The sequence below is a fragment of the Pantherophis guttatus genome, chromosome 2, assembly GCF_059756535.1.
Source record: "Pantherophis guttatus breed Tessera chromosome 2, ASM5975653v1, whole genome shotgun sequence".
NCBI lineage: Eukaryota > Metazoa > Chordata > Lepidosauria > Squamata > Colubridae > Pantherophis > Pantherophis guttatus.
In genome coordinates this window covers 45,567,247-45,639,335 of record NC_142064.1, presented here as the reverse complement: position 1 = coordinate 45,639,335, position 72,089 = coordinate 45,567,247, and the positions used below count along the sequence as shown (strand labels likewise).

The 72,089-nt window shown below is 38.2% G+C and overlaps 1 long non-coding RNA gene across 1 annotated transcript; it reads left to right on the top strand.

The window, feature by feature from the left end:
- Positions 1-16,641: 16,641 nt before the first annotated feature.
- On the top strand, positions 16,642-19,726 carry LOC117679117 (uncharacterized). Its single transcript, XR_004595285.3, has 2 exons — positions 16,642-17,225; positions 19,145-19,726. It is a non-coding gene; the product is annotated as an uncharacterized LOC117679117 (long non-coding RNA).
- Positions 19,727-72,089: the final 52,363 nt, after the last annotated feature.

Genomic DNA, 72,089 nt, shown 5'->3' with positions numbered 1-72,089 from the left:
AATAAAACCCATGACAGATGTAAAGAGAAAAATTATGATCTAATAGCTCAAAAGGTAAGGATGTTAAAGTCCATCCTTATCTATGGAATTTTACTATTTGACTCGAGTCAGTCTGCCCAACCTATGTTTTGTCTTATAAAATGGTTATGCTTTAGGCCACTGTTGTGCTAGACAAATTCTTTAAAATACACATATTGGTGAATTTCAGCATCTTTCTAGTAAATTTTAGAAGTAAATTCAGAGCTGCAAAAAAGGACATTATGGTCATATATGGCATGCAGGTTATGATGAGAATGTCATTTGGTGCAGAAGATTGAGATATTGTTAATGGTGCTGCATTAATCTCATCAGGCACTGGAGTATGTAAATGCTAAATACTAATCAGAGAGCCTATGAATGGAGAAGGAAGGAGATAACAGTATCCAAAAATGTATACTTAATCTTAGATATTGATTTTATTTTAAAAGAAAGGAAGTCAGAACTGTTTTTTCTCATCTATTCTTCAGGTGCATATCTGTGTCAGAACTTAGGAAATCACACATGAAAGCCCATTTGTCTACAGTGAGCTGCAGCAAATCTGGAACCTTCATAATTGTACACTCAATACAATTGTATAGAGAATATTCATTCTATTGTCAATGTTACTCTTTCAGATGCCATGTTTTAGCCTTGAGAAAGTAGAATCATAATTCAAACAGAAACATGGATGAAAGCATATTCTTTAAGAGTACAGGAAGGGACAGGTCATCAAGAAGACACAGAAAAGTAGCTTATACCTGTCAGAATGACTAAAACTCAGAGTGAGCTAAGATGGTGAAGGATGCTCAAATAACAAAAAATACTTTTTTTCAGATACGGCAAAAATGAAGGAAGAAAAAAGAATCCGTTTATCATTCATGCAGGTGAAGAAAGTGACACTGGGCCAGTCACTTTCTCTAAGCTTAACTCACCTCACAGGGTTTTTGTTTGGGGGGAAATAGGAGGAGGAAGGCATTCTGGGTATATTCACTGCCTTGCATTATTGATAAAAATAATAAAGGTGGGATAAAGAGCAAGCAAGAGAGAGAGAGAGAGAGAGAGAGAGAGAGAGAGACAGAGACAGAGACAGAGACAGAGACAGAGACAGAGAGAGAGAGGAAGGAAGGAAGGAAGGAAGGAAAGAAAGAAAGAAAGAAAGAAAGAAAGAAAGAAAGAAAGAAAGAAAGAAAGAAAGAAAAACTACCTATTTACCTCCTATTTCATTCTTCTCTAACAGGAAAATAAGGCTCTATGAGGGAATTGTGAAAAGGATGATGAGATTGGTAGAAACAGTCAAGGAAAGCCAATTTGCCTTCTGTGTTACAGAATAAAATTGCTGATTATTTATATTTAACATACAGTATATATATATTCTCTTCGACAAATAAGGAGGAATAGGTATTGTCACAAGAGTTAATAAAAAGGTTCTTTAGAACTCTTGCAGTATTATTTGTTTTCTTATTTAGTCAAAAGCTTGCAACATGCAGAAAATACTGTTTACTTTCTGAACTAAAAGTTTTATTGACACAAATATTCATATACTCAAAGTTGGGCTAACTAGGTTTGGGTTCCAGAAAAACCAAAGTCACTATGCATGGTATCTTGTTCTGCATGATGGTTCCAAAATGCCACAATTCCTATGCATGTTTACCAACAAGTTTTAACCAGTCCTAGTTTGGTGTTCTTTTTCAAATATCTTGGAACAGAGCCAAGGTGGAGCAGTGGTTAGGGTGCAGTACTGCAGCTACTTCAGCTGACTGCTAGTTCAGCAGATCAGCAGATCAAATCTCACTGGCTCAAGGTTGACTCAGCCTTCCATCCTTCTGAGGTGGGTAAAATGAAGACCCAGATTGTTAGGGGGAAATATGTTATTTAGTATACTGTCTTTGGTGTAAACTTCCCAGAGTCCTTGGAGAGTGGGCGGCATAGAAATATGACTAATAAATAATAATAATAATAATAATAATAATAATAATAATAATAATAATAATAATAATAATAATAATAAAAATAAATAATAAATAATAAAAATAAATAAATTTTAAAAAAAAAGAAATATGACTAATAAATAAATAAAATAAAACACACCTCCACATGAATGCTACAGACTCATCTAGTTCAATTTTGTTTTTTGAATCGAGATTTGTTGTGAGAACCATTCAGTGTTTTGAGAACCACATTTATTGTGTCTCCACTGAATTCATCATTCTAGTACTTTTCTTCATGCTATAAAAAAGAGAGCATCTGTTCAAAAACAGATATAATCCTTTGATTATACAGTAGTCTATTTTGATTGGATTTCATGTACTCCTGTATTTATACAATTCACTCATATGTTTTTGTACTTTTTTTTTTTTTTTGCAATAAGGTTGATACAGGAATATATAATATAAATACAAAACAATACAGATAACAATGTGATGATATTCCAGACAAGTTAAGGCAAAGTTCTTACCTTCTAAAAAATGGAGCCAGGGAACTACAGACTTGTTACTTTGACATTAACACTGGAGAAGATTCTAGAATAGATCATAAAGAGAGAAGAATGAAAACACCTTGATAAAAATATAGTAATTGTCAAGAGTTAGCATGAATTTGACAAGAATCAGATTTAGCCACATCTCTTGCATAGCTGTAACACATCTTGATTTCAGCAAAATATTGTTACAGCATCTCAAGACACTTTGATTAGCAATCTAGTTAACCATGGGCTGGATGGTAGGACAATTATGTATCCAAAGAGCTGTTTATTTACAATCTATGCTTCATCAAATCCAAATGGGTAGATATATAAAGTCTAATGTTGCCCTTACGTTCTTCAGGGTTTTCATTAATTACTTTGATGAGGAGGTGGAATAAAATACTTATGAAATGTGCAGATGACATGATTTTGGGAGGGAGAGCTTATACCTTAGAACAGGAGTCCCTAACCCCCAGTCTGCGGCATGCCAGAAACTGGGCTGTGCAAGCAAGTGAAGTCCCATCCGCGGGATGCAGGCAGCACATGAACCCAAGCCTGCTCCAGTCTGCAGAAAAACCTCTCTTCACAGAACCAGTTGGACGGCTGCCTTAGAAGACAAGATGATTTTAATGGAAAAGAGAATGAGCTGACAAAATAAATTTTACAGACACATATAGAAAAGTCTTCACTTAGGAAAGAGTCATCAAATGTATAGATACAGAATGCAAGGTTAAACTATTGGACAATAACTCTTTTAAGAAAAAGATTTTTGGTTTTTGTGAATTGATTATGAATCACTACTATAATATGGCTGTAAAAGTCCCCACAGATATAATTTTAGGCTGCAGTTCTAATAATAATTATAACAAAATCTCACTTTATTTTTCATGTAGGGCAGGATGGAACAGAAGAGAAATATAGTTTCCAATCATAATAAAGTTTCACTTCAAATCATATCTTGGCATTATATCTTAAGAAGGATTCAGAGTAACTAGAATAGGTTTAGAGAAAGTCATTGAGGATGATAAGAAATAGAAAAGAGACTGAAAATATGAGACTGAAAATATGAGACTGAAATATGAAAAGAGACTGAAAGAGATTGACATGTTTAGCCTTGAAAAAGAGATTGAGGAAGCTCTTTCAATACCTGAAAGAGGTCACATAAAAAAAGCCAGTAATCTTCCATAATAATAGATTTAGGTTTAAATTGAATATTAGTAAAAACTTAAAAACAGTAAGAGAAGTTGAACAGTGGAATCAATTACCCAGAGAGGTGACAGATTTCCTTTCTCTAAATGAGTTTAATCAGACACTGGGCAGCCAACATAGAATCACACAGTTAGAAAGGATTTTAAGGCCATGAAGTTTATCCTCCTGCTTGAGCCATGAATTGAAATTAAAGTATCCTGATTGATGGATGCTAGATCATTATCTCTCATGGATACTTTAATTTGAACTCTTACACAGAACAGGGTGTTGCACTCAGTCTCAATGGCTCCTTGCAAATTTAAGATTCTACAACTTTCTGAATGCTAAAAAGCAAGATAATAATCAAGGACTCTAACCAATATGCATAAGGTAAATTGAACATGATTGAATTCTAAGAATCAATTCTGTATCCCCTAGTATTTGTTAAAATAGCATATTATTGCATACCTTTCAAGCAGCCATTTTTACTGCTTGCTCTATTGTTTACAACAAAAGTGGTCTTGAAAAGGGTTGAGTCACACAGAAAATTATTAGGATTTGGTGATTCCAAATTTTGCAAGAAAAATGACATATTTCTATTTGGACAAAGAAGTACTCTATGTTATTCTGGTGGTGATTATGTGCCATCAAATCATTTTCATGTCCTAGCAACCACAGAGATATATTTTCTTCAAGACTCCAAGAAAGATCTGCAAAATTCAATCTGGGAGATAAATGGATACTTATGTTGCCTTATGTTGATAATGTTGCTATATTATCATTAAAACCAAATTGGTTTAGGAGAATGATTAAGGCTTTGCTCAACACATTAAAAAGGAATTGATTATTTTAAAAAATAATTAAAAAAGTCTTGGTACAGTAGTATAAAATTCTCAGGTGGCATGTAGATATCCATAACCTAACAACGTTAAATGTTTCAAAATCTAGGATTTATTTTTCCATTTTCTCCACATCATTATTACATAGTGTCCCAAATTCCATAGCAATTTTAAGATTTCAGTGGATAAAAAAAAAGAAATTTGTAGCAAAGCCAATTGCACAATTACTACATGGGGTGCAATTAGGCAATTATCCTAACCTTGGGTCCCTTGAAAGAATGCAATCAGTCTTTTTATTATCTCTCTCTCTTTTTCTTTTTAGACTGCAGAGTCCACAGTGTGGCTCTGAGATTAGAAGCTGGGCTGCTGACAACTGAAGCTAAAGTTTGTCCAGTCATTTTATTTGTTCGGATAAGGCTTAATTTAGCTCCAGTTGGATGGCTCTCATTAATATCATTTGACAATTATAGGTCAAAGCTGTGGAAGAGCATTATAAACAAATTGCTTTCATACAGATTACGTGAACATCTATTATCCTTAGAACTTGAAAAAGAAAACGATGTCATCAAATAGTGGATTTGGGATATAGAATCACAGAATGATTTAGGCCAAATTTCAAAGCTTTATTGACTTTTCCAACAAAGAAACCCCGAGAAGCTTATTTATTCTGACTTCCTTGTTGCAAGTATTAATGGGCATTTCCTACAGCTTGCTTTAATGCTTTTTCTTCCCCATTTTTAGAGGGTAAATGCCGTAACACTTCAATTCTCTACGGATTCTTCCTATGCAAATCAGATAAGACTGAGACAATTGTACACAATCATTTCTGCTTTAGACTCTCAACAAAGAAGAATTCAGTCTGTATTAGAAAAAAAAAATCCCAAGCCATGTAAATGTACTTTATATTCAAAATGATTTAGCTGATAGTTTTAAATTTATTGCATTTTTTATAGCTATAAGGGCTTAACATGCTGCACCATTCTCATAGTTGGTAACAGGATTGGTTTGAATTAGCTACTGGATTTTAAATTTTTTTTTTTTTTAAAATATAAGTACACTGATTCCTTATTATTTCATATATTATTCTGTGTTTTATCAATGGTGTTTTTAGTTTGTATTTTGGTCTGAGACTGCAATGAAACATTCATTTAATTATTCTCTATGGAAGGAAGCACAAATAATTGAATCTTGTGACAGCTTTCTAGGTTAGCAATGTGCACATTGATAGAAGCCTAACAAAACTGCAAGGCATGATTGATAAACTCAAATGGAAGGATTTCCACATTGCACTAAACAAAAATCCTACAAACCATATTATGTGTTACAGTGATGCATGATTTTCATATGTGTAGATCTTGGGAATGGGCTGTTTCTTATCACCAAGAAGTGATAGCAGCAGACTTCCAACAGTTTTTGTCTATTCCCATTTAAATTTACAGAACGTATTTGAATACCTGCTGCAGTATCACTTCGTCAGGTTGAGGGTACACATCTTGGCTGAGTGAAATATAGAAGATACTTGCTAATTGTAGCTCTTATTGGCTCTGCAAGGCATTAAAACGATGGAACTGTCAAGGACACATCATTAGAATAAAAGCTGTGGCTCCCTACTTTGAACTTTTGAGAATTGATGACTGTGAGTGCCAGGGAAAATTTTAGGAGTATGCTTTGGATAAGAATGGAAAATGTGTACCAATATATGTGGTAAACAAATCTGGGAACTTTAAGCCTGATCTGGAACACAGGCAGTCCTTGACAGTAATGTGATCTACCCATCACAATTGTAAGTTGTGATGGTTGTAAACAGATCAGTCACACAACTGACCCAATTTCATGATGTCTTTTAAAGCAGCATTAAGAGACCATTGCGGTCCTCAAGCAAAGTAATGGCTTGCTATAGGTACAGTTTTTTACAAAACAGGAAGTAAAGGCCATTTTTTGGGGGGAAAACATTGTGAAATGTAGTCACTTGACTGTGGGATGCTTCAAACATCCTTAAATGTGGTCCAGTTGCTGGGCACACAAGTTCAGTCATATAACCACAGGCAGGGCTGTGTGACCATCTGAACTTTCAATCTGAGTGGTAAGTATCTTCCAAGTAAGTCTGTCATAACTTTGAATGGTTGCTAAGAGACCAATCGTAAGTCAAGGATTACCTGTACAGCTTTCCAAATCAGAGATCTCATTCAGTTAAGATCAACAACTTTGCACATAGACATCATCTTTTGGGAAGAGCTAAAGTCTTCAGACAGACATAGAGTAACAGGGTTTTTTTTTGTCCTATGGAGAAAAATAAAGCTAAGTAACTAAAACTAGATTAACTCTGTGAAAACTGAAAGTTTATAAACACATGTAGAATTCAGAGATAGCCTTGAAGAAGGAATGAAAGAGTACAAGAACTATCAACTTAGCCTTGAGGAGAAGAGGGGGTAAGAAAGAAATTCAAGATAATCCTTTCTTAATTGGCATAAGAGAAAACAGAGGGAAACTCTGACAGTTTGTCAAGATTCTGTTTATTATATCCTATAACATTCTGTAAAAATAGCGTTCCAGTAATCCTTGCTTTGTCTGTTACTTGGCTTTGTCTATCTTGAAGAGATGACAGTACTTAAGCCAATGAAGTCCATCTCCAAGGTCAAGAAAAAGAAACTGAACATAACACTGATCTTCTGTTAAATTGACATAACATCCAGGTTTCTATATACCTCTTGCAGAAATGTGAATCCATTCTTTACAATTACACCTGTGGCTTGGTGTTTCATTTGTAGCAGTCTATTAATATATATAAATCTCCATCAGATGCTGCAGTTAGTAACTGACAAACTAGGTAACCAAAGTAGTTAATCATTCCCTCAAACAAAGGCTGCCATAATATAATGTGCCCTGACCAAATAAGTGCATTAGATCCAAAACCTAAGTGTGGAAAAATAGCTGACTCTTTAAAATTAACAAAAGTGGAAAATAACAAGAAAAACTGGTTTTAAAATGTCTTTCCATTTTCTAGCATGTAACAGTTCTAATTTTAGCTGGAGGTCTGGGATGTTTTGAGGCTTATATTGATTTATTTTCCCCAGTACATATTTGATTGTAGTTTATTTCCTCTGGCTCCTAACCAGATCTGAGCTACAAAAATCTGGATGACCATTAGATGGCAGTAGAAAGACACCCCCACTTCAGTGGTGGGATTCAATTTTTTTTACTACTGATTCTGTGGTAATGCTTGGCGGGGGTGGCATGGCTTGGTGGGCGTGGCTTGGTGGGCATGGCAGGGGAAGGATACTTTAAAATCTCCATTCCCACCCCACTCCAGGGGAAGGATACTGTAAAATCTCCATTCCCTCCCCACTGCAGGGGAAGGTTACTAAAAAATCCCCATTTTCTTCCGATCCGTTGGGCAGAAAATAGATGGGGGCGGGGCCAGTCAGAGGTGGTATTTACCGGTTCTCCAAACTACTTAAAATTTCCGCTACCAATTTTCCAGAACTGATCAGAACCTGCTGAATCCACCTCTGCCCCACTTCTATTTTCCTGCTATTTCCTTTCATAAAAACACATGTTCTTAAGTCTAAATATAGTAGTCCCTTTTTGCCTAGATGAGGCTGATTTTGTTGTGTGGGAACTTTCTATGAAAACTTGAAAAATAATAAAAAAAATTGTTTCACAAAGAACAGTAAAGGAAAGAGAAAGCATCTCCCCCCCAACAGGAAAAAAAAAAGATAATTGGAGACTGTGGCATAACAGCCACCAGCAAGGGTGGGGGAAAAAATCATTTGGCGCCAACAGATGGTTTATCACTGTGTATCCAATCTCTCTGTGGCTGTTACAGAATATGGCCCCAAACTATTTAACATTAGGGATTCATTAATTAAAAAGCAAGCCACAATTTTCTTCATTCCATGTTCTTGAAAATATGTACTCCCCTGGAGTGGTAGACAGATTAAGCATCAAGTCGATCAAGGACAAAATGTGGTATAGGACAAAGTATAGTAGTATAGGGAGGGAATATAAAGATTGGAGTCTTCTGAGAAATTGGTACTGTCATAAGAATAATTTGGGGTTCTAACTTGAGCCGGGGCTGCGCAAGAATAAATAAAAATGAGATCCAGACAGCTGTGATGAAAGAAGAAATATTTATTCCTAAAAGCAACACAGTTTTCCTTTAGGGGCAGGCTGCAGAGAAATGGGATACAGTCGCAAACTCTTATAAGGGGAACTTATCCGGGATGTGGAAGGGTCTATTGTATGTGCTGATCCTTGGATGACACTTGAGAGTCTTGTGTGTGTGGGTGCACACATGCAAATATGCATTCTTGTGAACATGCAGTTCCACTGGGAGACGTAACTTAATTAACTCCGTGTTTGCAGACCTTATCCTTTGATATGTGGATTAGGTCTGAGTAATTTATTTGGGGGTTTGAGGAAGTTGGCTAATTTTACTTGATTAACTTAGTTTAGATTTGACTGTCAATAGTGGAGACCCTGATTCTTAGGCCATTGTGGATTCTGTTAATATTTTAAGGGAAGATGGAAACAGTATAAAGAATAAAATATACTGCTCAAAAAAATAAAGGGAACACAAGCAGAAGATATCCGAGATCTGAATGAATGAAATAACCTTATTAAATACTTTGTTCTTTACATACAGTAGTTTATACACTGCTCAAACAACTAAAGGGAACACAAAACTACTGTATGTAACGAACAAAGTATTTAATAAGGCTATTTCATTCATTCAGATCTCGGATGTCTTCTGCTTGTATTCCCGTTATTTTTTTGAGCAGTGTATATACTTCTTACAGTATTTTGCTTTCTACCACAACAAAAAAGCAGAGAGAGATTTCAAAGGGTTCATTTATTATTTTTTGAAGAGATTCAGTGGATTTATAAATTGTTCAGTCTCCTAAACAGAAGCGGTCTATTGTCCAGCCTGTAGTGGAGAAGGCTTTCAAAATCTTATGAATAACAGCCAAATAGAATACTACTTCTAGGAATCCATGGAAGTTTTTCTCTAAATATAATGGTTTCCTGGCCAGAGACCAGAAAGCAACCACACGGTCCTTGCAAACAGCTGCTTTCCTACCCAAGTGACATTTCATTTTTGAAATGAAACAAGAAGTCTACAAAGAGCAGGCCCTGGTTTGAGTGGGGTGGTGACACTCGTGTAGAAATGGATCTGTGGAGCTGCCATACAACTGCTCTTTAGCCCCATGGAATAGAAAACAGCATCTGTGCTTCAATGCAAAAAGAACTTCTATTTTGATTTACTTGGTGTGCAGATGTCTCATGATTTAAATACAGTGGAAGAATTGCCATGTAGAAACACACTGTCTTTAGCTGCCCATCTCAAATTGTTAGCAGGCACTCTGGCATTCAGCCCTGGGTTTTTGGCCAAGCTGAATATATATACTTCTGACATTTCTGATGTTTCACCAATATTCCTTAAAAAAAAAAAATCTTCAAAATCTCATTTATTTTAAAACTTGAGTTAATTGCTATGACGATGCATTCTGAAATTGCTGGAGGATCTCTTCTTAAGAACCCAGCCTCAAGGACCTCAGTTGGCTGCAACATGATATTTATTGTTGTTATTAAATAAAATTAGTTCTCAAATAGGTCTAATTTGTAAATGGGTTTTAAATCTTTTTAAATTCAGGTTTGATTGGCTTTTTCAAGCGCTAATTAACAGAATGTATTCCAAAGCTGTTCTTTTCTTGATGGGGAACTTAATAGAAAAAAATCTGTCTGTCCAAACTGGCTTGCTTTTGTTTTGCCAGGATTACTGTTTAATTTGCATTTTTCCCTGCTTATCCAGCTGGTGGTGTTTGGTTATTTCACCATTCAAGTGCCTAAATTTACTTTTTCTTTCCTAGATCCAAGCTCTCTGTGGAAGTGGGATGTGCCAGCTGGAAGATTAAAGGGAACATTCAAAATCATGTGCAAAATGGAAGCAAATGGATTAGCCAAATAAACAGCAGACTGTAGGCATCACTGGCCCAACAACCATTTTTCCAAAGTGTTTGATTAAGTGAAATATCTTTTGTTTGAGAGCCTGTCTCCCAACAAATATGTTTCACTGTAACTTATGCAAAGAAAATGCGCATCTCTTAACTAGATAGTGTCAGGTACCCGGAGCTTTTTTAAAAATTAAGCAAAGTAGTACCTATTTTTAATCATTGTCCTAGATCAGAAAATGATAATCACTGGCTGCATATTGTTCCTAGCACACATTTGTGACAGATACACCTTGGGTAGTTCCTAGTCATACCACCAAAATTCAATTATAAAAAATTAACTTTTCATGGCACAATTTCCTATTGTTTATTTTTTATGTAAGTTGGGATAAATAACAGGTAACAAGGGCATTTCTCCCAACACTGGTAGAAAAGTTCAGCCTTATCTATATGAATGAAATCTGTCATCATTAATGTCACAAAAGGATGCTATTCTTGTATTCTGTCCTTGTTAGAGTTTGCAGCAATCCAACCAGGACACAAGTAAAGAATTCAGCAGGATTTATTTATAAAAGAAACTTCTTAATATAGAATAATGTAAAGCATGATGCATGTATACGATATCCATGCAGCAGAAGCCAGAACTGGAAATCACAGAAGCAATAATGTAAGAACAAACCAACTCTTTTATACATAATAGTCAAGCTAAGCCACGCCCAGGCTCCAAATTGTCTGAATCACCAAACAGTCCCCATTGGCTGACCTGTTGCCATGTCTATTCCAATTCATGAACTCTTATACACTGAGAGTCCTGTGGTTTCTGTCCCTCCCAGCAATAAAACTCAAAAACTCATTAGAGTTCAACTGATCCCACTGGCCCTGCCATCTGTTTCGGTGTAATGTCTTGCCGCTACCAGATAAATTAATTCCACCAGAGATTTTGAAAAAATAAAACTTTATTTTTTAAAAAGAACACAATGTAACTATCCTTTTTAGCTTTAAATATTAAAAATTCAAACATTCAGCGTTAAAAGGAAAAAAATTACAGAGCTTTGTAGATTAGTGATAGCAGCTCAAAAGAAAATCACAAAAAGAAAAAAATACAATTCTTCAGGTGGACCATAAGATGTCAATGATATATCACAAATACCTAGATCTGTCCATTAATCTGTCAGTATGGCAGGTCACCAGTATATGTATTCTACATAAAAGCTATGAAGGAAGCTGAATTTCAAACAGATTCTAAATTTGTAAAGAGAAATTTTAAAAAGAAACAATTGCATTTGATTAAGCATTGGACAGAAAAAGAAGGGGAAAAAAAACCCTAACAAAAATAGATTACTACCCTGTTTACCTTTCTCTGTCAAAAATAGCTATTTCAGGAAAACAAAATTCCTCTACTGTATTTCCTTGGATTTTGTCTAGCTTTCTACTTCAATCAGATGCTGCTGAGGTAGAGAATACACCCCATTCTATTTAGTGTTTCAGATCCTGGATGGAGGCCAGTATTCCATTTTTACACAATATATTGAAAAGTGCTCTTTGCTCAAAGACACCATGCTTGAAAACAGAACATTTTTCTTTGGTGCTGAGAAGATAATAAAGAATAACAAAGAAGGCATTGGGAGAGACACCACTGATGCCTCTTCTCAAATAACTACCCATCGTGCCTCAGCAGAGCATTTGACTTACTTCTCAGAAAATAGGAAATAAAAATGATTTACAGAAAAAAAAACCAATTTGTTCTGAAATTGCGCTAGTTCCATGTGTATATATCTAACATCAAAATGGAAATATTTTCAAATAGGAGCTTGGAAGGTAGCAGTCATCAGAGAACTAAGGCCGAAAGCAGCAGATATTTGATGTTGCAATCATTGCTGATTGCTAAATAAAGTCCTTTGTTCCAGTCCTCTGCCTTCTGTGGCATCATTCCACCAAATTTGCAGCAGCAGATGGTACATGAGTCAGAAGAAATATTGAATCTTAGAAAGCAAAGTGAAAAAGCTACAGAGCACTGGAGATGGTGTGAATTCAGAGACTTTGAGCTCTGCTTGAAAGTAGAATAGATTTTTAAAAATGAAAGGCCTCAGTAAAGAGTTATTTTCTTTTGGTGTTCAGATGAAGAAGCAAGTTGAAAATAAGCTTACCCAATGAAATATTTTCCAATTTGACATTCTGAAGGTCTCATAGCTTTAGGATGTTTAATTGGCAATTTTTGAAAGTGATCAGAATGCAAACTTTCAAACTTTGGGACCTTTAAAAGGCTATACCAGTTGGAAATGTAAACAGGTACCAGTATCCTATTATCATATGTGGTGGACTTGTCCAACGGCAAGAAAAATTGGTCAAAGATAAAAAGGTGGTTAGAAGAGATGACAGCACAACAAATAGATCTAAAACCAGAACTATAATTACTAGGTATACTACCAGGGAAAAACAATAAAAGAAGCACATACTTAATGTTACATGTAATAACAGCCGCTAGAATCATATATGCACAAAATTGGAAAAATGAAAGTATACCTATAGACGAAAAGGTAATCACTGACATCAAAAGGCCCATCTTGTGATGATGAATATCTGTGTCCCTGCATAAAATGCTTCAAGCATTGTAACAGTTATTGAAAACTTCATCCATCTTTTAGGTATTCTAGTAAGTGGCATGGGCCTCTTAAATCACGCAGATTGGCCTAATTAGCAGCTTCTATTAAATGTCAGAATGACACAGTTATTATAGCACAGTATATTAAATCAAAGACAAAGATAGAGAGCTAAGATGGCGACATCTTAGTAGCAGCTTCCCTGCTGAGCAATTTATGATAGTTTATTTGTTCCATCCATTTTATAAACAGCCTAGCTACACATTTTAATTGTTATCTAGCTTTATTTCATAAACACATTCTCTGCAAGAGCTATTGTAAAACTGAAAACAATTTTTTAAAATATATCATAAAAGCTTCAGTTATGAGATATCAACACTGAAACAATGGGGAAGAGCAGGAAACTCAACAGTACAAGCCCAGACTCTACTGAAACCAACACAGCAGCCCAAAATTGATGACTATATGACAGACAAGAAAACTATGAGTAAAAATACCAAAATAAATCCTTTCTATTCCTACTTCCAATAACTGGGATTAACTAGAATTTGGAAACAGAAATGGAAAAATGATGATTATTACAGCTGTCCTTTATTTTCCATTTGAGAAATCAAACTATCTGATTGAATCCCTGACTTTATTACCCTCCCTTATCCCACCATGTCTCTCATGGGGGAAGAGCAAGTCAAACAATCACCAAAAGAATTCACAAGAGGCTTTGCTGCTCGACAATGCTTATTAACTGAACAAACTGTAATTTCAATTTTTGAATATTTAAATCCTATAAACCCAAGGGAAGACAGCCTTTGAAACTTTGGGCCAATTATGCAGATAAGCCAGCAACTTTTTCAGTGACTCAAAAACATGGGTACCAATTTTGTCCTATTTATGGACAACTAAAGGAAACAAAATTGTTCAGAACAAATTAAGATAAGAAAGGACAATCAAATACAAGGCAGAGTTTATAGCTTCACCTTCCACTAAAGAGACAAATCGAGAAAAGCACTGCACACTTCACACAAATCAAGTTGCTCTAAGTATTGTACTCAATAGATTTAACATTAGGGGTGGGGGGCACCGTGTTGCAATGGCTCTCCTCCTTTCTCTCCGACCGGTCGCAGTCTGTGTTGGCAGGGGGGCAGAGGTCGACCCCGAGGCGCCTTGTATGTGGGGTACCACAGGGGTCGGTCCTCTCGCCCCTTCTGTTCAACATTTATGTGAAGCCACTGGGTGAGATCATCTGTGGTTTCGGGGTGAAGTACCATCAGTACGCTGATGATACTCAGCTGTACATCTCCACCCCAGACCACCCCAATGATGCCCTGGAAGTGATGTCCCAGTGCCTGGAGGCTGTGCGGGTCTGGATGGGGAGAAACAGACTCAGGCTCAACTCATCCAAGACCGAGTGGCTGTGGTTTCCGGTGTCCCGATATAGTCAGTTGGTGCCATCACTGACTACTGGGGGCAAGTCGCTGGCCCCCATGGATAGGGCTCGCAACTTGGGTGTCCTCCTGGATTCATGTCTGTCTTTAGAAGAGCATTTGATGGCTGTGGCCAGGAGGACTTTCTATCAGGTCCGCCTGATTCGCCAGTTGCGTCCCTTTCTGGATCGGGACTCCTTACGCACGGTCACTCATACCCTCGACACCTCCTGCCTGGACTACTGTAATGCTCTCTACATGGGGCTCCCCTTGAGGAGCACCCGGAGGCTCCAACTGGTCCAGAATGCAGCCGCGCGGGTGGTTATGGGAGCGACGTGGTGTTCCCATGTAACACCTCTCCTGCATGACCTGCACTGACTCCCAGTGGTCTTCCGGGTGCACTTCAAGGTCTTGGTTACCACCTTTAGAGCGCTCCATGGCTTAGGACCGGGGTACTTACGAGACCGCCTTTTGCCACCAGTAGCCTCTCACCGGCCAGTACACTCCCACAGAGAGGGGCTCCTCAGGGTGCCGTCAGCCAAACAGTGTTGACTGGTGGCCCCCAGGGGGAGAGCCTTCTCTGTGCGGGCACCTGCCATCTGGAATGAGCTCCCCCCAGAGATATGGAGGATCCCGGACTTACGCACTTTCCGCCATGCCCTCAAGACCTTTTTATTTCAACAGGCTGGCCTGACCTAACCTCCTTTTTAATTGTTAATTTTAAATTTGTTTTAAAATAATAGGGGTGTTTTAAATTGTTTGGGACAAATTATTTAATGGGCTTTTATATTGTTTTTAAATTTTGTATTATGTGTGTTTTATCTTTTGGCTCTTCATCGCCCTGAGTCCTTTGGGAGTAGGGCGGTATATAAATTTAAAAAAAAAAAAAAACATTGAATGCTGGCTTACCGGAACAACCCTCACTTTTCTCAGTTCATCAATGCCAATGTAATATGATTGATCTAAGTATTGTTGAATGGTTACCTGGAAGAAAGTGACTGGTCCAAATCACCCCACTGGTTTTCATGCCTAAGGTGGGATTTGAACTTACGTTGTCCCAATGTTTAGCCTGATACCTTAACCAATTTCTGAAATGGAAAAAAGCTCCCCTGCCTAATGGTATTGGCAGCATGTCAAATGATAAAAACCACAGCAACCTAGCAGCTTTATCGTCCTTGACAAAACACTTGTCAACTTCGAATCGAACCTGGCAACAACCATTTTCCTGTTCCTCAGTTGCTACACAGAGGAGGAAGGTGTTCTGACCCAGCCTTTGCAAGTAGGGATAAAATAATAAAACAACCGCCTTTTTATAACAAGTTAGTAACAGTCTTTTATTCACAGGGATAAACAAAAAATCAAATGTAATTAGTCCCAACAAACCTGGGTTTCTCCAAGAAATCCAAATTTCTTGCTGTATACTAGCAATGAATGGTTGTCTGTGATAACCAGCCACTCCCAAACCCCTACTATTTGTTTCCCAGCCAGGGAGAGGCTGGCCATTGTCTGTGTCTGTGTCTGCCTCTCCCTGAGAACCGGCTTACTGCTTTCCTTTGCTCTCCTCTCTTTTCTTTCTTTCTTTCTTTCTTTCTTTTTTTGTGCATACGCACATCTGGGATGGGCCCCATCTGTTCCTCCACCACTCAGCTCAGGCCCTGAAGATAGCTGCCTGGGAGAGGATGGAAGGCCCTGGCTCTGCCTCTGTTTCTGATGCTGTTACCTTATCAGAGCCTTCCAAAGGCTTTGAAGCTGGCCCAGGCTCTCTCTCCACCTTCTCCTCATCTGACTATGCAGCTATCTCTGCTGGCAGCCAATGGGCCACAACAGAAGGGGAGAAGGAGGTTGGAATGCCTTACTAGACACAACAGAGAGTTTCTCGTGAGAACCAAGGTAATCTCTACTGACAATGGATAAGATTAGGGAAAAAGTGCCTGGAAAGCCTACCAATGGATCTAATTGGCCAATATGACCTGTGACACTTGGGAATGGGGTTATTTCCTATTTTAATTATACTGAAACTGTGGGAAATATTTAGAGTTGGTTTTCCTTTAGAGCCATGCCGATATGATGTACTCAATAAAGAAGTTCTTTGAGGAGGGTTCTAGTCTCAGAGTTCTGATTTGCTTGAGTTCTTTAGTCGGAACCTTGACAACACTGCTGAAATAATCATTCAAGTAGTCCTTGACTTGTGGCAGTTCAGTCAGTGATTCTCCAAAATTACAGCAGCGCTGAACGAAGGGACTCATAAGTGTGACTGAAGTTACAGCCATTGCAGCATCCCCATTGGTCACGGGATCAAAATTTGGGTGCTTGCAGTCTGCCGACACTCACAACCATGGATGGGGGGACACTGTAGCTCCCCTCCACCAGCTAACTCTCCACCCCATCCAAATTCTTTTGTACCCTGTCCCCCTGCTTTGAAAGGCAGCAAGCAAATCCAAAACTACAAAGTTCACCCAACTTCTTTCTCTCCCAGTTCTGCACTAGTCTTTTGCAGTCAGCTGCCATGGCCAAAGCAGAAGTATCTCATTTCCTTTATTATGTCCTTTTCATTGCTTATCTGACTCCTTTTTGGACCTAGCTTCTCCCACAGACAGTACTACCTTGGAATTTTTTTTGTTCAGCGCATTCACCAAAGCAAGCCCAAGAAAGATTTTCCTTACATCATTTATTCTCTTATTTTTTTTAAATTAAACCCCTGGGAGATCATTTTTCTCTACTCTTCAGCCTGCCAGTGACTCACCAAGGTAAGTCACTTACATATTTTATCACACTCTTTCCAGATACATGTAGTTGAGATTGGAGGGCAGAGGTGGAGAGTTAACTTTAGCATCTAATGATGGGGAAGGAGAAAGATCAACAAATCTGTCCCCCCTCCAGCTTTTTTTGCTGTTTCCTTTATTGAAAAAAAAAGTGTGTTTAATGGGCAAAAGAGGGGATAAAGCCTGGGGAAGAGTTTTGAAACCTCATCCCAGAGCAGCTGCTTTTTCTTTCAGGGCTTGCTTCCCCAAAGCCTAGCAAGAACAAGGAGAGACTACCAGCCAGTGAGGACAGAGGCCTAGTCCTCAAGTGTAGCTTACCAGTAATTCTTCTGCAAAATGTCGCCACTGGATGGATCAGTAACTTGTCTCCTTCATGCTTTAGAGAATCAGGGCTTCTCATAGCCAAGTACCCTGTTTTCCCAAAAATAAGACCTCCCCTGATAATAAGCCCAATGGGCTTTTGAGCGTATGCGCTAAAATAAGCTCCCCTCCCAAAATAAGCCCTCCCCACAAAATAAGTCTTCACTGAAAATATTTAAATGCATTTATTTATTTATTCATTCAACTTGTATGCCGCCTTTCTCTGAAGACTCAAGGCGGCTTACAATGCATTTAAAAACCATATATAAAACATTAAAAGTTAAACCATTAAAAACAATTAAAACCCATTCACACCATTCGTGGCCAGATCTCGCCAAATTGCAACAGCGAGATCAACGGCCCCAGACCTGCCGGATGAGCCAGGTTTTCACTGCTTTTCGGAAGGCCAATAGGGTGGGGATGGTCTGGACCTCAGGAGGTAACTGGTTCCAGAGAGCTGGGGCAGCCACAGAGAAGGCCCTCTCCTGCAGGCCCACCAGCTGGCATTGTTTAGCTGACGGGACCCTGAGGAGACCAACTCTGTGGGATCTTACCGGTTGCTGGGAGCTATGCGATAGAAAGCGGTCTCGAAGATACCCTGGCCCTGAGCCATGTAGGGCTTTAAAGGTAATAATCAACACCTTGAATTCTGCCCGGAGACCAATAGGGAGCCAGTGCAGCTCGTGGAGAATTGGTGTAATGTGGGTGTACCTAGGTACCTAGGTACCCCCACGACAGCTCTCACGGTTGAGTTCTGGACCAACTGTAGTCTCCGAACACTTTTCAAGGGTAGCCCCATGTAGATCGCGTTGCAATTGGTGCACCAGGCGAACCTGTGCAAAGATCCCCCTAGCCACAGCTGACAGATATTGCTCCAATTTTAGCTGTGAGTCTAGGAGGACACCCAAATTGTGAGCCCGTTCTGAGGGGGACAATTTCTCCCCCCCCCAGAACCAAGGATGGACAATCAGCATGGTCTTTATGAGGCAATACCCACAGCCACTCGGTCTTGTCTGGGTTAAGTCTGAGCCTGTTGACTCCCATCCATGCGCAGCCAGTCCCCGCCATTTCCCCTAGTTAGGGTTAGGGAGACAGAGCTGGAAATCAGGTAAGATGGCAAGCGGAGCCCTGTCTTGCTCCATGCCCCCCAAAATAACAAGACCTCCCTGAAAATAAGGCCAAGCACTTATTTCAGGGTTCAAAAAAATATATGACAGGATCTTATTTTTGGGAAAACACAGTATTGTGGTATTGCTTGGAAGACTTTTCAGTACTGAAATGTGCATTCATGCTCTAATATAGCTGGGCTCTTCCTCACCTGCTGAGCTATTTTTCTTTTCTTTTTTTCTCTCTGTCCCTCTTTTGGTGCCAGTGTTGGAAATGCAACAATGGGTCAAAGCCATTGCCCCCTCAATCCCCATCTGTTCTTTCTCCCTCTTCTAGTAGCCCCTCCCTTTCTAGGGGCTAAAAAGTAGGTTGGATCCCAATTCCAGTAAACTAACTTTTCCCTTTTGCTCCTTTGCTGCTTGTCTGTCTCCTTTTAGGACTCAACCGGGTGCCAGATCTCATCTACTTCCCTGTAGATGACAGCCCCACCACCACACTCCTTACCTGGGACTCCATCTACTTAAGTATCCATAATTCCCAATTAACAACATCAACTAAGAGTGCTAGGATTGCAGTCATTGAATGAAACAATCATAGGATGTCTTGCTTAACAACTGCTTCGTTCAACAACTGCAATTCCTGGGCCCAGCTATGGTCATAAATCTGCCTGTATTGAAGAAATGCAAGAAAAAAAATGGCACTGATGAAGCTTTAATCAGCTTTAAAGAATTAATAAATTGTTTTGAAGCCTTACCAAACTGTGAACAGGAAGAAATTTTGAGACGATTGGATAAATTGAAACAAACACTGTTGCTAATCTGAACAGCGGCCAAATATTTAATTGACTTGGTATCTTTGGACCTCTTGTCTAACACCGATTCTGCAGGAAATTATTATAAACTCTTTGAATCCTGTAATCAAGCAACTCTTCACAGAAAATAAACAACCACATATACTTCTATTCTAAAACAGTCCAAATTGATTCTGTTTTGTTCACAATACAACAGACGGATAATCTACCCTTGGTTTTGTTCCTTTTTTGCTTTTAAGCCTCCCAATAAATAGAACAATGTGCAACACATAAAACAATGCCCCTCTTTTAAGTATCTGGGCATCACCTTTTATAAATACTTTTTTATGGAAAGCACACTTATTTACTGTCTGGCAACTGCCCAGTATATTATGAGCAGTGATATTCTGATGTTTTTCTATGCTAAAGTAGGGCAATTGGCAATTATAAAAAATGTAGAAGCCTCTCCAGAACCTGGTTAATATAACCAGAGATTCAGTGATAAGAGCTTTAGCATATCTTTGCTTCCACATCATGCCTTCCACATGTCTCAAGCAGAGATTTTGTAAGCTTCCTGTCAAATAGCGACTCGGTTCTTGTAGTGTTAATCAAGTGGAGAGTATTATGTCCTGCAATGCCCCATTTACAATAAGATCAGGGACAGATTATTAATGGCAGGTAAAGTTAAGGGTTACAAGTTTGAAAAATTGAACTGTCTTCTTGCAAAACTGTTCCTAACAGTTAGCAACTAGGTTGCTATTCCTGCTCTGCTGTCATTTAAACTTAGAAAAAAAAAACACTTACTGTAAGTTCTTAGCTGTAACTTTGGCTCCCAGCGACCAGTAAGATCCTACAGAGTTGGCATCCTCTGGATCCCGTCAGCTAAACAATGCCGGCTGGCGGGCCCGCGGGTTAGGGCCTTCTCTGTGGCTGCCCCAGCTCTATGGAACCAGTTACCTCCTGAGATCTGGACTACCCCCACCCTATTGGCCTTGCGGAAAGTGGTGAAGACCTGGCTTTTCTGGCAGGCCTGGGGCCGTTGATCTCGCTGTTGCAATCTTGTGAGATCCAGCCATGAATGGTGTGCATGGGCTTTTAATGTTTTTAAAAATGTTTTTATAATGTTTTTTAATAATTTTCCTACGTTCTTTTTTGTATTATTTTTGCTGTAAGCCGCCCAGAGTCCCTTGGGAGTTGGGCAGCATAGAAATTCAATAAATTAAATTAAATTATTTTTGCTGTAATCTTTTTACATCTAATACTTCTTTTATTACTTTGCTAGACAACCCATGATATGTTGGGTCACCCTTCCAGAGCTATTTCTTTACTTAACAAAGAAACAAAATGATCAGGGGTACAATGCTATTTTTTTTTTAAATTAAAGAAGACATCATTTTATTAAAGAAGAAAGATGTGTAGCAAGACAAATATAGATGCTTTTCATTTAATAAAGGGCGCTTTTGACAAAAATATTTGTGGTGGGTTTGTCATTCCTTAAAGATACTCCAAAGTTTTCACTTCTTTTTCCTCAGCTTAAAGTGACCTGGAATACTGGTTTTTTAGATAAATCAGCACATTCTCCATGGTTTGTCCTTGCATTTTATGTATAATGTATAGTGGGAGCAAAACATGACTGTACTGAGAATTGCATCTGCTGAAGAGGAACATCTTCATCTTCTGATATATTAAGTGCCGTTCTTGGAATCATGGCAATGAGTTCTTCCATGATCATCTGCATTTCTTTGCAAAGCTTTGGAATATCAATGTTCCTCATTAAAATGATGATAGATCCTATCTTCAATTCTAGCTTATGTGGTAGCAATCCAGACAATTCAATTGAATCAAGGAATTCTGTTTAAAAAAGAGGAACGTTATCTACTTTATCAACAGCATTGAAGGAGCAATATTCTTTCATTCCAAGGAAACATCTATTGCATGTGGAACAGAGGTGAGTTTCAGCAGGTTCTGACCAGTTCTGGAGAACCGGTAGCAGAAATTTTGAGTAGTTTGGACAACCAGTAGTAAAAATTCTGACTGGCCCCGCCCCCATCTAGTCTCTGCCTCCTAAATCCCAGCTGATTGGCAGGAAATGGGGATTTTGCAGTAATCTTCCCCTGGATTGTGGAGGAAATGTAGATTTTACAGTATCCTTCCCCTGGAGTGGGGTGGGAATAGAGATTTTACAAATAACATTCCCCTGGATTGGGGAGGGAATGGAGATTTAACAGTATCCTTCCCCTGCCATGCCTACCAAGCTATACCAGCCCACTATGCCATACCCACAGAACCGGTAGTAAAAAAAATTTAAACTCATCACTGATGTGGAACTTTTTTAAAAAAATCATTTCATTGAGAGGAACCAAAATATCTGAGGATAGAGTACTATGCATGAGTTTTGAATTCCTGGACAATGGGATTGGATGCAAATACATGTGCATATTTGTGTGCCAGAGAAGGGGCACATAAAGTGATAAAAACTATCAAGGCCTTTCTTCATGGACCTTAAAGTTGTTGCTTCTTTAAAACCCATATAATCAGTCAATTCCTTGCTGCTAGGTGAGATTTGTCTGTGTAAGGGATTGCAAGACTGACAGGAAAACTGTCACAGAATGTTGAAAATGGAGCTCATATGAGTGTAGCCACAATTCAGCAGCCTAGCAGCAGCCAGTAACACTGAAACAACCATAACTTCCTCAAATTTTAACCTCAAAGGGGTTATTGGTCATGGATTTTGGACACATTCTATATGTTATCCCATTAGAGCTACCTTGGCTCAAAAATTGTTGCCCTATGATGCTCTCTTTTGCCTAGGTGAAAGTCATGACAAAAGTTTAATAGTATATAAATTTTATAATTTCATTATATTATTGTTATGTTACTGTATTCTTTAGTATTCCATATGTTATGACTTGTGGTTTCAACAATAAACTTATTTACATAGTTACTTACTTACTTACTTACTTACTTACTTACTTACTTACTTACTTACTTATTTAATTAGTAGCTTCTATTAAATAAATCAGAATGACTCAGTAATCATAGCTCGGTATATTAAACCCAAGACAAAGATCTTTGGCTTTTGATTTAATGAGCTAATGGGTTAAAACTCTACTTCTGCTTGTGGTATGCTTTATTTTCAAATTCTCAAAGAACTGAAACAAATATATGTAAAATAAAAAATGTAATCCAGGAAATATTTTCTCCCAAGAGATCCATTTACCGTACAACACTGTGCAAGAAATTTTTCATAAAATAACGCATGGTCTGCTTGAGAGTTTGCATATAATGATCCATACTTGTAAACATTACAGACAATCCATTTTTCATGAGCTTTATAAAGGTAATAGTCTAATAGAAGCAAAGAGTCCAACTACAAGTTAACATGTTAATTTATCAGAATAAAATCAAATTCAAGAACAGAGAAACAGCAGTTAGATCATTATTCCTAGACAATATGTGCAAGATTTCAGGTAGAAATACCTACTAGGACTTCCCAACTAAAGTAATATTAATTACTGCATATTCATATCTATGATTTTGCACTTTTTATTTCCAAGTATGCTTCTGTATCATGCATACACCTCAAAGACATTCTCAGAAAGCAAATCTAATTTCAGTGTGCAACCCAGTGTTTTCATACCTGACAGGAGGCTTTGAGGTAGTAGAATGTCAGAGAGGTGGTAGAGAGCATGCTGGGAGCAATTGAGAATATGACTTATGATAAACGATTGTTTTGCATCTAGCCATGACAATAGTGACCAAACATGTCTATTGGCTATAAAGGTTAGGGACCTGTATGCTATCATGTTTTTAATTTTAAATTGATTGATGGACTATAATTTGTTCTTTCTCTAAGAGCTTAAGCTTCCTCTCTCTCCTTTAACAATTTTTTAAACAATTGTACATTGCCAAGAGTCACTGAAAGTTCAGCTGCATGTAAATATATCCAGTTATTATGGTTGGTTGCACAATTAGCCAGTTAGACTGGAATTGGCATTTTTGTCCACTTATTGGGTCTTTCCTAAGGACTGTGATACACAGATATTTTGTTGTTTGATAATATTAAAGGTTAAGTTGCAGATCTATTCTTCCAAGTAAAGCTGCACTTTGCAATTGACACTGGTGATTTTGTCAATGCCAATGGTGTTTAAGTGATGCTCGAGATGTTTTTGAATTGCACCCAAGGTGTCTATTACTATTGGTACTATTTTTTTCTTTCTTCTATTTGCTGCTCTTTTTAGTTTGTGATTTTCTCCAATTCTTTCTCTTCTCTTCTGCTTCTCTGCAGAGTTTCCATTTTGCATCATTTGATAATTTTTCAATTCTAGCCTTGATTGCAATTATTCATATAGTTTGCTATGGGTCAGTCAAAATTTAAGCCTTCTGTTTCTATTTTTTAAATGTTATAGTTGCAAGCTATTCCTAGCTTTGTCTTCATACACTTCCCACTTGATATTTTGTAGAAATTGACCATGTGATGGTTTTCCTTGCTAGCATTTTCTTTGTGATTTTAATACATTATTTCAATATTCATATTTTGTTTTCTGTTCATTCAGTAAGTTACAATTTTTAACTTGCATTGTCTTTTACATATTCAGTGTCTTTTACATAATCAGCCAATACATGCTTTTCTTCTTCAACAATTTATTTGATCTGAAGCAAACCTCTACCTTCATTTCTGCTGGGCAGGTATCAGTGGTGGGTTGCTCCCGGTTCGGTCTGGTTCTTGCGAACCGGTAGTAACGGCGTCCCACCCAGATATCATCATGAACGATCTGTGCATGCACAGAAGCGTGCACACACATGCTTCACTTGTGCGCACATGTGCAGTCCAATTGCAAACCAGTAGTCGAGGTAAGTAGAACCACCCCTGGCAGGTATGATCTATCACTATCACAAGTGTTATATCTCATTCTCATAATAACTATGTGAAGTATATAAGGTTCAGAGTTAGTCATCAAGCACTCCACTAAGTTTTACAGAAAACAGTAGAATTGAATGTATGCCTCCTTAATTTACGTTTAACTACATCTATCTTTCTAAACCTGATGCCCTCCTAATTCATAGGGGAATATATATTGAAATACCCAGCTAGCCCAGATATGTTGGTTGGGATTCCAGAACTTCTAATTCTAAAAGGCAATAAATCAACACATACTGGCTTCTCTGATATTTGCATGTCATGTATTTCTCCAGTTTTATAAATTAAAAATTTAGAAGTGGTAGTTTTAGCAACTTTGGGAAGTTCTGATAAATTTCAATAAAGGTAGTTGCATATGACACAACAGGGTCTGAAGAACCTTAATTGTCCATCAAAACCAGACTGTATAATTGTGTACATGTAGTCAGATACATGTTCACCATCTTATTGAACAAAGTTGTCCATCACTGAGTTTTAATTCTTTACTTTTACTGTAGCATTGTAGAGCATTTCTTCCTTGGGGATTTCATAAATGATTGTAGATAGATAATGTTCTTGGTAACTAAACCAAACACACTCCAAAGTTTTTATCCCTAGTATCATTCCTTTTCCTCCTCTTTGCCCCACTTTTTTACAGTCAAAGGTAATGTTTCATTATCAATAATTTAAAAACAAGAGAATAATAGCTAGGCAAAGGTAATATATTCTTCATGCAAGTTTTCCTTGCTTCATTGAAACATGATATATAATTTATATTTAATGTAACTTATTTGAAAAGCTTGTTATAAAAAGGCAATTACTTTTGTGTATGCATCTCTTCTTGGCTTAATCTACAAGAAGGCCAGTTACTTTTTAATTTTGTTTTTATTTATGTATTTGGATGGCAGGCTGGACAGCAACCCTTACCCACTGAGAGATAGGGTGTGTCCAATGGAAAGACATGAACTGAATACTTGTATGTCATTGCTAAAGTCTCAGTATGGAAATGATTTTCTTAAGCCAACTTTGAATCAAGCCAACGTGAGCATAGGACAAGATCAAATTAAGTGTATCATGCAGAAGTGCAGCAAGACTGGAAATGGGAGGCCGAAGGTGATGTTACACAAATATACCCCCAGTTACAGATTTCATCTTGAATTTGTGGAATCCTGGCCTCTTCCCTTCCATGGACATCACTCGATGAAGCCTTGCCAGTCATAAGACATGCAGTATCTATATAATCAGACAAGGCTGTGTTTTCATTTAAGAAGAAAATAGATAGATGAGATGCAAATATTACAGTAAGAAAGAACACTAATTGTGGACAATTGATTGTCTTGATGGCATCCTCACTAATACAAGAAAACAAAATATTTCTTGAAAACAAAGCAAAATTAAGCTCTGGAAGGATTATTATGGAATAAAAGAAGGCTGATCTAAGAATAACATTAACTGAATTTATTTGGGTGAGAATAAAAATGGAAAGAATTAAATCATTCAATCTCATCACATGCACTGGTCACCACATGCACTGAGCACCAGGCATGTGCTACAATGCTTTCAAAGAAATGCAACTCAAGAAGGATGATAAGAAAATACATTAGAGCAAAATGCATTTAAGAATTCAAAGCCAGAATTAATAATGCATTTTTCTTCTTTTTCTGGTGAGAAAATAATTAAAGGAATATAATAATGCAGTTCAAAACAATATAACTACTTAGTCTTCTTAGTTCTTTTCAGAATTTCAAAGTGTGTTAGTAGAATAGAGAGCCATTGTCTTAAATTGCAATATGTAAGATTCAAAGAACTCTTAAGAATTAGTTAATCAGAACAAATGGGACACAGCCATTGAATATGAAATAAGATTTTTTCTACTTCTTATCCATACATTTTTCTCTGTCCTTAAAGAATTTTACCTCCCAAAATTGCTGATACCCCCCAACCCAAACCAAGAATTGTCCCTTATAAGCCTTTAAGATTGTATCTTATAAGCCTTTTACATATCTAAAACTTTGAAGGTTGTAGCTTCCCTTTCTCAGAATAGACAACAGAACAATGATTGATGCAAAAAAAAGGGGGGGGGGTATTATAATAGTGTATGATTCAGAAAGTTTGTAAATAATGTAGTCAAAGAGAATAAGGAGTGGTTACATTTAAAAGACAGAGTTAATACAGAACTAATTTAATGGTTAAAATATAATTTCAGAAATGAGTGAAATGAATATTTTGGATATTTGTGTAGGGATGATAATAATATGTTAAAGTGGAACTGCTACTGCAAGAAATGCTACAAACGATAGCATGCAAGGAAATTGATGAAAAGGAATCACAACTGATGTGTGAAAATGTTGAACATAGTAAAGTTTTAGCTGTAGATAAATTTAGGAGCCATTTAATCTAACCAATAGAAGAAGCTTATTACCAAACACCTTAACCCTATGCAAAGAGAGAGAGAGAGAGAGAGAGAGAGAGAGAGAGAGAGAGAGAGAGAGAGAGAGAGAGAGAGAGAGAGAGAAAGACAGAGACAGAGACAGAGAAACAGAGAGACAGAGAGAAAATCAGTACAGCCTTGTGCCAAGCATGTTATTTCCAGATGTGGTTCGATGGAATTGATAAAATCTTCAGGGAGAGGTGAAAAGTTTTTAAGAACCAAAGGCAGAGGTGAAATGCTCCCAGTTCAGACCGGACCGCCCAATCCGGTAGCGATGGCGGTGGGTGGTTCAGAGAACCGGTAGCAAAAATCCTTGCCCCATGGCCCATGGCCAGCTGAGCCGCACGATCATCATAGGCTTTTTTTTTAACTTTTAAAAGCATTTTTTCTACAAATGCTTTTAAAAGTAAAAAAAAAAAAGCCTCTGATGGCCGAAAAGGTTGTAAAAAAAAAAATGCTTTTAAAAGTAAAAAAAAAAAAAAAAGTTGGCCACGCCCACCCAGTCACATTACCCCCCCACCAAGCCATGCCCACAGAACCGGTAGTAACAAATTTTACATTTCACCATTGACCAAAGGTAATGTATGAATCAATATTTATAAAATCAATATTTTAACAATATCTTGTTAAAAATAAGAATGGTTTGCCTGGACAGAAAACCAGGGAGAGACAGTGAATGTTGCAGGTTTAAACTAGACTTTTCTTTTTCTTATTGCATGCCTTTAGTTTCTTCAATATGCAACTTTTTATTCTTTTTTTCTGCACTTTGCTTAATTTTGTGTATATTGGCAGGAAATAACATGATGGGATGTATGTATATGCATGTGTCTATAAGAAAAATAACAAAATAATACCAGATGCTGGGTACACTGTTAGCTGCTACTGAGTTACTTCTCTATTAAAAAGAAACAGGCTCAAATACTGGGAACCTTGGATAAAGGAATTAGGAGGCCACATGTTTTAGCTCTTTATTTGAAACTCTCTCGATGAAGAGAAGTTAACACCAATGTATTTAAAGTAAAAAAGAAGCTACTGAAGAAAAAGTCAAGCCTTGTCATTGCTCAGAGACAGTAATCATCCCAACAACAAATAGAGCTCATATACTTTTTTTTATTCAATTTTTCTGCTATAGTGGTGGTGATGGGAGACTTACATATGTATTCATTATTATCTATAGTGCTGTTACCTTCTTCTGCAGAAGAATGGTTTATACAGTTATTTAACATTTCATTAGCCCGTTTCAGATGTATCTATTTTTCTTAGATACCTAAGAAACAGAGCTTTATTATTATTATACGAATTCTGTAAATTTTAAAAACAATTAAGCAGCTAGTTGTAATAATGGTCAAGAACTAACCACCAGTGTATCACAATCACAATGTTTTCACTTTGCAGTAGGAAAGTGACATTTCTTATGTCTTCTGCAGGGGTGAAATCTATTTACCTCCCTTACCGGTTCGGAAGTGCATGTGCCACGTGTGCACGTGTGCACATCACTTGTGCTTGCAGACCCTCTGCGCATGCGCAGAGGGTAAAAAACACATTAGTTCCTGGTTAAAACCAGGAAGTAACAACACCCAGGCGGGTGGGTGGAGCCTCACACCGCCATTGCTACCGGTTCTCCGAACCTGCCACAATCTCTACCGGATTGCCCAATCCGATCTGAACTGGGAGCATTTCACCCCTGGTCTTCTGGAGAGAATTAAGTGGTATCAGGCGAGTCAAGGTCATTTAGGCTAGTGAAATAAATTTTTGTTGTTGTTGTTCAGTTCCAAATCACATCAGTCTCTTTGTGACCCCATGGACCATAACAGGGCAGGCTGCCTGTCCTCCACTGTCTCTCAGATTTTGCCCAGATCCATATTCATTATGTATGTTAAGGATATTCTTGGCTCATAACTAAGGTGACCAGATTTTAACATTGGTAAAGAGGGACATTGTGGGCGTGGCTTATTTTGTGGGCGTGGATATCTGGTCATGTGACTGGGTGGGCGTGGCTAGCTGGTCATGTGACTGGGTGGGCGTGGCTAGCTGGTCATGTGACCGGGTGGCCATGGCTATGTGTATAGGGTAAGGTGAACAGATTTTAACATTGGTAAGAAGGACACCATTGTGGGCGTGACTTATTGTGTGGGCGTGGCTTGGAGGCCATGTGACTGGGTGGGCGTGGCTAGCTGGTCATGTGACCGGGTGGCCATGGCTATGTGTATAGGGACTACTCAGAGGGCTGAAAAGTCATTTCTGACAGGTCCTCACACTTTTGACTGGTCCTCACACTTATGACCATCCTCACATTTATGCCCGTGCAGTATTCTTAACAACCATGTCACTCATTTCACAACTGCTTCTCTTCACCATGGTGACAAGATAGGGCAAAAATGTAAAATGTGAGGACAGTCGTAAGTTCGAGGACTGGTCAAAAGTGTGAGGACCAGTCAAAAATATCTTTTTCAGCCCTCTGAGTAGTCCATATGCACAAAAGGACTAACCAGAGGGCTGAAAAAAGTCATTTCTGACAGGTCCTCGCACTTTTGACTGGTCCTCACACTTATGACCATCCTCATATTTATGCCCATGTAGCATTCTTAACAACCATGTCACTCATTTCACAACTGCTTCTCTTCACCATGATGACAAGATAGGGCAAAAATGTAAAATGTGAGGACAGTCATAAGTTCAAGGACTGGTCAAAAGTGTGAGGACCAGTCAAAAATAACTTTTTCAGCCCTCTGAGTAGTCCATATGCACAAAAGGACTAACCAGAGGGCTGAAAAAAGTCATTTCTGACAGGTCCTCGCACTTTTGACTGGTCCTCACACTTATGACCATCCTCATATTTATGCCCGTGCAGTATTCTTAACAACCATGTCACTCATTTCACAACTGCTTCTCTTCACCATGGTGACAAGATAGGGCAAAAATGTAAAATGTGAGGACAGTCGTAAGTTCGAGGACTGGTCAAAAGTGTGAGGACCAGTCAAAAATAACTTTTTCAGCCCTCTGAGTAGTCCATATGCATTAAAGGATACAGCAATAGAGAGGGATGAAGGAATGGAAATTAGAGTAGGAGTGAGGGTAAGAGAGGGAGGAAGAGAGGAGGAGAAGGAGAAAGGAAGAGGAAGTAGGGAGGAGAAAAAGAGGGTGGGGGGAAGAGAAAGTAAGAAGGAAAGAAAAGAGAGTGGTGGTAGGTTTGAGGAGAAAGATTGCTGTACAATAAAAAAGATGAAAGGGAAGAAAGCCAACCCCAAGCAAATATAAAGATATTAAGATTAAGAATGAATTGTTAAACTTTAAAGAATAAAAGAGAACAAATATGAATAAATGGCAATAATTAGAAACACACATACAAACATACAATGTATTTTCTTTGAACAGAATATTTGGCTGGTTCACAAATTTAAACAGCGTTTAGTCATTTCAATTAAATTTACAATTTCTATATTTCCTTTTTGCCATATTTATTCCTCATCTATTTTTTAAAAAAAAACAATATTACCCTTCATCCTCATCTCTAATCTTAATCAAATTCAATTTTTCCCTTCTATTCTATATTATACCCCTTCCCATTGTCATCTATTTTTATATCCATCCTCACATTGGTTAATTATGTAATTATGTAATACAGTTGTTTAATACAAATTCAACATTTTAATATAAATCAATTAGTTATATAACTATCTTTTTTGTATATTAATCAATATGAACATGAATATTCCAATTATTTCCATGCAATCCAATTTCTTACGAATCAATTAATTATATTTACCAATAATAATAAACCAAATAATTTCCCCCATATATTCCTCCAAACCACAACTTAACCATTTCTGCTTTCAACACAATATACAATTATTAATAGTATCTCAATTATTACAATTCCCTAGTTAAATAGAGCTTTTTTTCTTTTGTGTTTTAAAATCTTGAACTCTCCTCTTTTGCCCAAAATTTCCCATTGTTTGCAGTTTTGTACCTACCTTTTTTGGTGAGGAAAAAGAAAAAGAAAAAGAAAGAAATCTCTCTCTGCCTCATTTTGTCACGTTGCAGGTTTAGTTTCGCTTTCGCCTTTGTTTTCAGTATAGCTAGGGGGAAAAAAATCTGCTCCAGGAACTTTTTGCAGCTTTTTGCAGCTAATTAACCTAGGGGCTGTTTTTTCTATTTTTGCAGGCATGGGTCTATTCATTTTTTTTTAACACTGATCAGCTGTAGGTCGGCCCTTTGAAGCCCCGCGGCGAGAGTTTAAAGAGTTTTTTTTCCCTCTAGCCATCAGCGGGGATTCAGGAGGCAGCCGGGACTCAGGAGACAGAATGAAAAATCGGGACTTTTTTAAAACGCTGCGGGACGCGGGACAAATTGCTCAAAAGCGGGACTGTCCCGCCAAAAGCGGGACTGTCCCGCCAAAAGCGGGACATCTGGTCACCTTACTCATAACCAATGTTATGGGTTATTGAGCAGAGTACCACTTGAGTATGCACATGAAAGCAGCTGAGAGTTAATAACCACAGTTAATATACTGACACACAGAGTTGTGGTAGTCTTTTACTTTAGAAGAAAGTAATGCAAAGTCCAATAACAATCCAAGTCATACACAGATAAGGCGATAGTTAAAATATCAATTCAGGGATATTCCAAGTACAAAGTCTTCTTACCAGTTGTTGTCATTACACAATAAAACAATTCTTCTTGAGTTTCAAACAGGAACAAGTTCAGTATTAAAACATTCAATAAATAGTAGAAAGCAACAAGTAGCAATGATCAAACAGTGATCATGCAGAGAGATCAGATAGAGAGTAACAAGTAACAAGCAAATAAGCAGATAAAATGGTGTAGTGTTCTCAAGCCATGGTTCAGGCTTCCCCTCAAGTACATTGGCTACAGAGCTTAGCCAATCAGGATACAGGATGATGCAATACAGTCTTAAAGCAATATAATACCTTTTGACAAACATGTATTGATAGTTTATATATTGCCTGACCAACTAGTTAGACAAAGCCATTTCCTAACAATGTTGATGACACTATCAAATTATAAATAATATAAGTGTAACAATGTGGCACAATAGAGTAAGGGTGCAGTCTATTACTAGCACTTTTGCCATATTGAAGAAAATGCTCTTTTTGACAATATTAGCATAATAGGACAAAACTGAGTAATAATTAGCTTTTCTCATCCCATTAGAAGTATTTAGAGTTTCCCCAATTGCCTTCTGTTTCTTATGTGATGAAGCAAGCAAAAATGGAAGTTCTTGTGCAGTTCCCTTCTTCTAGGGAAGCCCTGAAGGGTATTTCCTTCCTTGCTGATCTGTTAAAAATATAAGCTTACTCAAAACATTTTGGAATTCTAAGGTCTTATAATGCACAGGGCTTGTAAATTATGTATGAATTATTAATTTCTTTCTGCATTTCAACATTTCCTATTTTGTCCGAAGGCTAAAATTAAAAAAAAAAATATATGAAGAAGCCTGAGGGGGAAAGTTCTACTGTGATAATCAAGAAATGTATTAAAATCAAAGTGTTCAGAAAATCAAGAGCATGTAACTTCTTGTGAAGTTTGTCATGTATTTGTAGTAAGAGTTAATAAAACTATGCTTCTTGCAGAGAGCTAGTCTTAAATTTAGAACAATTTTACACGTGTCTCTTCAGAAATCAAGCACACTGAACTCTGAGTTTACTTCTCAGGTAACCATGTAAAAATGCCCTTGTTTAAATTCTTCAGAATCCTTATGTATACAACTCTATTTGGTTTATTTTAAGGCTTGATAAGTGCTTAGTTGCAATTCAATGAGGATTCATAAGGATTTTGTATACATTCTTGTATTGCATTATTTCAAAAACCACTTTGGCCAATTAGACAGCAGAAGAAATGACAAGTTGTTTCTTTGTCCAAACAAGCCATTGCTTAACTTATGGTTGGCTCAGTACTACAGATGCTAGCAAATATATCCCAGGCCAATTACTGTTAAGGAGTGGTCCATCAGTGCTCTTGAAAAGGGGAATCCAATTGGCTATGACTTACAAAACTAGTAAAAGCCATTTATTTCTAAATATTGCTTTTGCTTTATGTCTTTTTTTTCCCTATTCTTCTCACATTTTTTTTTCAGAAAGCAGGATGCTCTTTTGTTTTTTGGGGGGATGCAGGTAAAGGCATTTTGGGCTTTGCACTTTGTGCAAAACTGATTTGCAGACTATTTTTGTCAGTCTTGTTCCAATTCTTATTTAAATTACTTTTGAGGGTAACAAAAACTGACTTGCAAGAGCTATTGTCACCAATATTTAATGCTGGACAAGGCTTGATTTAAAAATATTAAAATCCATTTTAGAGCCAGTTTGCTGTAGCGATTAAAACATCAGGCTAGAAACCAGGAAATTGTGAGTTCTAGTCCCACCTTAGGCATTAGGTCAGCTGGGTGTCCTTGGGCCAATTATTGTCTCTCAGTCCTAGGAAGGAGACAATGGCAAACTACTAAAGAAATCTTGCCAAATAAGTTTCAAGTTGCAGGATTTGTCTAGGCAGTTGCCAGAAAGTCAACTCTTACTCAGAGGTACAACAAACAAACAACCCCTTCCTTCTTTCCTTCCTTCCTTCCTTCCTTCCCTCCCTCCCTCCCTCCCTCCCTCCCTCCCTCCTTCCTCTTTCCAATTTCATTTTCTCTCTCCCTTTATTTTTGACAGCTGCATTCTCATTTTCTTTCCCCTAAAGTATAATCTGTCCATGAAGAGCAAACCTTCATACCATTTAAATTCTATTTCATAGAAATATTAACATTAATATTTCATATCTCTATTTCATTAATATCCCTTTTAATTGATACCCTTCTTCACTTTTTTCAAAATTCCGAACTATTTTAGCATCTGAATGGCTTTAACTAACCTCAAATTTCTAAGATCTCAAGGCAACCTCATACAATAACTGCTCATATACTTAAAATTTCAATCAAATTTTATTCATAAATAGTGATAGCATGTAGACTTACATACTACTTCACAGTGCTTTACAGCCCTATCTAAGAGGTTAATAGAATAAGCATATTGCCCCAACAATCTGGGCCCTCATTTTACTGATCTTGGAAGGATGGAAGGTTGAATCATCTATGAGCCTGTGAGAATTAAACTGCTGGCAGCTGGCAGACTTAGCCTGCAATACTGCTTTCTAACGATTGCAGCACTAGGGGTCTCATACACTTAGCTTCCCATTCTTTTTTAACATTATGGTGCTTATGTTTACTTTCATGCCTCATGATCATAACATTTTGCTTTTATATTAAGTAATTAATTCCAAAATAAAATGTAATTGCTAATTTTGCTCCAATTAAAGTTTCTTCTTTGGTCATTTATTATTTATTGTTTAATTTTTACCTCACTTTCCATTCCTAAGGTATTCAAAGTTAATACAACATAAAAGAGAGAAACAAAATAATGGAAAAGAGTTGAAAGGGAATCATATTTTATACCATCTCATTACTATCTCATATATCATACGTCATATCATATCATATTATATCATATCATTAACCACAGCTCCAGTTGTCATTATTGCATCTCAAACAGCCTGCCCAAAGAAAAAGGAATGAAGCAATCAAGCAATAGAAGAACATTTGCCTTAATGAAGGCATTTAGTAGTTCAGCGATGATGAGCATATAGATTCTAGTTTTATGTTTCCTTTGTCAGATTCTTAGCATCATTGGATCCAAAAGAATCATGATTATCCTCTTTGTCATATAAATAAATATCACGGTACATTAAGCCATTGACAGCTATCTGACAGGAACTGTAACAAATGCTGGAAGACAACATAATTTTGAATCCAGATTACCTAGCCCTTCTAAAGTCAATTAATTGATTATTTCTATGGGTTAAAAACCATCAAAGAGGAGGGAATAGAACCACTATCAATGAGAGATGGACAAATGTACATAATTGATTATGGAGGGGAAAAAATCTGAAACAGCTACAAGAAAATCAATGGTACTTTGCTGTGGACCATAGTGGGAGGAGGTTTTACTTAAATATATGATATTAAAGCATGTTTTAAGTTTAATACTTGACAAGTTTATATCTGTATCTGATCTCTTTTGATATAGCATGATTTGTCACAGAGCAGGTATCTACTGAAAACACTACAAAATAATCAGAGTTTAGTGGAGCCAAAGGATTTTACAGCTGGACTGTAGAACTACAAGCCATAAAACTTTGTCTTACGGTTGACAGATTATACTGGAGAAAACATTGATTTGGGAGGTTGAAAGGGTCAGAAAGCCAAGAGACAGATGAATGGACATTGCCAAATTCAATTAAGGCTTCATTTAAGAATTCATTTTTGTGGTCAGAGATGATTACATAATGTCTCACACAGAGACAAACAGATCCAGTGATTCATCTTGAAATCCATCCACACCCTCTAACTTTTATATTTAGAGTTGGTCTGGGAAAAATGTGGGTGCATGAAATGGCAGGGCTTTTTTGATCATAACATTTCCCTCATTACTCAAAAGATTAAATATCAGAACTCCGATATCAGAACAGAATTGTTGGCAATCCTACTCTTCTCCATACAGTAGCATTTGAATCTACCTTGCTATAAATTGCTCTATATGGAAATGACATGAACCATTTCTTAGCCAAATTTGAATCCTTTCATGCCTGCCTATTTGTTTCTCAAAGTAAGAGTCACCTTACTGCAGGAAGCACTGAGCGCAGTGCTTCCTGCAGTGGCAAGAATTAGCACTGATAGCTTTTGGTATGCTTTTGAACTCTATAATTCAATGAATGTGATTGCTGCCTCGGAATCATCTGGAGCATATTATAGCAGGCTGATGGTTCTTCAAAGCTTCCAGAAATCCCTGAATATATGTACTTTTTTTTTTTTTTTGCCTTTCCACGACTAGGTGGGCATCTCTTGCAAGAAGACAAATGTATGAATGTTTCCTTTCCTTGCTTCTGTTTCAGCTTTTACCATTATGTTATTTTCAGATGTGTCTGCCTATCTGGTATAGTTCAGCTGCGTGCACTCCAGGCTTCATCAATTAAACAGTGTCATCTTGCAGGAACCTGAAAGTGTGTCAACTCCATTGAAATTCCTGTCTTCTGAAATGATCTCTCCCCCATCATCCCCAAGATATGTGGGTCTCATACTCTTATGCTGAAAAATGTTGAAGTCCTGGGACAGGACTGATTGTTGATACCCCTTCTGGTTTGGTTTGGTTTGGTTTTACTTTGTTTTGTTTTATAATAGTTTAATGGGGTAGTGTATTATACTTTGCTCTTCTAGATTGTTGTATTTTATTTTAATAAGTTGGCTTTTTGTTGTAAGCCAGCAAGCCATTCTAAAAGAAGAGGAGGAGGAGGAGGAGGAAGAGGAAGAAGAGAAGGAGGAAGAGGAGGAAGAGAAAGAGGAAAGAACCAAGGAACTATTTCTCTGTTTTGTATGCCTGCTGAATTCTTCCTTGGATTCTCTTCTTTATGAAGGGCAAATAGGCAGACTAAGAGCCAGCGCTGGTTGAAAATATGAATGGCATGGCTCAGGAAAACTGGATGCATACAAAAGTCATCAACTTTTCTCCAATAGCAAGAGACCTCTGATGTCCAATCTGCCCTACTCATTCCTTAAACCTTTCTAAACTTGGGGATCCGTATGCCATCACCTACATGTGTATCTGGATGCAGTTCCAGAGGAGAGCAATTTCTGCAGGCAAGTGCATCCCTTACAAGGCTTGCTTTTGCTAAATTAAGGCAGGTTCAAACCTTACAAATATATCAATGTCTCAATTATCAAAAAGCCAGTGATAAGAAGGATGTGTTCATGACAACTGTTGATGCTTTAAAAGAAGAAAATAATATCTAGCAGAGCAAAGTTTTAGCTTGATTAGAACAGTAGCTATTTTAACAGCCTTTCCTGGCCCAGAGAGACAAATGTGCATTTTGCTATCAAGGAAGCAATATAGATTCCCTGATTTTTGATGAAACATAAGAAATGATAGATGAAATGACAAAAACAATTAGATCCTGGTATAACTTCTGGGACTCTCTAAGTCAAAAGGACAGACAGACACACACACACACACACACACACACACATCTGAGGTGGCTTGGGAGTTCATGGCTTCCATGACAGCCATGGACCTGACCCAGTTAATTCATGGCCCTACCCACACGGGGGGAAACACGCTGGATCTGGTTTTTGTCTCTGGACAGTGGTTGAGTGATCTCGAGATAGGGGATATAGTCACCGAGCCCTTGTCATGGTCTGATCACTCTCTCCTTCGTCTCGACCTTCGAACCGCTACACCCCACCGCAGGGAGGCGGAGCCGGTAAGATGGTTCCGCCCCAGGCGCCTGATGGAACCGGATAGGTTCCAGATGGAGCTTGGGCCATTCCCTGAGGATCGGTCACACGCCTCGACTGGAGACCTAGTGGCCGCCTGGGATAGGGCGGCCGCTGGAGCTCTGGATCGGGTCGTGCCTTTGCGGCCTCTGACCCGGCTCCGATTTCATTTAGCTCCTTGGTTCACTGAGGAGCTGAGGGAGTTGAAGCGCCGGAAAAGATGCCTAGAGAGTAGTTGGAGGGCCAGTCTTTCTGAATCTGACCGGACACTGGTAAGAGCCCATATTAGGAATTACCTAGTGGCGATAAAAGCAGCGAAATGTAGCTATTTTGCTGCTCTTATTGCGTCATCAGATAATCTCCCAGCCGCCCTGTTTAGGGTGACCCTCTCCCTGCTCCACCAGGAAGCGCGGGAGGACCCCTCGGAGGGTAGAGCCAAGGATTTTGTTCAATATCTGTATGACAAAATCGCTCAGATTCGGGAAGATCTGGACTCCGACTGCATGGTCTCAGGGGGAGGGACTGGGGCAGGGTCTTGAGAATGTTATCTGGGATGAGTTTGATCCTGTGACCCCTGAGGACATGAACAGGATTCTGGGTAGACTGAACGCGACCACTTGTTTATTGGACCCGTGTCCCTCCTGGTTAGTGCTGGCTTCTCAGGAGGTGACACGAGGCTGGTTCCAGGGGATTATAAATGCTTCGCTGGGTGAGGGTGTCTTTCCTGCCGCCTTGAAAGAGGCGGTGGTGAGGCCTCTCCTCAAGAAGCCTTCCCTAGACCCGGCAATGTTGGTAAATTATCGTCCGGTCTCCAACCTTCGTTTTGTGGCGAAGGTTGTTGAGAGTGTGGTTGCGCAACAGCTCCCCCAGCACCTGGATGAAACGACGTATCTGGATCCGTTCCAGTCGGGCTTCAGGCCCGGGTACAGCACGGAAACGGCATTGGTCGCGTTGGTTGATGATCTCTGGAGGGCTTGGGACAGGGGGTGCTCCTCTGTCCTGGTCCTGTTAGATCTCTCAGCGGCTTTTGATACCATCGACCATGTATCATGCTGCACCGGTTGGAAGAGTTAGGAGTGGGAGGCACTGTGTTGCGGTGGTTCTCCTCCTTTCTCTCTGACCGGTCGCAGTCTGTGTTGACAGGGGGACAGAGGTCGACCCCGAGGCCCCTCATATGTGGGGTGCCGCAAGGGTCGGTCCTCTCACCTCTCCTGTTCAACATTTATGTGAAGCCGCTGGGCGAGATCATCCGTGGTTTCGGGGTGGAGTACCATCAGTACGCTGATGACACCCAGCTGTACATCTCCACCCCGGATCACCCCAACGATGCCCTTGAAGTGATGTCCCGGTGCCTGGAGGCCGTACGGATCTGGATGGGGAGGAACAGGCTTAGGCTCAACCCATCCAAGACCGAGTGGCTGTGGTTTCCGACGTCCTGATATAGCCAGTTGACGCCATAACTGACTATTGGGGGCGAATCATTGGCCCCCACGGAGAGGGCTCACAACTTGGGCGTCCTCCTGGATTCACGGCTGTCTTTAGAAGAGCACTTGACGGCCGTGACCGGGAGGATTTTTTATCAGGTCCGCCTGATTCGCCAGTTGCGTCCCTTTCTGGATCGGGACTCATTACGCACGGTCACTCATGCCCTCGTCACCTCCTGCCTGGACTATTGTAATGCTCTCTACATGGGGCTCCCCTTGAGGAGCACCCGGAGGCTCCAACTGGCGCAGAGTGCGGCCGCGCGGGTGGTAATGGGAGCGACATGGCGCTCCCATGTAACACCTCTCCTGCGCGAGCTGCACTGGCTCCCGGTGGTCTTCCGGGTGCGCTTCAAGGTTTTGGTTACCACCTTTAAAGCGCTCCATGGCTTAGGTCCTGGTTATTTACGGGACCGCCTACTACCACCAATAGCCTCCCACCGGCCAGTACGCTCTCATAGAGAGGGACTCCTTCGGGTGCCGTCAGCCAAACAGTGTCAACTGGCGGCCCCTAGGGGGAGAGCCTTCTCTGTGGGGGCACCTACCATCTGGAATGAGCTCCCCCCGGAGATACGGAGGATCCCGGATCTGCGCTCCTTCCGCCGTGCTGTGAAGACCTTTTTATTCCATCAAGCGGGCTTGGCCTGATCTCTTCCCTTTTTAAATACGTAAATTTTAATCTGTTTTTAAATTATTGGGGCATTTTAATTTGTCTGGGCCAAATAATTTAATTTGATTTTATCGGGTTTTTAAATTTTGTGTATTTATGTATTTTATTGTTGGCTGTTCACCGCCCTGAGTCCTTCGAGAGTAGGGCGGTATACAAATCAAATAAACAAACAAACAAACAAACACACACAGAGAGAGAGAGAGAGAGAGAGAGAGAGAGAGAGAGACAGACAGACAGACAGACAGACAGACAGACAGACAGAGAGGTTCTGCTCTAACAGCAGCTTAATCTCTAATTCTCACCATTATATCTTAGCTGCCTATATGCCTGCTTGAAAGTCGAGCTCCATTGATGGAAACATTCTGAGCAATATATGTTCAGTTCATACATTCAGTTCTATATTGTTCAAACTATGCTATATAGTTTGCTCTAGTTGTTAAGGCACAGGGCTAGAAAATAGATTATGAGTTCAAGTCCTGCCTTAGTCATGAAAGCCAGCTGGTGACTTTGGGCCAGTTTCACACAGGTTGTTGTTGTGGGGAAAACAGAAAGAGGAAAGGGTGCTGGATATTTCACTGCCTTGAATTATTTGTAAACAAAATAATAATAAAGCCAGGATACACACACACACACACACACACACACACACACACACACACACACACACACACCTCTATGCTATATAGATAGGTGTGAATTGGAGAAATCCATGAGCTAGCCAATTTTTTTGTGGAGGAAACACCTTTTCAAAAGGTTTACCTTTTAGATGAAGGGGCAAACACTGTATCTTTCTTTCTATGGCCAATTTTTCCAGGTTATTTCCAAATACAGTTTTGAGAACAATTACAAATAATTGCTTCATCCAAGTAATTGAACCCTTCTCTATGGAGATTGTCAGTCATCCAGGTCTTGGTTGTCCCAAAGGTGCTTTTTCTCCAGTCTACAACATAGTCCTTTCAACAGATCTGAGCGCTGCACAATGGGGTGAGCTCCTTCTGTCTGCCCTAACTCTTGCCCACCTAGCAATTCAAAACCATGAAAACGTGAATAGATAAATAGATAAATAGGTACCACTTGAGAAAGTAACAGCATTCCATGTGCCCTGATGTATAGTCATGACGGCCACATGACCATGGCCATGTTTTTGGTCAATGCTGGTTCTTCCAGCTAAGAAATGGAGATGAGCACCACCCCCAAGAGATGACTGGAGAAGGGAAACTATTACCTTTATTCCTACAATCAGCAGATATGTAGATACTTTGCTTATATGTGCTTGCTATTTACTTAGTATATTAATACCAACTTTTCTATTTTGCATTTGGGATGCAACCAATTCAATAAATTGCTTAAAATAAGGAGCAGAGAGGCAAGGCAGGAAAGATTGAGGGGAGGCAAGAGTCCCACACTGCAAGATTTAGAAAGAAAAATCTACTTATACCTACTTTCTTTGTAAATCCAGTCACATGAATAAAATACAGTAAACGTTACTTTATAAAAAATTTATAGAAAGAGATCTATTTTGGCTTGTATAGAATCTTGCAGGTAAGAAAAAGTTTTGATTTGTAAAATGGAAGTCTTAACTTAAAGTCTTAACTTAAAAAGCCTAGGTATTTCATAAGAATATATTGAAATCCTTTTCAAATTATGAGAGTACTTCAAAGGATCAATCCTAACACTTTGCACTGTAATGGAGATAGAACTTTGAACCTTCTTCAAAGTTGTGTGCCGTTATTCCTCAAATGCATTACTTCGTACTGATTCCTGCAATTTCTGAAGCAGAGTGGTGGGAGTGCATTTTACTGCTAAGATGAAAAAACAAAATGCGGATCAGAAGGACATCACCAGTCAAGGAGTAGAAAAGCACAAAGGTTTTGATTTCAGTCCTTAAAGTCACTTATACAGGTGGGAAGAGATAATTTTTCATAATACTGGAACACTTGCCTGAAAAATCTGACAACAACCAAAATTTCACATGTAGAAGTCAGCCAAGAAATTAGCACCGATATCTGAAAGCTTCCCTCAGCTCTAAAGTTCTGGCAGTGTACCATGGAGAGCTCAATTGCTCTCTGTTCAGCACTAATATGTAGGAAAGTTGAAAGGTAAGATATAAATTGAATAAAAGGAAACCCAAATTAATTAAATCTAAGTGGCATGTGAAAAGTAGCATGGATTGTTAGCATCTAATGGACAATATAGGGAAAATATTCCCAATGCTGCCTGCTATATTTTTAACTGTTCTGCAAAAAGCTTCACCATGAGCAAGTAGTTTTTCAGTGACCTGGATATGCAGATTCATGATGTAAAGTTTTCTGGTCATGCTAACATGAATGGCTGAAATAAAGGCTTGGAACAGATAAGTACACAGAACTTTATGTGGAAAGCAAAATGGGGAATGAAGACACAACAGGGAACAATTAAATTACCTTATAAATCACTGATTTTTAACTGATCCAAAGAAATGTCTAATAAAGTTAACTAAATTTATTAAGTACTGCTAACTACTTAGTAATATTAAGAACACTTTCTGTAGGTAAATTTGTCCTATATGCAGAATTCCATGGCTTCATGATATATGCTTAATCTGGTTTTGGAATTAACCAATTTTTGGAGCTTAAATTACATAATGAATCATAAACTAGAGTTCAACTGACCAATTATATGAAATTCTGTAGCAGAAATTCTCCATAATATGACCATTGCTGCTTGTAGAAACAAAATGCTAAGCTATATTTACTTTATATCATGTTTTATCATCCTATGGATAGAGGATTGCTACATTAAAGCAGTAGAGCACTTACCCATTAATTTGAAACTTGAAGTGCCAAAGGAATGTCTAAAAATAAGTAATAAATAACTGAACACCTAAATGTTTTTAAGTGAATATGGTAAGTATATTTTCAGTTCAAGCTGATGCACAGTATAAGGATATCATTCAGGATGTTTTTTTCTCTAATGGCTAAGTAAATTCAGTTTTGTAACATTTCAATAGCAACTCTTATTTTCTGTTGGTTTTTTTAAATACGAATAAGCTTTCATTCTGATTGAAATGTTGTTCACTCTTTCATTCCGTTGAAAAAGTCAAAGACGTCACATCTTAAACATTATAATCTTGGGAATATGATGGATGTGCACAACACTCATTGATAAAAACTCAGGTAAGTTGCATTAGTCTTCAGTATTCCCAAGAGAATAAACTAACCCTCTCCATAACCCTCTCCAAGCTGTCACATTGGCAGCCATACTTTCTTTGATTAATTAAGCCTATTACCAAAGGAAATTGCTCAATTGTTCATTCAACTGTGTGTGAAAGAAATTTCAACCAGTTCCTCTAGGAGAAAAAAAAAGTGTTTACTTTGTGCTGCAAATATAAATGATTTGTTTGCATTCATTACTGTCTGGAAATTAGTTCATACAGAACATGCTAGAAGCAAAAGCATTACTTTATAAGAAGGAACAGACTGCTCATCATAAGACTGCAAATCATTGTTTTTGGAAAACAAAAAGAAAGAGTTTGTGCTTCAGGTGATAATACGCCTGGATGTTCTCAGTATTCTCCTCTGGCGTCCCCTCGGGCTGTGTCAAAAAAGTCAAGATGGAAACCATTGCGATGTAATTGAAGCTCTGGCCTTTTTATGTTTTGCAATATGACCTCACTATCACCATCTTGACTTTCTTGACCATAGCCTGAGGGAACACCTGAGTTTCCTTACATCTACAATTTAGCAGACACCAAATACAAGGGGAGTTCCTAATAACAGAAAAAGAAAACGTAATCCAGGATAGCATTCTAAAAAGCAGAGACATCACCCTGCCAACAAAAATTGGCATATAGTTAAGACTATGGTTTTCCCAGTTGCAATGTATGGCTGTGAAAGTTGGACCATAAGAAAGGCTGAGTGCCAAAGAATCAAGGCCTTTGAACTATGGTGCTGGAGAAGACTCCTGCAAGTCCCTTGGACTGCAAGGCTATCAAACTGGTCAGTCCTAGAGGAGATCAACCCTGACTGCTCTTTAGAAGGCCAGATCCTGAAGATAAAACTCAAATACTTTGGCCACCTAATGAGGTGGAAAGACTCACTGAAGAAGAACCTAATGCTGGGAAAGATTGAGGGCAAAAGAACAAGGGGATGACAGGGAATGAGTGGCTGGATGGAGTCACTGAAGCAGAAGGCATGAGCTTAAATGGACTCCAGAGGATAGTAGAGAACAGGAAGGCCTGGAGAATCATTGTCCATGGGGTCACAATGGGTCGGACATGACTTCACAACAAACAACAACAGCAACAATCCAGGATATAAAATACAGAAATACACCAATGAGTTTGAAAAATTCTAGGCTCTCTGAGTGACTTAGAAGTTCAATGCTATCCTTGAAATTAACCCAAAGTCTGAGATGTTCCTTTGCCAGGAGATAGACACAACCAAAATAATAGTCAAGCTGCTCAGTTCAGAATACAGAATAATATAGAATGATAGATTTGGAAGGGGTTTTGGAGGTCTTCTAGTCCAACCTCCTGGTCATGCAGGAGACCCAATACCATTTCAGACAGGTGATTGTCCAGTCTTTTCTTAAAAATCTCCAGTGATGAAGTACCTACAATAGTGGCCCACAACTTTTTGGCAATCAGAGACTGGTTCCGTGGAGACAGGTTTTTCCGTGGGCGGGAAGGGTTGTGATTTCGTGTACAAGCAGATGGGGCTTTGCTTGTTTGCACAGACTAGTTTCTGGCATGCTGCAGACCAGTGCTGGTCCACAGAATGGGGGTTGGAGCCGACAACTTCTGAAAGCAAACTGTTCCATTGGTTAATTGTCCTCACTGTTAGGAAGTTTGTCCTTAATTCCAGGTTGCATCCTTCCTTAGGTATTTTCCATCAATTGTTTCTTGTCTTGCCTTCTAGTTATTCTGAAAAATAGGTTGAACCCCCCTTCTTTGTGGCAGAAGTAGTTCAATTCCTTTGGAATCAATCTTATAAAAAGGCTGAATCATTATGCCTTTATCTGGAGTGAGATTCATAAGGAAACTTAGGTTAAATAGTGATTTAATTTAATTTAATTAATTCAATTTATAAGCCACCCCTCCCCGAAGACTCAGGGCGCTGATCTGCTATATAGGATGGAGTTTGTATATATTATACAAATGAAAGTTATTGGACTGTACATAACAATATCATTGTTAACAGCATTGGTTACCTATTCAGGAAAGGAATGACTGATGCACTTCCCTACCTAGGTATGCCACCAAATTAGTCATTGTCAAAGATCTAGGACTGGACTTTGATAGACATACCTATTTATAAATTCTGTAGTTGCCCTATTCAACATTGCATGGAAGTCAAAGACTCTACAGTCTGGAAGTTTCCCATTTTCATTATTGGGTTCAATTTTCTTTTCTCAAAGAGAAACTTAAGGGAGAGGGGATAAGAGAATCCCCAGAGATATTTTCCCAGAACTCTTTAATGCAAAGGATATCAACCTTCATATCTATCAGCTGTGTGGACTTTATCTTCAGAATTTACCATCCAACTATTGGATAGATCACTCTCATCTATCAAATCATTTCCTTCATGGTGCGTAATTTTACAGCAATTATATTCATACAGTAAAAGACTGGAATAACCATCTCTTTTGGGTTTGTCTATGCTAATTAGCCACAGTTTTCTTTCCAGTAGTTCTGGAGTTTTCTGTGCCAAAACAGAGAGAAAGAATGCAAATTGTCGATATTAAGTGTGCTTGCCCTTTTATCTCTTACCTGTTGTTCTTTCTAGCCGTGCTTTATTGGCTTTTTGATCCATTTTTCACTGCTAATTTTTCTTGTTTACTGATGTTTAATAAGTAAACCTCAAGCTATATTTTGCTAGTTACATTGAGTGGTATCCAAACTGTATGTAGGGATTGACATGGTGTATGATGGGTATAAACCAAATTGGCTATTTTTAAATATTCTGTGATTGGGTCAACACAAGTGGTAGTTAACAAAGTTGAGAAACACTGCTCTGGCAGTGACCTGAATTTTTTCTTGTATTGGGGTTCCAGAGTTTTCCATTCAGCCTTCTGACCTCATTTGATAGTCTTTCTTGATCTGTTATATTGAACAAGACTTATTGATACCTTTCAACTCTGTCTATCACAGCATCAGAATATATGTTCCTGTAACCCTTTGGGCCATGTGTGTGATATCATGATACACAGGCAATGTAGACATATTGATGTGACTTTCAACAGCCTACAAAACCTAAAAGGAAGTTACATTTAATCATGTATTTTATAAACCACAACTTAGCTTGATGTTTAAACAAGGTGAAAAAAGGGAATTGGGAATCAATCAATCAACCAACCAATCAATATTTTATTATGGTTAGGATTAAGAACTATTTTAGAAAGTTTGACCACTCTAATATGACAGTCATTATTTGGAGCTAATATATCTAGCTTTTTAAATTACAATTTAACTTTAAATAAAGCACCAGAGAACAAGAATAATTAGGCAATAAATGAAACATTCACATACATATTTCATTTGCTGCAAATAATAACGTTCAATTTTAACATTATCAAAATGTTAAATGTTAAAATATAACTTTAAACTTTTGAACCATATAATAATTATATGAATCACAAAACTGCCACATTACAAAGGATTACAGGGAGGATAAAATCCCAAACTTATAACCCTTAAAATTATTAGTAACACTAATATTTAATATTTTAATAACTTAGATATGTAGCAAGTAATAAATGCCAGAATAAGATTTTCTTCTGTACAAGATTCATTGAAAAACATGAACTTCCTATCAAGTATATAATAAGTTCAAGATATAAGTGTGAATTAAATTTGGTGGCATAGGAAATAATTTTCAGAATTTATGTATTTAAGGAAGAAAAGCAAATTTTTTTTTAAAAAAATCTTAAAACTGGCTTAAGGACAGCAGCACTTGTACTTTAATTGAATTTCTTTTATTGCAAGGAATTTGTGTATAAGTTATTTTTACATAGCAAGGGATTCAGATTTGCCCCTAACACATGGAAGTCTAGGACCAAGATTTCAGAGAAGAGCCAATGAATACTTTAGAGTTCTGTACTCTGCTTGTGTAGCTTCAGAAAAGGGATTGCATTCAGGAATTAGAGAAATCACAGTGAGGGTGAACATGTGAAGAAAAAAAAAAGCTACATTGGAATGCTTGGGAAAAGACACTTTTTTAAAAGGCTATTATTCCTTATCTGCTAAGTCCCATTCCTGTGCCCATTAATATTGGGGATAATCAATTCCCATTTAAGTGAATGCAGATAGTACTTTTGTTAGGTGTGGAATTAAAGTGCTTGATGAGCCGTAGGCATATCAGTCAAGGCAGGGGTGAAATACACTTACCTTTCCCTACCAGCTTGCAAATGTGAGCGTGCGCACCTCCTCCACGCAAGCGTAGAACCTTCTGCACATGCGCAGAGGGTAAAAAACAGGATGTAATGACGTCTGGGTGGGTGGGCAGAGCCTCCCGCTGCTGGCGCTACCGGGTCGCGGGATCCGGATAGATCTGGCTGAATTTTATCACTGAGTCAAGGCCAAAATATGTATCCCTATATTTTATCCCTATAGAATCCAATTGTTTCCCATAACTTATTTTGAATGATTATTTGCCATTAATCATTATATTGGAGCTCTTCTCCAATATAATCTGTCACCAATCAGCCCCTTTAAGTATCCCAACTTTTCCACTTAATCAAGTTGATCTACCCTATGGGTGGTCATCCTATTGTCTTTTTTCCAACTTTCCCAGAACAATATATTGAGCAGGGCAAATGTGTGTGAGTGTAGTGTAGTGTAGTGTAGTGTAGTGTAGGTATAGGTATAGGTATAGTATAGTATAGTATAGTATAGTAGAGTAGAGTAGAGTAGAGTAGAGTAGAGTAGAGTAGAGTAGAGTAGAGTAGAGTAGAGTATAGTATAGTATAGTATAGTATAGTATAGTATAGTATAGTATAGTATAGTATAGTATAGTATAGTATAGTTCAACTCACTGTGCTCAGTGGTTCTGAATAAACAAGAATTAGAAATAAGAGCTGTCCACTTAGTTACAGTAAAGTAGCAAAAAAGTACATAATATGAGCCGAGGTGGCGCAGTGGTTAGAGTGCAGTACTGCAGCTACTTCAGCTGACTGCTAGTTCAGCAGATCAGCAGATCAAATCTCACCGGCTCAAGGTTGACTCAGCCTTCCATCCTTCCCAGGTGGGTAAAATGGGGAGCCAGATTGTTGGGGGCAATATGCTAATGCTAATGCAATATGCTAATATGCAATATGCTATATGCTAACTTTGTAAACTGCTTAGAGACGGCTGTAAAGCACTATGAAGCAGTATAGAAGTCTAAATAATAATAATAATAATAATAATAATAATAATAATAATAATAATAATAATAATAATAATAATAATAATAATAATAATAATAATACACCATCAGTACATACACTGAAAGAAAGTCACAAGCTTATGCAGCAAACATGGTTTTTTTTACACATGCTGTGCTTTCATATTGTTTCTTGCCTTGAGATGCCAGAATTTATACACACATATCTTCAATCAATTTTGTTAATGCACAAAGAGCAGTGGCTTCTAAACAGCCTCCAATTCTTCTTCTTTAATGGTACTTAACCGCTGCTGCTAAGATTTGCTAATTGCACAGTGTCACTTCTCCAATATAATTCACCATTGGCTAAAAATACACATGCTTTATGCTCCCATCCTTTTATGCCTTGACAGCATTTAATGGCCCAGAAGAAGCACAACTGGCAACAGACTGACAAAAAAAATACGTATTATGATGGTCTATATATCAGGAATGTTAAAACAAGTCTTTTTTTAGTATTGAAAAAATATTGAAAAAAAGGAAACTTGATTTTTTGAAGATAAGCATATTGATGTGAGACACATATATGTTTGTGCTACCATTATTAAAGTTAATAAACTCAGGTAGTTCTATCCATACCATAAACTTTCTTCATTTGATAAATTAATAAATTAAATAATAAACAGTTCCCATTGCTTAAAAAAAACCCTACTACAAATGTCAAGAAGTCTTCAGTGCATCCTAACTGCAGGAGATATACTTAGGAGACAACATAGTTATTAAAAAAAAATTCTTGACAGCTGAGTTGCAACTGTCATTTTTATTAATGTAAGTTATTAATATAAATGAGTGACTGATTTATTATATGCCATCAAGTCATTGTCAGCTCTTAGTAACCACATAGATGGAAAGTCCTCAGAATGATCTGTCCTTGCCTGATGTTTCAGATGTTTTAACAGAACATCCATTTGCATTGTAACTGCATTGTAATTTTATTATTACATAATGAAATTAGGGGATATTATCCAACAATACCACCATTTTTATAAAAAAAATATAAATCCTTTAACTACCTTTCTCTTAAACTAAGTTCTATGAGTATCAGTAGTGGGTTCCACTTACCTTCACTACCGGTTCGGAACTGTGAGTGCGCTCACATGCGCAGAGCATCCATGATGACGTCTGGGTGGGTGGGCGGAGCCTCCCACCACCACCACCACTAGTTCATCTGAACTGGAGTGAACCAGTAGAAACCCACCACTGATGAGTATATACAAGATTTCCAATTTAATTATGTATTCCTATCCTTTTCTTCTCTGTCCCTCCCTTGTGAAATGTATGGCACTTTCCAGACATATGAAAGAAATTCCAGAATTTAGAATGCTACCCTGTGATGTTATGTTCAAAAGGATGGCAAATTTCTTAAATTGAAGGAATTAAAGGGAATAGATTGGATTTTAGCCTGTTCTCATTTTCAATCCTCACATGAAAATCTTGAAAAAAAATATATTTGGATTCAGAAGAAACTTCTTGAAAATAATATGAAGAGATAAGGTCCCTCCCTCCTGGGAATCTTGACTACATTCTACCATAGATACAGGTAATCTTTGACTTACAACAGTTCACTTAGTAACCATTCAAAGTTACAATGGTAAAAAAGTCACTTTTGAAAAAAGTGACGTATGACCATTTTTCACACTTATTATTTCTATTTTACATTTCTGTGTTGTCTGCATCTCAAACTGAAGCACTCAATAACTCTCTAGAAGAATGCAAATGACCAGTTGTCTGCAAGGAGTATAAATCCTTCCATTCCCCACCATCCAATTAGAGCTGAAAAAGCCTTTTGTATGAGAAGTGAAACGTCTTCAAAGAAAAAGAAAAGAAACTCCAGATGTCTCTTGAAAAAGCACCTTTAGGACAGCCATGACTTTGATGACTGAGAATCTCCATAGACATTAAACAATTTTGTTTCAAATTTAGCCTTCTTTATATACTAATTCCTTTACTTGTTAAAGAAATTAAGTTAGATTGATAGAATTACAAAGAGGTTTGAAAGAAAAGTTTAATTCATTTTTATGTTTCATTCAATAGTGTCTAAAGTTGAATTTCTTAATTTATAATAAATATTTTATTATGTAGTCTTGTTAGAGAGACATAATGAGAATTTAAAGTATTGGCATATTTAATATGATCTTGTGAATAATACTGGGGAAAACATAACATTTCAAATAAGATATTTCAGTTAGAATCTGAAATTTACTACAGTGGTGGGTTTCAAATTTTTTTACTACCAGTTCTGTGGGTGTGGCTTGGTGGGCATGGCATGGCTTGGTGAGTGTGGCTTGGTGGACGTGGCAGGGGAAGAATACTGTAAAATCTCCATTCCCACCCCACTCCAGGGGAAGGTTACTGCGAAATCCCCACTTTCTCCCGATCAGCTGGGACTCAGGAGGCAGAGAATAGATGGGGGTGAGGCCAGTCAGAATCTTTACTACCGGTTCTCCTTACTACTCAAAATTTCTGCTACCAGTTCTCCAGAACTGGTCAGAACCTGCTGAAACCCACCTCTGATTTACTAGCATACAGGAAGGCTTATGCATTATTCTTAATCTACCAAACAATGCTACACTCTTACTGGAAAGGAGATATTATTTTGGGATGGGAAAATAATAGTAATTTTCTCATATGTAGGATTTATCTTTAATCTTAAAGAATTCTGTAAAGAATTAACAGAACATTGTTTTATAATTCACAAGCAAATCTCAAGTGATCTACCCATAGCAATGATACCTATAAAAATAAAAGATTTATACTTTATACTTTCTAACCAGATAACAGTACTCCCAAGGTAGCTAACAAGGCATTTTAGATAAATAATTTTATAAAAGTAATATTTAAATAATTTTTAAAATAAAATTATGCTACCAATTAGAGAATTTACATTTTGGATCAAAGTACAAATACAATGAAAACTGTAACAAATGTATGGGAAATTATTTCAAATTATGATATTAGATAGCTGCTACTATTCTTAAAATAGCATTTTTTAAATAGTTCAAACACTCCAAAATACACTGTATATGCTAAATGCTTGTACAGGCGGGAAGGTTTGACATTAATCTCCCACCTTGGCTTCCGTAAGTAACTATAAAAGCATCTGGATTGCTTAAAACTTTCCACAGAACTAAACATCAAAAACAACTTTGTAGAAATAGAGATGAGAAAATTTCTGAAACTCTCTGGCTTTATTCAGGCATCTTGGATTGACAAGAAATACATGAGAGAATGTAATTCTACATCTTGGAAGAGGAAGGTCTGAAGAAAAGATCTTCTCTAAAATTGCAAACTGCCATTGTGATTATGCCACCATGCAACTACATTCTAACTAATAAAAGGAAACTACTTTTTTTTTTCAGAAATTGCTTGGAAAGTACAAAAACTGATAATAGGGATGCTGTCAGTCAGTATGCTCTTGGTCTCCTTTCATGGGATTCTAATAATGTGATGTCAATAACATGTAAAGAGGATATCAATTCTAGAAAAAATACAAACTTCAGTTTATGTACTCTTGCACAGTAATTAATATTAATAATATTAAACAATATCTATCTATCTATCTATCTATCTATCTATCTATCTATCTATCTATCATCTATCAATCTATCCATCTATATCTATCTCAAGGGTGCAATCTTAAAAACACAGAGAGCCAAACTACATATGATATTAAGCATTCTTCTTATTTAAATGGACTATCACAGGGGGATAACAAATGGACGGGTCTTTAAACTAGAAGGTAGGATAGTCTATTCTGCATTACAATCCCAAACTTGGAATGAATCAAATTAAAAAAAACTCTTCTCACCTCTAAGGGTGGTACGTGCTTCCTCCATTTCCATGTTTCTATCAGACCCCTGTGAGTTTGAAGGAAAGGAGAGGAAAGAAGAGAGGAGAGGAATAGGACCTAGAAGAATAAATAAGTGACACTGTACAATACATACAAAACAGGGGTGGGTTCTACTTACCTTTACTATCAGTATTATAGAACCGGTGTGAACTGGGGACAACCCACCACTGATACAAAGGTAAGACTACAAATGTCCAAAGATTATCTTCTAATAAGTAAATGCAATTATCTGAAGCTTTGGCTGCCTTCGTATCAACCCAGAGTCCAGTGTATCGTGACAACAAAGAACATTCCCATAAATACTGTTATATAGAAACTTATTGGTACTAAGCAGCAATAAAAACCATTTTTACCACAACAGAGTGATTCCACTTTCAGCTTTATTGGGCAGAGATTAAGTTCTAACTAACAAAATCTCTCTCTTTCCCTTAAAAAAAAAAAAGGAAGGGAGGTTGCACTTCTAAAATCCTTCAATTTGCAATTACCCTTGTTTGGTAGGTTGAAATGCAGAAAAGTTCATCCTATAAGGACAGAACTGTGGCAGGGAATTGCCTGCAGTGCACATTCTTTGTGCTTTAATAGGAGAGGCCTCAAACAGAAAGGTTTTTCTGTGAACTGTTACAGAAATGCTCTTCAGCAGCAGCCCTTTGCTTTTATCTTATTGGATTTGCCCTTTCTGTAATTTCTGCATTTCTTTAATTGGATCAAGTTATTACCTCTGGAAGACATGAAATATTGCCTGACTGTATTTATCAATACAACAAATTCTCTCAGGCATAGAGTGTTTGTGTTTGTATCTATGTATGTCTGTATTTGTATATCTGAACATACACAAATTTTTCTAGATGTGACATTAATATTATACATTAACATTATATTTTAATATAAAACTCTTCTTTTAAGCATCCTCCCTCTGGGTTTCATGAACTTTCTGGAAATAGTATCCAATCTGGGTTACTGTTCTGCCCCAGCTACAGACCCCAAAGAACGCAGTACACACAAAGTCTGTACCAAACTCAATTTACTAAAATAATTTAGTCTTTTTCAAACAAAGGCTGTTAATAAACTTTCTTAACAGCCTACAAGAAACCAAAGATAAAGTAATCACAATCTTACGATGGTTGGTAGAAAGCCCAGAAGCAATTTACAGAGAATCCAGATGCGAAGGAGAGTGAACTAAAGTTGTTCCCTACAAATTGCTTCAGTCAGCGTTCCTCCTTAAATAGGCTAAGGGAGTGGCTAATTAGCCCCAAGCCTTACTCTTGAGGAGACCTTCTCCTGAGGAGCCACTCCTGCCTTTTGGCAGCTCTGAGTGCATCGAGAAGAGGCTCCTCCTCTTCGTCCTCTTCACTTTGAGGAGCTTCTGGAGGTTCTGAAGGCCCTGGCTGAATCCCTGCCTCTGGCACCACATCTTCTCCAGCCTCCTCATTGTCTGACTCGAGTGCCACTGCACAGGCTGCTGGCGCTGCACCACACCAGCCTCCTCGTTGTCAGAATCAGCTACAATCTGCACAGCCTCTGAGGGGCACAACAGTTACTTACCAGGACCAGAGGTTTACTGTTCCAAGATTTTGGACTCATGATGGAGCCCATCTTTCGGGAACGTCTGAAGATGGACTCCAGCACTAGTCTGAAAGCTCAGAAGAGTAAACTTCTGGTCCCAGTGACAGACCCAGATTGGATCCTGAAACATTATCCTGGGGCACATATATTCATCTTCATTCTGGAAATACTTTTAAAGAAAAAACTTCAAATAATAGAAGATCCTGTATCATTGCTTGCTAAAATATTATTGAAACTGTTAGTGTGTTTCAGGAAATAATGAAAAATAAGATAAAAACAAACCCCCAAACCTACTTATGATGTTTACTTGTTCACTTCCATTTTACAGTTTTCATAATTCTTTTGCTATAAGCGATATTCATCCAGGTCCCTGAGAATATATGAAACTTTGGGAATTTTCACCAGCTGGTAATGTATTGCTATGTCCTTGGGACTGACTTACCATTTGTGTTTTGACCTCATTGTTCCTGAGAATAAGATCATTAAACGCAATAGGACTTGCTGTCAAATATGTAGCATCAATGTGCAAATATTTACACAAGAGCTTGGAACAATTTGGTAAGCATTTCTCATATTTGTAACACTATTTTTTTGCTGTACAATTATTTGCATGCTGGGTTTGGAGTATAGTTGAAGGCATATGTAACATAAAAGCAGTTCCTTGCCCATAATGCTTCTTTTCTTTTCAACATATAGCTATAGTTACAAATGAGACTGCACCAAAGTTACAGAAGGTGGCTGCAGATAAATTTCATGCATCCCCCAAAAATTGACCCGTTGGCTAATCTTCCAGGAATAGAATCTGCCTCAAGGAGCACTTCCAAATATGATTCTTCAGAAAAAATTCCTAAGGCTATATTACAGTACTTACAGTAGTATAAATAGTACTTCATCTTTCTATGGATTAAGCTTCATTTTAACTTTTCTCAGACCAAGGACCACAATTGCTTCTTTGGAATCTGTAGCTGTATCAATCGTGTACTTACAATGGTGCAGTTCTGAATTCTAGATGTCCCATTTATGTAGACATTAAAATTAATATTATACAGATATTTAGTATCATGTAGATAAACATAATACTATGTACCTTGAAATATATGTAGAAGTTAAGGGTTTTTCTAGATTCTAAGTGACAGAGGTATCTCTTTATTGAAGAATATGGGAGGACACTTTCACCAAGGAGATTAGCCAGGGGTGGGCTTCAAAAATTTTAGCAAGGGGTTCCCTGCCCGGTTGCTGGGTAGGTGTGGCCATGGTGGGCATGGCCTAGTTGACCTCCTGCACCATGGCGGGGGGAACGTTTTTGCCCTCCTTGGGCTCCAGAGGCTTTCCTCGAGCCTCCGAGGGAGTGAAACCAGCCTCCCTAGGCTCCGGAGGCCCTCTGGAGGCTGGAAATGAGCCTGTTTCTGACCTTCATGAATTTCCATGGAGGAAGTTCCATGGCCTGTTTTTTGCCCTCCCCAAACCTCCATGCATGCCCTGCACTTACCTGCATCCAAAACGGGCCACCTGGGACTCCTGGGAGGGGTGGGTCGGACTGGATGGGGCGTGGCCAGCCAGGAATGGCATTTGGGGGTTCTCCAAACTGCACAGAATCTTAGCTAGAGGTTCTCCTGAACCCCTGCAAACCCCCAGCAGCCCATCGCTGAGATTAGCCTTGTCTAGACAACTTGGAATTCAGGGAAAACTAGAATAAAGATCCCAAGACTGAATTTAACTAGCTTATGTTACTGTTTGTGATAGATATATCCTCTTCATCTCTGCTACCTAAAGCTGGTGAAAAGAATAAAAAGAATCTGCTGCAAACTTTATTGAATGTAGGTATGCCCAATTCTTCATTGCTTTGCCTTTAAATATGTTTCTTTCTCAGTTTTTTTTCTTTTTCTTTTTGAAAGATTGAAGAATAAAACAAATAGCATGAATGACTTAATTTGGTGGGACTTTGCCTTAATTATCATCCCCCCCTCTCAATGTAGCATGTTTGCCTAGTGCCAAAAATAGAAATTGCCCTCTGTGTTGTCTTCTTATTCTCATTAAATTTAATGAAAGAAAAATTATTCAGGAAATTGTTACAAAGGAAAAAATAATAAAGTCTGGTTCTTCAGCCTTAGTTACAAGAAAGCTAAGGAACTAAACAAGAATCTACATTGTTAATTTATTAATTAACTAGTTGTACCTGGCCACGCATTGCTGTGGCCCAGTCTGGTGCTTCTGCTGGGCTAAAAGAGCGAGGCTGAACTTCCAAACTCTCCACAAACATTTGGTGGGCGTGGCCAACTTGACGTCACTCACTTTCATCAGTAACATGACAGCTCCCGAGCCACACCTACCCAGCTGGTGATTAGGGCAGAGAACCGGTTGCTAAAAAACAATGGGAATCACAAAATCCTCCCACTCTGTCTCCCCCTCTCTCTTCGTATCTCTCTATGTCTTTCTCTCTCCCCCGTTTGTATCTCTCTATGTGTCTCTCTCCCCCTGTATCTGTCTCTGTGTCTCTCTCTCCCCCTCTCTGTCTCTCTCTCTTCCACCCTCTCTCTCTCTGTATCTCTGTATGTGTCTCTCTCTCTCCCCCTTCCTTCTCTCTGTATTTCTCTATGTCTCTCTCCCCCCCTCTCTCTGTTTATCTCTGTCTCTGGCCTCTTCTGCATCCCCCACCATCGCCCTTACCTTTTCAGGCCAGGCCTTTGCAGCTCTCCACACCACAGCAGAAACTCGGGGGCCCCCTCTGTCCTCCCTACACAGATGTTCTCTGTGGGCTCCCTGCTATGCATCATGGAGATGCATAGCAGGGAAGGGAAGGGAAGGGAAGGGAGGGGGTGCAGCGGAGGTTCGAGGCTGGTTTGGGGCTTCCCGCCCGAAGGAAGAAAGCAGCAAAGCCAGGAGCTATGCACACCCCACTGGACCCCTGTTGCGCAGTTCTCCTCCCCCACCTGCCAAGGGCAGGGGAATGATTAAATCCCCCACTCTTCCAGGCGACACAAAGGAGGGCCGGCCATGCTCCCTCCTGGCTGTTTCTGCCCCCCGAAGCCTCCCCAGAGCCCTTTTCTGCCAGAGGCCAACATTTTCGTGTAGGCTACATGAACTGCCAGAGCGCCCACCTGGGAATCAAAGGTGGCGCTGGTCAAAGGCGACCCCGAAGCTCTAGTTGCCTCCATCTCCCACTCATCGACCTGATTCGCATAGCGCCAGTTAGTGGCTGGTCTTTCTGGCCTCGGGGCCCATGGTAGTGCTGGGCCAGGTGTGATTTGGGCCAGGCGAGGGACGGAGGGTTCCCGCTCGGCGGACCCAGGCAGCCTCATTGCCAGGTGTTCTTTGGAGGGGGCGCCGAGAGTGGCTGGCGAGGGGGATGGGCAGCAGCGGTGGGCAAGGCTAGTTCATGGGGTGGCCGGGGGAGGGGGAGGTCAGAGCCAGGCTCGGGCGGGCTCCGCCCAGCCCTAGAAGCGCCGGCTGTGAAGGCTTCCCGCCGGAAACCGGCTGCCTACCTGCCGAGCCTGGTGGCAAGATATGGCCCTCAGGCGTCTCTGCCTTCCAAATGCACAGTTTCTTGGAAGCAATATGGAGAGTCTAAATATAAGGAGCAGATATCTGTTGAGCATAATCAGAGCCTGTAGTACAGTGGACTAAAGCACTGTTATTAACAGATTAATATCTGCTGCTTGCAATTACTGTAAGTTCAAATCTCACCAGGCTCAAGGTTGACTCAGCCTTCCATCCTTTCAAAGGTAGGTGAAATGAGGACCCAGATTGTGGGGGCAATAAGCTGATTTTGTATAAAATATACAAAAATATGGAGGCTATTGCTTAACACATTGTAAGCCGCCCTGAGTCTCCGGAGAAGGGCGGCATATAAATTAAAGCAAAAAAAAAAAAGGGCTGGGAGGCTGCCATGTTGGTTTTATGTCCAGCAGATAGCACTGTTTTTCAATGTTTTTCAATGTTTGTCAATGTTTTTCAATGTTTTCCAATGTTTTTCATGTTTTTACCTGTCATAGGTGACATGTATATAATATAGGTATATAAAAACATGCCCATAGTCGAATGCAATGTTGTGTCAAAATTTGAAAGCAATCGGTGAAGAACTTTCGGAGATGTGCGATTATGTACAAACGGACATTTACATTTTTATTTATATAGATATGTCATGCAATCTGCGCTTCCCTGATTCCCCACACTTCAATTAAATTCGAGAAGAACAAACAATGAGGAAATTCCTTCAATTATTATTTTTTGATAGCTGTCCTAATGTCACCAATGAAAAGGGACTCCTTCCATTTATAAATTCTTGGAGAGTTTCTATTTGCCCTGGAGAATCATTACTTACACATTTGGTGGAGTATTTAAAAAGCCCATTTCAGGACCTCTCTTTGCTGACCTTCTGAAAAAAGTAAAGATTCATTTTGAAATTGAATTAACATCCATTTTTACTTGCATTTGCTCTTCTTTGACCCGGTAATTGAACTAAGAGTGTTTCTACATTTTCTAGGTATGCTATATTTCTCTCTCTCTCTCTCTCTCTCACACACACACACAGAGAGACACAGACACACACACCAGGAACTGCTATATATCAATGCTGAAGCTCCTAGAACCCGAGTGTGATATTATGTGCTCTAGGATTGATAATTGATAACCCAAGGAGCTGCTGATTCAGTTCTACAGATGAATTATTGAGTCTGTCATCTGCACCTAACTGTCTGGTTTGGCCCTGCAACCAAACAAGACAAACACAGACTTCAGAGGATAATTAGAACTGCAGAAAAAACAATTGTTACCAACCTGCTTCCCATTGAGGACCTGTATACTGCATCAGTCAAAAAGAGGGCTGTGAAGATATCTGCACACCCTTCACATCCTGGACATAAATTGTTTCAATTTCTACCCTCAAAACAACGCTATAGGGAACTGCACACCAAAACAACTAGACGCAAGGACAGTTTTTTTCCGAATGCCATCACTCTGCTTAATAACTAATTCCGACAACACTGTGAAATAATTTACTAAGACTGTATTACTATTATTCTTCTCTTCCTTACTAGTATCTATCTCTTCCCACTTATTACTATAACCATGTTGCTTGTATCTTTCAATTTATATTGTTTTTATTTGTTTCCTAGTATGATTTGATAGCTTATTAGCAACCTTGACTATCACTAAGTTTTGTATCTTTTTATCCTCGATGAATGTATTTTATTCTCCTTATGTACACTGAGAGCATATACACCAAAGACAAATTCCTTGTGTGTCCAATCACACTTGGCCAATAAAGAATTCTATTCTAATTCGATAAAGGGGAATGCACTTGTAAGTCAACTTTGACTTTCAGCTTTTGAGCATAGATTGTTTCTAAGGTTTTAGTTGTATAATGAGAATTCCAGTGCCTTTCAAAAAGAACTCCTAGTAATGAACCAAAAATCTGTTCAAGTGTCTGTAAGCTACAAGTAACAGATGCTAAATAGTTCTTTCAAAGAGAAAAACTGGCATAAATCTTAAACATTTTTCTGTGGTTGGTTATAATTCAATAGCATCTATCCTTTGCTTCATATCAGTGTTCCCAAAACTCATGCCAGTATTTTGGAACCACTGATAGAAAAGTAAGTCTACAGACATTGTAAGTATTAGTTTTATTTGCAGATGAATAAATCATTCATGTCAATGATTGAATCTATTTCTTTTCCCAAATTTGATGGCTGGCATTATTCATGCAGGTCAAAGTAATACTAGTGACATTTCAAATCTGTTTTTTCCGTAAAAACAGTTTTCAGAAACTATTTAGCATATCAATAAACAACAACAGAATACCCTATTGCTCTATGTTAGCTAGACCCACAGCATACTTGATAGCAATTGTGGGAACTAAAGTCCAAATAATATTTTGTAACAAAGTTGGAAAAAGTAAAAAATAATATTTTGAAATGTTGAGGGTTTCAATATTGAGGCTTTGGTGATATTGCTGGAATTATTGAGTCTATCAGCTTTTGGTTCTTATTTTCCCAGGCGTCAAACCAGTTTGTCCCTTTTCCATCTTCTGTTTTAAAAATTCACAGAAATATTTCTATGGCTTTGTTTGCATATTTATTATTTATATACAGCATTTTTAATTTTTATTCTCTCTGAAGGCTATGTGCAAAGCCTGTGTTAATCTGAGATGCCCCATGATCCCTTGAGGGGTTGAACCAATTAACTCAACTCTTCCAGAAGAAATTATCTGGAGATGGTGCTGTAGCATTTTGTAACATTTGGGTGTTAGATATATTTATACTTTGCCAAATATATTGGATTTATATAAGCATTTTTACCCAGCATTGCATGCTAATCTATTATTTGTGCTCTTTTATTTATTTTTTATTAGACAATTGCTTTTAAAAATTCAGAACACTCAGAATAAAAGAGCTTCAATACTCCGCATTCTCTTGTGTCTCCATAAATGTTCATGGTGTTCTTTCCAGTGAGCCAATGAGAGACCTCAAAGGGGGTGAGGGTGGTGTGGAAATGATCTCCAGATTGTCTCACTCTTCCCTAATTTTTCACAATGGAATGTGTGTGTGTGTGTGTGTTTGTGTGTGTGTGTGTGTGTGTGTGTGTGTGTGAGAGAGAGAAAGAGAGAGAGAGAGAGAGAGGGAGGGAGGGAGGGAGGAAGGGAGCAACTGGCCAGAGTGTGGAAGAAGTGGCACAGCCATTTCGTGGACTGATTAGGGAGGGTAGGTGAATGATGGCTAGACATCAATGGCTACAGGTGGGAAGAAGGAAATAATAGAAATCAAATGGCAGAATAAGAGGTGAGTTCCTGCCAATGTGAAACTGATTCATACTTCTTTGAAGGAGAAAAACATTAAATAAAGTTGTTCCTTTAATACAATACTCAATTCCAACTTGTGCTTTTTAATAATGCTTGTTAGTTGGAAAAGTTGATATCAGACTCCTTCTGATTTATTGCTAATCAACATGATTTTCCCAACTAATGTAAACAAAGAAGGTATATAATTTAATCATCATTTAAATAGATACCAAATATTGCCTTACAGCCCCATGATTCCAGAAAGATTTCCCAGTGTGGAAAAGATAGTGGAAGACATATAGGCAAAAATTATCAAACAAATGAATTATAGGGTGGGAGAAGAAGCACCGGCATACTGACCAGCTAGTTTTCATAAATGTTGAAAACTATTACAATTTAGAAAGCAGTTTAGGTGGGATTCCAGTTGTTCTTGGGTGATTCTTGATTATCAAGGTTCATATCCTAACTCTTGTGCATCAGTCATACTCTAAGCTTTTCTTAGTCTATGGGAGATTATTGTTCGCTAGCCACCAATGGAATTTGTCAGAGTATGAATATTCATAGACTGGAATAGATCAGCCAATGGGGACTGTTTGGATAGACATGGCAACAGGTCAGCCAATGGGGACTGTTTGGAAACTGAAACATAGTATTTGTTTGTATGGGGCCATAAAGAGACAATTTGGAGTCTGGGCGTGGCTTAGCCTTGCTGAACTGTATATAAGAGTTTGTTTGGCCTCTGTAATGAGAGACTCTGTATAATATATTAGCCTCTGTATCTCTCTACTCTGTAATGACTTGCTTCTATGGATATTGCTTCTGTGTTCCTGATATGTGTTCCTGTATTCTGAATTCTCCTGTATGGTATTGTATATTAAGAAGGTTCTTAATGTAATTTGAATCCTGCTGAAATTCATTTAATTGTGTCTGATTGTGTGTGCTGCAACAAACTCTGACAGAATTTACCTAGCATGCATTTGCATTTCCATAGACCTGAGTGTGCATTCAAATGGACCCTGTGTCCTTCATTAGAATGAATTTTCAACATGTAGCTCCTTAAGGTCATTATCCATCATGATCTCTAGACATGGTTATTTGCTGGTTAACCTGTTCGACCCTAAATTCTTTCTAGTTCAGCTAGCTTTAGCTTTTGTGTATTCAAAATATCCTCTCAGCACGCCAAAGCTACAAAATACTGCAGTAGCATCTCTGTTCATATAATTTCTTCTGGAAGAGGAACTGAGCTGACAGTTAATTGGTTCAGCTTCTGACGTCTCAGATCAGCACGGCCTTTGCACATAGAAAAGCCTTCACAGGGGGAAAAGAAAAATCTGTGGCCAAGTAAATAATTTCTTATGACTTGATCCATATTATTTCTCATTGGCATCAGAATACCTGTCTGTATTGCGTGATACCGCTGATAGGAATGGAAGATGTATTTCTGTCTTCCAATCTTCTGTTGAAAATTTGGAGCCATGTAAAACGGTAAGATTTGGATAAAAGGCTGGATACCCCACCTTTCTTCCTTTCAGTTGATCTCCTCTGTTCGTTCAAAAGCTTTCTAGAGACAGAGGATGCTCTCTCATCCATGAAAGGCTTCTGCTGGATTGACCCTGTTGTTTTTGATTAATATAAAAAGTGTCCCTCATTTAAACTTGGATTCATAGGAAACAGAAAAAGAGAAAAACCTGGACAAATATAACCTGGCATTTAATTTCCTTTCACCTTCTTGAAAACAGACTCCATCCTAATGAGATGTCTCACCAATTTCAAACTTCTCTTGCATCTCACTAAATGAAAAATGCAAAACTAGCAGGTTGAAAATGGCATCAGCAGCAGCGAGATTTCCAATCAATTCCCCCCTTGTGCACCTCACTTTTGATTTTGCTCTCAGACACTTTAGTGCCTGCATGACAAATGGTGTGAACAGATGGGAATTTTTTAATGACTGCCTTCAAAAGCATCATCTTGGATATAATAAAAAAATGTAATATGATTATCAGTGTTCTCCCATTCTGGTTACACCTGTTTCTATCATTTATAACAGCGCCATAGGATTTTATGCAAGTGATTTTATGAGGAAGAGTAGCAGAAAATTCTCATCAATCTTCATTAGTCATAATGTTTTGTCCTTTTTTTTTCCTTGAAGAATGTAAATGAAACATTTATCTATAATGTTGCTGTTGGAGTACATTATGCAAGCGTACAACAAAAGCTATTTTCCCTGACAATGTATATGATGAAATACTTCTGCACAGAGATATGCACTTCCCCAGCAGGCACTAAAGGCTTTCTTACCAACTTGCAAACAATCTGAAAACAGCCTCCTGGTCTACAAAGTACATAGAGGCAAAATATGGCATGACAGAAAGTAACATCTTCATTAATAAACAAAATCAATATACATGTATACCTACTTAGCTTCTGCCATTTCTGTATGCATCCCCTCTGCTCAGATTCAAGCAGGAATGGCTGTTAAATACTTTAACCAGTATTTGAAAACAGTCTTGGGATAAATGAAAGCAAATAAACAAAAGCTTAATTCAGACAAGAGAAAATCTTTGAGAACAGGAAATCAAATAATCCGGCTGGAGGTAGGTTTGCCCTGCTTTGAAAGAGCCATCTGAAGAGCTTGGAAGATCTTCTGGGCTCTTTCTCAACTGTGGAAGCACAACAGTCAACTGGAGCTAATAAACCAGAGGCTGGTCTATCTGTAAAGACCAGCTTTCAGTTATTTATGAAATGATGGCATTTAGGCAACCCTGTCATACTGACAACACTGTTATAGTGAACACCAACATTCAACATTATCATAGTGGACACTCGTGATTATTCTGGAAACACCATTATAATGAACAAGAGGCTGACTTTAAAATTGGTTCAAAAACTTGAGAGGATGCATTCTGGGCTGCTATAGAATATGAGTATCATTTCATGTTAATGTTCCAACTGCATTTGTTGTCAGTGTGTTTCCAAATCCAGTTCCTGACAATCCAAACCAGCCTAGTGTACAGATATCCCTTTTTAATTACCTCCTCCAATATCACTAAGTTGCGTTGGGCTCAGTTGGATCTTTGCTGGGAGATCCCTAAGAAATATTGTAGCTTAGAACCGTGATGGCGAACCTATGGCACACGTGCCAGAGGTGGCAACCAAATCCCTCTCTTCTGGCACGTGTACTGTCGCCCTAGGTCAGATCTCTGTGGCGTTTCTTTCGTGAGTTTCTGCTTCCTTGCAAACAATGAAGCAGAAGCTCATGAAAGAAAAAGATCTTACCTCTTGCTGCGCTGCTGATGTTGGGATGCCCTGCCTCTTGCAGGATAGCTGGTCTTCGAGTTTCTGCTGCGCATGCATGCATATCTGCATGTCCACACATGTGCATGCTCATGTCTGCGCATGGGCCTGTCCATGCATGTCTGCACATGCACACGTTCATGCATGCCAGCACATATATTCACACATGTGCACACATGTCCGTGCACATCTCTGTGGGCCCGCGCATTCACACGCATGCACACCTTTCAGTTTGGGCATGTGTGCATGCGCAATTTGGGCAAGGTTCGCCATCACTGGCTTAGACTAAGAGGTAAAAGAAAAACCTGAAACAATGCAGTGGCAAAGCCACTTTTTCACTTTGACCAAGGAAACTATCTAGAGTAACTCACATCCTCATCATCACACTTTTAGACTCCTGAAATGCTCCCTATGGAAGCTTTAATTGGTAAAAAAAAAAAAATAGAGCAATCCTGCCAACAGCATAATATGCCTCTGCTCAGAATACTGCACTGTCTTCCAATAGACTCTGGGTTCAACTTAAAATACATTGAAAGCTTTCTATCGTTAGCATAAAGATACCTCCAAAACCATTTCTCCACCAATGAACAACCCATCTGGGTTATTTATCATAGAAGATATTGGCAGCCTCATATTTCCATGAGATATTTCCATGAGATATTGCTGACATTTCTCTGCAATGTCCTAATATGCTTTTTCAAAAGGCAACTGGACTTTGTTTCTTTTTGCTTGGAGATGTTTTACTTTTCATCCAGGAAGCTTCTTCAGTTCTGAATGAATGGTGGAGAATGGAAGGATTTATATTCCTGGCAGTCATCTGGTTGTTAGCTTCTTGGATGAGCACTAGTACTAGCAATAGCACTTAGACTTACATACTGCTTGATAGTGCTTTACAGTATTCTCTAAGCAGTTTACAGAGTCAGCATATTGCCCCTGAAGATCTGAGTCCTTATTTTACTGACCTTGGAAGGATGGAAGGCTGAGTCAACCTTGAGCCAGTCAGGATCAAATTGTTGGCAGTTGGCAGAATTAGCTGCATCTCTGTGCCACCACAGTTTGGTAAGAAGTGAAACATCTTCAAGCAAAAACAAAGAAAGTCCAGTTGCCTTTTGAAAAAGTACCTTTGGGACAACCATGACCTGGATGACTGAGAATCTCCACAGACATTTCTCTGCAATGGCTTCAATGTTTTGCAACAACCTCCTTTTGGATATCAGGCTGCTCCCACTTCTCCTAATGGCCTTCTAAAAAGCATTAAAAACTAAACAATTACAGAGGGCCTTGAATAGTTACTGGGCATCTTATTGTATTTCTGATGGTGAATTTTGGATCATACAGTGTTAATTTTGTACGATTGGTATGATGGTGAACAGTCAGGGGTGGGATTCTACCGGTTCGGACCGATTCGGGCAAACCAGTAGCTCAGACGATCATCTGGGAGCAAACTGGTTGGCTCCGACGATCAGGTTGGCCAGCCTGCCCGCCCTTGCGCTTTACTGACCTATGTCTTCTCAGCTGATTCGTGCGGCAGAGCAGATAGGCGTGCCTCAGCTGTATTACTCTCCGGCAGTAACGCGGAAGGTAAGTTTTTGTAAAACTGCGCATGTGTGCACAGCGTGCATCAGGCGCACAAAGTGCGCAAAGCACGCAAAGTGCATAATCACTGAACTGGTTGTTAAACTGGCAGGATCCCACCACTGTGAACAGTGATAATTATTACTTTTTGTGTTGATTAGTCTGGGTAGTTGTACAACATGCAAATTGTTATTCTGGTTGTTATGTTATGCATTTATTGTTATATATTAGAGGGATTTTACTATGGGTCTTTTATGTTCATATTCATATTGTAACATGTATGTTATAATTTTGTATAAGCCTTGATGAGTATGAATGAAATCGGGGATGTTTCAATTAAAGAAGGAAGAGTGGGAAAGAAAGGAGGAAGAAAGGAATAACTTTAGTTCCTTGGGAATAGGAAATAAATAATTTCCTAGTCCTGGGGTTTAGGGTGCTTGTGATATGCTGTCTTTTGAATATTATTGTTACTTTTAAGACCAGACAGAGAGGGAGGGAGAGTGAGGGAGAGAAGACGAGGGAACCAACTGGTGCTAATAGGCAAGAAAATATAATAATTGAGAAAAGTTAATACTATATACGCTTGATTCCTAAGAGATAAAAATCTGCATTTTCATTTGCTTTCCAAAACAGATTAGAAAGCATATCTTGTTACCATGCAACAAAATACTTATACCACTAGTGGCGATTAAATATTTTGACTCTGAAATATTTCAAGCTTAAAAATGCCACTTTGAGTGCAAACACTTATTTCAAGCTTGAAACAGGTTGTGTCAACCTTATGGGAAACCTCGTTAATGTTTTTCTAGTCCTTTTGGAAACATTTCAAACTCAACACAGGTCTCTTTTAACTTCGAATATATTTGAGTTCAAAATTAGGCAATTTTAAGCTTGGAACATTACCAAGCTGGTCAAAACAGAATAGGAACAACACTTTGTATAAGATTGGAATTTGGAAATGGGTAGTTCTGAGCTTGAAACATTTCAGATTTGAAACATTTTCCACACCGTTAATTTGAATTACATTAGTTGGGTATATAATTACATCTGTTCTCAATAATTTTACACATTAAAGGTATTTGTACATTTGCTTTCTGGTTTACCACTAGAGAACTATATAAATAGGCCCAGTTGCTACTTATAGGCATCTGTTAAGGATGTCTCCACACATAGCAGATTTAGATTTTATTTATTTATTTATTTATTTATTTATTTATTTATTTATTTATTTATTTATTTATTTATTTATTTATTTATTCAATTTGTATGCCGCCCCTCTCCAAAGACTCAGGGCGGCTCACAATGCATTTAAAATCATTATAAAAATATTTAAGAATTAAAAACATTAAAAACATTAAAACTCATTCACACCATTCATGGCCGGATCTCGCCGGATTGCAAGAGCGAGATCAACGGCCCCAGGCCTGCCGGAAAAGCCAGGTCTTCACTGCTTTTCGGAAGGCCAATAGGGTGGGATGCTCCAGACCTCAGGAGGTAACTGGTTCCAGAGAGCTGGGGCAGCCACAGAGAAGGCCCTCCCCCGCGGGCCTGCCAGCCCAGTTTTGGGTGGTTGCATAGGAGCTTCCTTCTTTGTATCTTTCACTGTCAAAGGAAATAATAAGATGAAAAAAATCAATTTTTATTATGGAATAAGACAGCCCATTTAATGGCTAATGAGTAATACTAGAGAAGAATCAATAGTAATAAATCACCAATTAAGCCTTCTACATAAACAGCAGTACTGACTTGATCATGAGCAGATGCAAAGGCTAAATTCATCAAAGTTTATAGGGCTCTTTGAAACAACGAAGAACATTATTTGTGGAGTGATGTATTAAAAAAATCAAAAAATAAACAACTAAAAATTTGTCCTGAAAAGAAAAAAAAAATCCAAATGGCCACCTGGAATAAACTAGTCCATGCAACCAAACTTTGAAAGGCTTCTGGAAAATTGACCTTCATTCAATCTCAAGCAAAACTTCTAGACAATTAAATTTTCCTGGGGCACAGGCAGTGTACTTTAGCTCCATGTTTAAATGAGACTGTTTATGATCCTGGGTTCTTTGTCCCAGGTGTAGAATGCTTAGTGGATTGGTATCTATCTCTATCTGAGCTCATTGCAAAACTCCCTCGCCTACAAGGAAATCAGTGGGTGCTATATGCTGTTGATCCAGTTTTATCTTTGTCACAGAAAAGGAATTTGGAAGTGATAGCAACTTACCTAACAACAGTTATGTGTGTCTATTTTTTGAAGAAAAGTGGAGTGGAGGTTTACCAACACCCCTGGAGGGCCATCTGTCCTGATTTAGCAGTGGAATAAAATACCTTGTTAGTGCCTACACCTGCCTAGATGACCCAGATAAGAACAGGCAGGGTGGCAAGATGGAAGCCTTTTCCAAATCTGGTTACATTTTGCAAAAATCTACATCAAGTCTGACAAAAACTTGTGGGAGAATGTGCTATGGTGTGATGATACCCAGGTTGAATATTTGGGCCATACTGTAGTTTCAAAAAGTATGATTGGCACAAAAACACTGCATCGCCCAAAATACACCATACATCCCGCAGTGAAGCATGGTGGCATTATGCTTTTCGGCTGCTTTTCTTCAGCTGGAACTGGGGCTTTAGTCAAGGTGGAGGGAATTATAAACAGTTCTAGATATCAGTCAATTTTGGCACAAAACCTTCAGGCCTCTGCAAAAATGCTGCAGATGAAGAGGAATTTACCTTTCAACAGGAAAACAACAACCCAATGCATGCTTCCAAATCAACAAAAGCATAGCTTCACCAAAAGAAGACCAATGTTTTTGAATGGCCCAACCAAAGTCAGGGCCTGAATCCAACTGAAAATCTGTAGGGCAACCTGAAAAGGGCTGTGCACAGGAGATGCCCTTGCAATCTAACAGATTTGGAGTCGTTTTGCAAGCAATAGCAACAGTAATAGCACTTAAACTTATATACTGCTCCATAATGCTTTACAATACTCTGAGCAGTTTACAATGTCAACATATTGCCTCCAACAATCTGGGTCCTCATTTTACCGGAAGGATGGAAAGCTGAGTCAACCCTGAGCTGGTCAGGATCGAACTCCTGGCTGTGGGCAGAGTTAACCTGCAATACTGCATTCTTACCAATGTGCTACCCTGATTTCCCAAAATAAGACATCTCCTGATAATAAGCCCAATCGGGCTTTTCAGCGCATGGCAATAAGGCCAAGCGCTTATTTCACGGTTCAGAAAAATATAAGACAGGGTCTTATTTTCGGGGAAACACGGTACCACAACTCTAGCAAGGAAGAGTCGGCAAATATTCCCATGCTTATTGGCTTCTACCGCAAAAGACTGAACACTGTCATCAAATCAACAGGTGCTTCAACAAAGTATTAATTTAAAGGTATGCATAGTTATGCAACCACTTTATTGTTATTTTTTCTCCTAAAAGATTTCAGTATGTTTTTCAATTGATTTGTACAGCTTATATGTTATATTATAGGTGGAAAAATTCCGAAGAGATTTATCTTGGTTTGATTTTTTTTACATCTCAAAAACTGATGTTTTAACAGGGATGTGTAAACTTTTTATATGCACTATATGTATATCTTTACATAGCTTTAAAAAAATCTAATGTAAAGGATGACAGACTTGTTTTCTTCTGGTTACAAAAGATAACTTTAAAAAATCCAATTTGCATGTAAATGCTATAGGAGCAAATTTGTAGTCCTAAACAAAGAGCTAACGACTTGTAGAATACATACCAATAAGAATTAAAGAATGTTTATCTTTATATATTTTGCAGGACAGAATATCATGGGTAATTTATAATTCTACTTAATTGAATTAATCAAGCTGCACTTTAAAATGTGCTTAAATTTAATTAGAAAACTAGCACTCCTTGCTGCTTTAATAATTGAAAGGCCAAATGTTGGGCAAAGAAAAATAAAAGATAAAAATAAAATGGGAATGGTACAAATCTTCTGTGTTATGTGATATATCTTCATTTTTAATAGGAACAGGAGAAAAAACTTTCCCATGCTTGATTTTTTATTTTAAATTTAAATATGAACACTTTTATGCAGCTTCATTCTGCTTGACTCTAAACAGCTTTCAAAGTTAACAATACAATAAAACAATGAAGTAAATTATAAACATACCTACTTCATTTAAATATTTACAACCCTGTATCTTATCAAGTACTACAAAATTCTGACTTCATCGTTCCATCCTAATAGACTACATCAGGAAACAGACACAGAAAATGCTTGAAGTCTACTTTATTCATGTAGACAATAAAGATAGCATGTTGAAAGCTTTCCCTCTTATGCAAAGAGATTCAAGATGGAACAAGTTTCTTTCTTTCTTTCTTTCTTTCTTTCTTTCTTTCTTTCTTTCTTTCTTTCTTTCTTTCTTTCTTTCTTTTTTGCTACTCTCTGTTTTTCAAGGCTAAGCTGATGTTTCTGTAACAGTCATTACATGCTTACTTCAAGGCTATCTCTGCACTCCTCTAGGACGCAATGATATCAAAATGTGTGTGTCAGGTGTGTGTCAGTCAAGAGAGTGGTCATGACATACATAAAAATGGATGGAACTTCAATTGTATGCTTGTGGCCACTATACTGATTATTCTGATCGCCACCCCCAACATATATGATCCATCTTCAGCCTCAAAAGCTTTTTGGCTTAGCCAGATATTCAGGGTGAGATGGGCCACATTCACTTCAGGAGACAAGATGTTTCAAATTAATTAGAGGTACATGCTCAATTTTGCTTCATCATACTAAGTGTGATAGTACATCTCTCTCTCTGAGAGAGATGGAGGGAGGGAAGGAGAGAGAGGGCGGAGGGAGGGAGAGGGAGGAAGAGAGAATTTCACAAAACAGATTTTGCATTGTTTACTATGAGGCAAGGGACTTGATCCAAAATTTCTGGCTTTCCCAAGTGCAGAGACAGGAGTGCTTGGCATAGCCTCCATCTGTCTTCAGTTCACTGCTGAGTGAACCTCTGCCCAACTTTTCTTATTTTGAATTAAAGAGTATTTTCCAACTTCTGCCAGCATAAGACATACTGAGCATTTCCTTCTCCTGTAGGCAATAGTTTTCCTCTGACCAGGGTGAACATCTTCTCTTCCCCTCTTCCCTGGTGGCTCCTATCATCATTATTTTAAATATGAAGCTAAAATATATTATTTCTTATCCTATATCTGTGTCTTGAAATAACTTAAATACAGCAGTAAAATATATAATTGCAAAAGGTTTTGTGGTCCATGGTTCACCTGAATAATATGTCTTTATGTTTAATCTAGTATTTTACTCCTTTTTCAAATAATTAGGTATCCGTTAGGTAAAATATATTTTTGCAAATTCAGAGACACTAGAACAAAAAGAACAGGTGGCATTAATTATGATATATATTTTTATTTTATAATACATAGTGACATTAACCTTACTGGTGAACATTTGGCACCAGTATTAGAGAATTAAATCCCATGAAAGGTAATCTCTTAATAACAGATAATTATAGATTCTTTATTCTAATTAATAAGTTTTATTAATATTCATGAAGAATTTATTTTAAAGATTTATGTGACCACCCAACACTGACTGGTACAACAACTATAAAACCAATAAAAATGATAAAACATATAAAACAGTATATTAGTTGAACACCATCTTAAAAAGTTATTAATTGATGTGAATGTTTTCAAGGAATTTAATATTTTTCTGCCAGCTTAAGTAATTAACAACTGGATCAAATCTTTTTTTCCCGATTTGTTCTTAGGTATTAAATCAGTCTGGATATCTACCTAATAGACACATAAAAAATTTCTTGCAGATACTACGTAAGATATTTTCTTTTGTAGAAATATGATTTCTACAAATATATCTTATTCAGTTTATTTTGATTATTTTATTTCTATATTTCTTTTATTTAAAAGGCAACCTAGTAGAATTAGAAAATTCTAGTTTTAATGAATTCAATTCACATTTAAATGAACTCAAATATCCTTATTGAATTGTCAAATTGATTTGATCCAGCCCTATAGACTGATTCCAAAAGCTGTTGGAAATATGCAGGAGGCTTTCAAACTGTCTGAATTGACTTGAATGTATTGCACTTGACTCAATCATTGTAACTTATTTGCTGCTTTAATTAGTAAAGTTAGTTTGATTTGGAGATTCAATCAAATCACCTTGGAAAACAAACTGCAATCAAATATTTTCATACTCCAAAACATGTTATTCTCTAGAGTAAAACATCTCTTACTTTCTGTAAAGTTCAAGGCAGCTGAACAACCATAAATATAAACGGTTGTTAATTGGATAATTGTAATCCATAAAGAACAAGAACAATAGTGCTACAAACAGAATGCCTTTTAAAAACCCTGCTACTCATTCTGAGATAAATGCAGCTGGTTTTAAGAAATAAGATTTGCTCTTTTAACAGACACCCTTGAATGATACATTAGACTTTTTCATACAAAACACTGAACCATTAGCTGAGCACTCTTGGCAGGATATGCATAGTACATTAGGTTAGGCTAATTTGCGATTATGTGCTTTCCAATTTAGCATTTGTGGGATGGTTCGTGGCACTTTCTAGGTCTTTGCGCAGAGATAACATCTTATCATACATTTCTGGGTATCCACAGATGTTCATCGATAGAACCCATATATTTGCATTTTTTAAAAATAGAACTCCATAACTCAGTAAATTCAGTGTGTATGCAATATTTTCAGCAGTTGTTTCTTTCACTCTTAATTTAATATTTATTGTTAGATCGGGATGGCGTGCCTTTTTTTCTTTTCATTTTCCCTTTTATTATAGTGTTTTAAAGATCATTTATTGTTACATTTGGGAAATAGTTTGATTATTCTGATCGTATCCATTTTTGTAAAGTACTGTACAATGTAATAGACAGTAAAACCATACAAATTTACTGTGCAATGTAATATACAATAAAGCAGATACTACTGTAATACACACACACACATTTCTAGTATAGTTTTGGTAAAAAATGTGTGTGTGTGTGTGTGTTTGTGCATGTTCATTATATCTCATGTTAGGCAGGAGATAAAGAAAATATCCTGTTCAAAACAAATAGCATTTTCATAGGTATGATTTTCATGATGGCACAGTAAAAGAGCAAGTTCAAAAAACCCAATTTGCTCTGAGAACTAGTTTGGCCTAGTGCAGTGATGGCTTACTTTTTCTGGACCAAGTGCCCAAAATGCACATGCACGCACACACAAATGTGTGCATGCAAACCCCCAAAATGCATTGCATGTGCACAGCCCCTGCACACGCATGCCCCCCGCACATGTGCACAGTCCCCGCAT